The 72,089-nt window shown below is 36.5% G+C and overlaps 4 long non-coding RNA genes across 4 annotated transcripts; 2 read left to right on the top strand and 2 right to left on the bottom strand.

The window, feature by feature from the left end:
* Positions 1 to 44,856: 44,856 nt before the first annotated feature.
* LOC311297320 lies at positions 44,857 to 45,418 on the bottom strand. The gene is made up of 3 exons (XR_014628803.1): positions 45,319 to 45,418; positions 45,072 to 45,239; positions 44,857 to 44,987 (listed from the first exon to the last, which is right to left on the bottom strand). It is a non-coding gene; the product is annotated as an uncharacterized lncRNA (long non-coding RNA).
* A 751-nt stretch (positions 45,419 to 46,169) lies between these two features.
* Positions 46,170 to 47,904, top strand: LOC311297532. Its single transcript, XR_014628823.1, has 3 exons — positions 46,170 to 46,412; positions 47,142 to 47,243; positions 47,880 to 47,904. It is a non-coding gene; the product is annotated as an uncharacterized lncRNA (long non-coding RNA).
* Positions 47,905 to 48,243: 339 nt separating this feature from the next.
* Positions 48,244 to 49,494, top strand: LOC311297507. Its single transcript, XR_014628817.1, has 2 exons — positions 48,244 to 48,346; positions 49,078 to 49,494. It is a non-coding gene; the product is annotated as an uncharacterized lncRNA (long non-coding RNA).
* A 1,555-nt stretch (positions 49,495 to 51,049) lies between these two features.
* LOC311297310 lies at positions 51,050 to 53,405 on the bottom strand. The gene is made up of 3 exons (XR_014628799.1): positions 53,320 to 53,405; positions 52,489 to 52,590; positions 51,050 to 51,878 (listed from the first exon to the last, which is right to left on the bottom strand). It is a non-coding gene; the product is annotated as an uncharacterized lncRNA (long non-coding RNA).
* Between the last annotated feature and the right edge of the window lie 18,684 nt (positions 53,406 to 72,089).

Here is a 72,089-nt window from a genome sequence, read left to right as displayed (position 1 = left end):
ATGAGAACTTACACAGTATTGTCACATCTGTGCAATGTCACAGCAAACATCATTCTAAAACATGCAAAAAGAAAAACACAGTCTGTCGTTTTAACTTTCCTAAGCCACCATCAATGCAGACGTTCATATGTCGAAGAAAGGTAGATGTGTCTGAGGTAGACGTGCCCAATAATGGTGATTGTACAAATAGTTGTCAAGATAGAACTAAAAGTGGAACTGTAAATGATAACGTCAATGTAGAATATGCTCGTGGCATAATGACAGCAGTTAAGACAGCTGTTTTAGAAGAGAAGATAGATTCTGTACAAAGTTTGTTTGATAGTGTTGGAATAGATCAGAAATTGTTTGAGATGGCATATAAGTGCATAAATAATACTACACACATTGTCTTGAAACGACAATTAAATGAAGTGTGGGTTAATCAGTATAATAAGTTTGGCCTTCAGTGTTGGAATGCTAATATGGACATTCAATATGTAACAGATGCTTATGCCTGCATTGTTTATATCATTTCCTACATTTCAAAATCTGAAAGGGAAATGGGTTTGTTGTTAGCTAATGCCCAACGAGAATCAACAACTCAGGGTAATGTGGATGCAAAACAAGCTTTAAAAAAATTAGGGACCGTGTATTTACACAATCGAGAAGTTAGTGCACAGGAAGCTGTTTATAGATTAACCAATATGCACTTAAAAGAGTGTTCAAGGAAGGTTCAGTTTATTCCTACAGGTGACGATACTGTTCGTATGAGTTTGCCACTTAGCATTATACAAAACAAGTTGAACTCTCAAAATCTGAAAAGTGAAGAGATGTGGATGACAAGTTTTGTTGATCGTTACAAGAATAGACCAAATCAGCTTATTTTTAATGATATGTGCTTAGCCACATTTGCATCAGAGTACCGAATTGCATACAAAAGTGAACCTACTTCCAATAAAATTATGTTACAAAACAATTTGGGTTTCATTGTGAAAAGAACACGCACTCAACCTGCTATAGTCCGTTTTGCACGATTCTCAGTGACAAAAAGTCCAGAAAAATTTTATCAAAGTTTATTACAACTTTTTCTTCCATACCGTACTGATAGTCAACTTAAACCAGAAGGATATAATAATTATGAACATTTTTATAGGGAAGGTGAGGTTTCTTTTAGCGATGGATCAACACAATTAGTACAACATGTCGTAAATACAAACAGAGCATTTTTTGAAAAGGATGTCAATGTGATGGACACTGCACAAAATACTGTTAATAATGAGGGCATTTTAGAAAATGCATGGTGTGCACTTTGTCCTGAACAGCAACTACAACGTTTTGAGTGTGAACAGCTTAGACAGGAGACGGATCAGGAAGTAGAGGGACATGAGATCATTCCAGATTTACCATGTAACAATCAGCAAATTGCTCAGATAGAAAAAAGAGATAATTGTCTCAGTCGTGTAGATGGGTTGAGCTTAATTCGCTCTTTAAACAAAACCCAAATGGCTGTTTTCTATAAAATTAGACAGTGGTGTTTGAATAAAATCAGAGGAGAAAACCCAGAACCATTTCATGTTTTTATTACTGGTGGAGCAGGCACAGGAAAAAGTCATTTAATTAAAGCCATACAATATGAAGCAACAAGATTATTGTCTCAAACAGCTCTGCAACCAGATGACATTACTGTTCTTTTAACCGCACCTACGGGAATCGCCGCATTCCAATTAAAAACTTCCACAATTCATACAACCTTTTGTATTGGCATAAATGTGAAGTTGCCGTACACCCCTTTGAGCGAAAACAAGCTAAATTCTTTACGCGCAAAATTCCACGGCCTTCAAATATTAATTATAGATGAAATCTCAATGGTAGACCATAAACTGCTAACATATATTCATGGAAGATTGAGACAAATTAAGCAAACCGGAGATTTTTCTATTTTTGGTAATATTGCCGTCATAGCTGTTGGCGATTTCTTCCAATTAGCTCCTGTGAAGGGTAAACCACTCTTTGTGGATGAACCAGGAATTGATTTATGGATAAATTACTTTGGTGTTGTAGAGTTGACACAGGTTGTTAGACAACAGGACAGCACTTTTGCTGAATTATTAAATCGATTAAGAAAGCGAAGCAAGAAATCTCCACTAAAAAATGAAGATTTGGAAATATTAGCAAGTTGTGAGAATGATGAAAATAACGACTCTTTACATATTTTTTCTACTAATGATGAAGTTCATGAGCACAACCTAGAGCAATTAATTAAAATCTGCGAAGATATTGAAACTATAGAGGCTGAAGATTTTGCACGTAGCAAGCAAACTGGTAAATTAGAATTACTCGTTGGACATCATGTAAAAGTTTATAATACAAGCTTGGCAGCAAAGTTGCTTTTAGGCATAAATGCACGTGTCATGTTAATTAAAAATCTTGATGTCAATGATGGACTAGTTAATGGTGTTTGTGGTACAGTTACACACATTGAACGTTCAGATAAAAATAAATTACCTGAAAAGATTTACGTTTGTTTTGATGATAGTAACGTGGGGATAAAAAGCCGTAAGCAGTGTTTGTCTGAGCCAGCAAGAGTGTTTCAATCCACACCAATATATGTAGAAGAAGAAACAGTTTGTACGAAAGGTGGACTTCGTCGGCAGTATCCTTTAAAATTAGCTTGGGCGTGCACAGTACATAAAGTTCAGGGTTTAACTGTCGATAGTGCAGTAGTTAGTTTAAAAAGAGTTTTTGCTGCTGGGCAGGCGTATGTAGCATTAAGTCGGGTAAGAACTTTGACTGGTTTGACAATAAAAGACTTCAAAGAAAAAAGTATTTATTGTAATGACAAAGTCTTCGAGGCAATTAATAAAATGTCTTCTTTTATGACATGCAATGATTTAGATTATACAATGCCAAATAGCTCTTTTTCTGTATTTTTGTTAAATGTACAGAGTTTGCAATGCCATAAACAGGATTTGATGGTTTGTCTTCAACAATTGCAACCCATGTGTATTGGTTTAACTGAGACATGGTTGCCTGCTTTCTATCATTCACACAATGTACACTTAGACAATTATAACTTTGTTAATCTTTCTCGATCAGCAGCATACACAAATGATAGTCCTCTTTTCAGTGATTTGAAAGTGCAACAACATGGTGGCGTCGGCTTATATACAGCATGTGGTGTGGAAAACACTACTATAACATTCCCAAGTCTTAACTTGGAGTGCATCCTGACACACTTCACTGAAATTGACATTTTACTTGGAATAGTGTATAGACCACAAACATATCCTTTATCCATTTTCAAACAAAATTTAGGTACATTGATTAATTACATGACTTCAGTCTGCAATAAAATTGTACTTATAGGAGACTTTAATAATGATGCATTGAAATCAAAATCCCTGTGCTCTTTCATGTCAGATAGTGGTTTTGATCAACTTGTTAAAAAGCCAACAACTGAAAAGGGAACCTTAATAGACCATGTGTACGTGAAGAACATTATCGACTTTTCTGTGCACACAAACGTTGTGCCAGTTTACTTTAGCACACATGAGGGAGTTTTGTGTTCATTTCAAAACTTACATGTTTAAATGTGTTGGACAACTTGTTCCACAACTGTAGCTTATAGATGATATATTACTTTTACACAGATCCATCAGTGATAAAGCCTTGATTTGGTAGATTTCATTATGTACAGATCTAATTACATGGTAAAGGAGACAGAGACCCCGAGACAAAGCTTAGCTCTATCTTTTCGATCCTTGTTAAACCACATTCTTTAGCTGTTCTATTCTGTGCTTAATTGATTGCAGTAATTTATTTTATTCCTATGTGCAATACAGAGTGTGATACTATACGCTCGGTGAGTGTGCTGAAAAAAACTCCCAGTATTAGATTTACATAAACACACAGTTCTGATCTGTGTTTTATTAATGTGCGTAATAGAAGCATTTTGGTTATTCCTATGTGCAATACAAAGTGTGATCCTAAACGCTGGGTGAGTATGCTGAATGAAACCACCCAGTATTAGATTTACACAAACACACAGTTCTGATCTGTGTTTTATTAATGTGTGTAATAGAAGCATTTTGGTTATTCCTATGTGCAATACAAAGTGTGATCCTAAACGCTGGGTGAGTATGCTGAATGAAACCACCCAGTATTAGATTTACACAAACACACAGTTCTGATCTGTGTTTTATTAATGTGCGTAATAGAAGCATTTTGGTTATTCCTATGTGCAATACAAAGTGTGATCCTAAACGCTGGGTGAGTATGCTGAATGAAACCACCCAGTATTAGATTTACACAAACACACAGTTCTGATCTGTGTTTTATTAATGTGCGTAATAGAAGCATTTTGGTTATTCCTATGTGCAATACAAAGTGTGATCCTAAACACTGGGTGAGTATGCTGAATGAAACCACCCAGTATTAGATTTACACAAACACACAGTTCTGATCTGTGTTTTATTAATGCGTGTAATTAATTGCTGCGTTTTGGCTTTACATGTACATATTAATTAAATCCTTCAAAAAAATATCTAAACAAATATTGATTTTCTACAAACATATCAAATTATTTCTAAATAAGTTACTTTTTTTATTAACACATTTTAACAAAAAAGGTTTTGTTTTTCTTGTATTGCAACAGCCGGTGTATAACACAACAATACCTAGAGTTCTACTTTGTGTACATTTCATAAAATCGACCAACTTCGCTATATTAAAGCATAAAAACATGTCGGCACCCATAATATAGCCTATTATACTTACTGAAAAAATATTTTTACAAATCAAATACATTTACATACAATTGTATGATTATATTACATACAAATTAACTATATATGAATATTCTGTATACAAAAATGATTACAAACATTACATAACTGTTATTGCAATATTTGGATTTCTATAAGTGTCATCCAATTTATTTAATTTTAAATTGTCATTTAATGCCTCTAAAATTCACATAAAACACATGCCATACTTAATGTTTACCTTAATCTCAAGCTAATGTACCTACTAAAACATACTTGCACTATGCTGTTGCTAATACAAGTTTTTGCTTTTCCTTAGTTAAAACAATAACAAAAAGCAAAAATACACTGGTAATGGTACTCCAGGTTAACCACTTGGGTGGGGTTCGATTCCCTGCAGTGTACTTGCTTGTTATTATTAGCTACTACAAAATACATAAATGCGTTTACTTTATTACTTTATTAATTTACTTGACACACACAAAAAAAAAATGTATCTATCTATCTGTCAAAAATGACATTATATGGGTCAATGACGTGACAAGTCATTTTTTTTGCCCAAAGGCCTTAATAATAATAAAAAAACAAATATATAGCATCTGTAAGTAAGGTAGCACAACTTGATCTCTTTTACTGAATCCAAAAGATTTTAATTATAATTTACTACATATAAAGGTATTTTAAAGATTTTGAAGAGTCAAAAAGTCATTCGGTAAAACCGATATAGTAAATATTTAAATGGAATAATATTATTTTTAATAACTAAAAGAACTACAATAATACAAATATAAAGCAGATAAGGCTATTTTTTTTTACATTTCCCCTTTTCTCCTTTCCCTGTGCAATGTTTTACTTGAATATGTTGGAGTGTTTAGAGTAGTCCAATAAATGATTACATTTATGAGATCAATGATAATTTGTTGTAATATTTCTTCTGTGGTACACACTATATACTATCTCAACATCAATGTCAAATCAGTTTTTAACTTTCAAATCAATGGTTAAACCGAATGACTTTTTGGTGACATTTTTTCCATCTTGTAAAAAATGACAAAAAACAGTGTTAATTCATTGTACGAACCACAAAATCTTAAACTTAAAATAACAAAAAAAATAAGTAAACTAAAAAATGGTTTCAAATATAGTTATATCTCCATTCTATTATTTTACACTTTTAAAAACCTTATTCGTCAATGACCCATATATATATATATATATATATATATATATATATATATATATATATAGTGTTTCTAACTGTGTGTGTGTATATATATATGTGTGGTTGAGGAGATTCCCCCATCTATGTCAAGCGCTTTGAGGTCTCAGAAAAAGCGCTATATAAATGTAACAAATTATTATTATTATTATTAATTATTATATATATATATATATATATATATAGCTCCAAAAGTGCCCGAAAGGTAGACAAAATAATAATAATAAATATAGCATACAGCAATGAAGGGCCAAAGCCGGCAGCACCGCCACCCCGGTGCCTTTAGGTAACAAAAGGCACCGGGGTAGCGGTGCCACCAGCTTGGGCCCGTAATCGCTGCTCGCAGCTATATTTTATTATTAGGGCCCAAGCCCTGAAAGGGCGAAGGCCCTATTGTTTTCGTTAGGATTATTATTATTATTATTATTATTATTATTATTGTTCAAGGGTTCGGGGGCTTTTGGGGCCTTTAACGTGCTCAAAAACTCATGAAACTTTGCACACAGGTCAGAAGCTGCGGCCATTAGGGCCGGGCTGAAGATGGTACCTGGGCGTGGCAGGGGGGCTCGACAGCGCCCCCTTGAATGGGGTCCGAGTGCAGTCCGAAAACTTGGTCCATATACCAAACACACTTGCATGAATTAATATGAAACTCGGTACACATATAGATCTTATTGGGCTGAACAACTTTCGTGCTCTAAGTTTTACGCCAGCCCAACAGGAAGTCGGCTATTATGGGTTGTTTGGAAAACGCATGCTGTGGAATTTGATGTACTCCTCCTAGGAAATTCATCCATTCGCCTCAAAACTCGGTGTGCATGAAGTCAAGACAGTGAGGATGATAAATTGCGGACGGATTTTTGATATCTCAAACGGTTTGGCCAAGGCGAGGAAACGAATTTATGGCGAATAATGGGACACAGGAAGTGTATTATAACTTCTGCATACATTGACTGATCTTGATAAAACTTCAGCAGTGTGTTCGTGGTCAGAGGCCGATCACATTGATGTGACTATTGTGAGTCAAAGTTATAGCGCCACCAACTGGCAGCAGGAAGTGTGTCACTTTCAAAATGCTTTGAAATCACCCTCTTATTTTTACCCGATTTGCTTCAAACTTTATGTGTATAATGTAAACACACGGCAGATGTAGACCTGTGAAAGGATTTTTGATATCTTTAATACTGTTGCCATGGCAACGCTTCAAACTTTAATATTCTTTTTTGATGCTTTTGAGACTCTTAACATACTTGAAATTGGATGAAACTCGACAGACACATCACATTTATTAGCCCTTAGACATGTGCAAAGTTTCAGAAACGGGCGTGGTGAGGGGCTCAGTAGCGCCACCTTTAGTCATAAATGGGGCGGTTAGTTTTATCAACAGCAACAAAACTTGGTATGTGTATTGTTCTCATCAAGACGGACAACTTTCTAATTGACATTAACCATCTCCGACCAACAGGAAGAGAGATATTTTGTTTTGAATGTGGATTTTCTGAAGAATTTTCTCTCCCTCTCTCTGTGTCTGTGTGTGTGTGAGGGGAGGGGGGGGGATTTGACTATTGCTTTTATATTGTTAATCAACGTTTCAGGGGCTTTTGGGGTCCTTAACGTGCTCAAAAACTCTTGAAACTTTGCACACAAGTCAGAACCCCCTGCCATCAGGGACGGGCTGAAGCTGGTACCTGGGCGTGGCAGGGGGGCTCAACAGCGCCCCCTTGAATTGGGTCCCAAAACTTGGTCCATAGATCAAACACGCTTGCATTAATTAATATGAAACTCGGTACACATATAGATCTCATCGTGCCGAACAACTTTCCCCCGGTCAAGTTTTACGCCAGCCCAACAGGAAGTCGGCTATTATGGGTTGTTTGGAAAACGCTTGCTGTGGAATGCGAAGTACTCCTCCTAGAGAATTCATCCAATCCCCACCAAACTCGGTGTGCATGAAGTCAAGACATTGAGGATTCTAAAATGCGGACGGATTTTTGATATCTCGAACGGTTTGGCCGTGGCGAGGAAACGAACTTATGGCGAGAAAAGAGAAACACGAAGTGGTATAACTTCTGCATACATTAACTGATCTTGATGAAACTTCACCAGTGTGTTCGTGGTAAGAGGCCGATCAGATGGATGTAACTATTGTGAGTCAAAGTTATAGCGCCACCAACTGGCAGCAGGAAGTGTGTCACTTTCAAAATGCTTTTGACAAAAGTGGGGGGGTAGTTTTACCCACAGTTACAAAAATCAGTACGTACATTGGTCTCATCGAGCCGGACAACTTTCTAATATACAGTTATTAGCTTCGACCAATAGGAAGTCAGATATTTTGGTTTGAATGTGGATTTATTTGCAAATTCAGCCTCTGCTTTTTACCCACTCCTGCTAAGTGTTTTTTTTTTATTCACACAAAACTTTTTTAACACGATGAAAATACATTAAAGATGCTAAATTGTGAACGGATATTAAATATTTCAAACGGTTTTGACATGGCGAGGGATTAAAATAATGTCAAAAAAGGAACCAGAAAACATCTCATATCTTCTTAAAATTTAATTATACACCATTTATTTTTATATAAAATTATACAAATATCAGAACTAAACCGAAACAGAACTAGTTTTGGGTTTATTCAGTTTTTTTCAATTCAAGAATTATGTACAAGTTTAAAATCAGCCAGAATGCGCTATTTAGTAAAAAAAAAAAAGTCATACATAGGGCTATACTGCCCTCTTGTGTTCAAAATCAGGTAGGCCCATTGTATATTGTATTTGTATATAAATATAATAGCGATGTGACTGAGAATTTTTTCCCACTGGTTAATTGATGTGTGACACCGCGGCGGGGGCTTTTAAATCGCTAACTTAACTCTTCCGAGTCGCCGATCACGCCGGCGTGATCAAATAACATGACCAGTTTAAGACGTCGAAGCATAAAAACAAAGTCACGTTGAGCGCTGCTGTCCACTTCTGTCGAAAGTGCTGGCTTGAAACTCTATTTTACTTTTTGTTTTGTGTTGATAGACCAAGTAAAAACGGAGATATGATAATTTAAACTTTATATAACATTTTTTTGAAAATATTGACGCGTTCGTAAAGGAACGCAAGATGGGATGCGACAGGCGTTGCATTTATTCTCATAACTTCGTCGGTTTTTGTCATAAAACAAAACAGAGAAAAATTTGTGAATCTGCTGACTCTGCTCTTCAGGCTGCACATTTTAGGGAGTGGAGGAGGAGCCAACTGAGCAAAGAAGTGAAATTGAAAGGCGCCCGCAGGAGTCGGGAGATTGATGGAGTAGACAGAGAGACATATAGAAAGAGAGAGAGAGAGAGATATTGCTAGTTTTTGGAAAAGTTTGAATAGATTTTGAGAGTAGTTTAGGAGTAGTGTAAATAGTTTAGGTAGTTTAGGTAGTTTTTTGTGGAAGGAAAATGAAGCGAATGTCTTTGGTCTCATTGTTGACAGAAACTGTTTTGAGGAGTGGCACAGATAAATAAATAAAAACTCACCTGATATTCGTTGTAAATAGTTGTATATATAGTTTGATTTTGTGTTTATTTTACCTTTTGTATAGTATATTTGCACTTTTTAGGAACCCCTCTTACTCAAGGAAGGAAAGCCCTGTAATGTAGCTGTCTGTGTAATTGTACATGAAGTGTTTTGTAGAGTTTCTAAGCAAAAAAGAAAAGAAAAAACGCCTATTGCCACACCTGCTTTTTGCTGTATATAGTTTGATTTTATCTCAATTTGACCTTTTTTATGTTGTATTTGCACTAATTGGGAACCCTCATACTCTGGGAATGCAAGGCCTTAAATATAGCTCTCTGAATAATTGTGTGCATAAACTTTTAAAAAGTGGCAAAGCTAAAAAGAGAAAAAAAAGCCTATGGCTACACTCGCTTTTTTTTTTGTAAATCATATTTTTTTTGTATATAGCTTGATTATATCTGAATTTTACCTGTATATGTTGACATTTACAACTTGTGTTTACATTTTAAACCTTTTAAAATGCTTCATTGAGCATATTTGTGTTTTTTGTAGTAAAAAAACTATTATTTTTCTATTCGGATTTTGTGTTTTTTTGTGTGATTTTGGGTCCAGTATGTTGATACAGAACATAAAAGTGAAAAAATAATTGTCTGTTCATATAGGTGATGTTGTGCTGAAAAAAACAATACCAAACATTGGTATGGTAAACATCTGTTTATGTCGCAAAATAAAAAAAATAAAAAGTACTCAAAAACGGCCAAAATAGCCCAAGACTCCGAAGAGTTAAAGGGATACTCCACTTTAAATTGAAAATTCTGTCATCATATACTCACCCTCATGTTGTTTCAATCCTTTATTAATTTCTTTCTTCTGCTGAACAGAAAGGAAGATATTTAGAAGAATGTCAGTAACCAGACAGTTTCTGGTCTCATTGACTTCCATAGTATACATTTTTTTCCTACTATGGAAGTCAATGGGATCAGAAACTGTCTGGTTACTGACATTCTCCTAAATATCTTCCTTTCTGTTCAGCAGAAGAAAGAAATTCATAAAGGATTAAAACAACATGAGGGTGAGTATATGGTGACAGAATTTTCATTTTAAAGTGGAGTATCCCTTTAAAAGTGAAAGTGAAATACGGTCGTCCAGTAGGAATGAACTAAAAAACATTCACTCTGTTCTGCTCGTTCCTCGCTGTAGACGCGTTATTGCCCATGCAGCCGTGAGCATTTTAGTTTCATTTAAAAAATAGCGCCATTTCGGGGGTGGGATTGCTTGAATGTTTTTTTACAAAAGCACAATGTTGTGTTTTATTGCGAGTGTACATAAATATAAGTAAACACAGTGCAGTTTAAATGATGTCCTGTATGAACAAACCGACGGAGTAGCCTATGTTTTTATGTTTCCACTGTTCGATCGTGCCCACGCCACACACACACACACACACACACACACACACACACACACACACACACACACACACACACACACACACACACACACACACACACACACACACACACACACACACACACACACACACACACACACACACTGTGCATTCCAGCATTGCAATCTTGACATCGCAGCCGGTTCATTACAGCCGTAATAAAATATAATAATAAATATAAATAGTCAACCTATTTGCAGCAAATGATAGTAGATTTTAGATCAATATATTTGTTTTCCTTACAATTTTAATTAACACTAACTTTATTCTCATCTGAATTATAAATAATTTATTTCTGTATAAAATAATACTACCATTAAAAAATACATTTGATTGTCTTTTTTAATCAATAGAGAATGTGTGACTTAAAAATAAACAGATTAGTGCTCGGTTTGAGGACAAGAAATGAAAACCAATGCAATATGATGAATGTCCAAAAACGTTCGCTCTTCTCTGCCCGTTCCTCGCCTCGCCAAATATATATATATATATATATATATATATATATATATATATATATTTATATATATTTTTTTTTTGTTACATATCTATAATGTATATATTTTTTTTTGTTACATTTTTATATATATATATATATATATATATATATATATATATATATATATATATAAATATAGCTGCGAGCAGCGATGGAGGGCCCAAGCCGGTGACACCGCCACCCTGGTGGCTTTAGTGTAACTAAAGGCACCAGGGTGGCGGTGCCACCGGCTTGGGCCCGCAATCGCTGCTCGCAGCTATATTTAGGGCCCAAGCCCTGAAGGGGCGAAGGCCCTATTGTTTTCGTTAGGATTATTATTATTATTATTATTGTTCTTCAAGGGTTCGGGGGCTTTTGGGGCCTTTAACGTGCTCAAAAACTCATGAAACTTTGCACGCAGGTCAGAACCCGCGGCCATTAGGGCCGGGCTGAAGCTGGTACCGGGGCGTGGCAGGGGGGCTCAACAGCGCCCCCTAGAACACAATCTTAAATCTTGGACACATACAAGAACGTATTAGTATGAAACTCGGTACACATATAGATCTCATCGGGCCGAACAACTTTCGCACTCTAAGTTATTAGCTCTGCCCAACAGGAAGTCAGCTATTATGGGTTGTTTGAAAAACGCATGCTGTGGAATTTAATGTACTCCTCCTAGGGAATTGATCCGATCCACACCAAACTCGGTCAGCATGAAGTCAAGACATTGAGGATGCTAAATTGCGGACGGATTTTTGATATCTCGAACGGTTTGGCCGTGGCGATGAAACGAATTTATAGCGAGAAAAGATAAACAGGAAGTGTGTTATAACTTCTGCATACATTAACTGATCTTGATGAAACTTCCGCAGTGTGTTCGTTGTAAGAGGCCGATCACATGGATGTGACTATTGTGAGTCAAAGTTATAGCGCCACCAACTGGCAGCAGGAAGTGTGTCACTTTCAAAATGCTTTGAAATCACCCTCTTATTTTTACCCGATTTGCTTCAAACTTTATGTGTATAATGTAAACACACGGCAGATGTAGACCTGTGAAAGGATTTTTGATATCTTTAATACTGTTGCCATGGCAACGCTTCAAACTTTAATATTCTTTTTTGATGCTTTTGAGACTCTTAACATACTTGAAATTGGATGAAACTCGACAGACACATTACATTTATTAGCCCGTAGACATGTGCAAAGTTTCAGAAACGGGCGTGGTGAGGGGCTCAGTAGCGCCACCTTTAGTCATAAGTGGGGGGGTTAGTTTTATCAACAGCAACAAAACTTGGTATGTGTATTGTTCTCATCAAGACGGACAACTTTCTAATTGACATTAACTACCTCCGACCAACAGGAAGAGAGATATTTTGGTTTGAATGTGGATTTTCTGAAGAATTTTCTCTCCCTCTCTCTGTGTCTCTGTGTGTGTGAGGGGAGGGGGGGGATTTGATTATTGCTTTTATATTGTTAATCAAGGTTTCAGGGGCTTTTGGGGTCCTTAACGTGCTCAAAAACTCTTGAAACTTTGCACACAAGTCAGAACCCCCTGCCATCAGGGACGGGCTGAAGCTGGTACCCGGGCGTGGCAGGGGGGCTCAACAGCGCCCCCTTGAACGGGGTCCCAAAACTTGGTCCATAGATCAAACACGCTTGCATTAATTAATATGAAACTCGGTACACATATAGATCTCATCGGGCCGAACAACTTTCCCCTAGTCAAGTTTTACGCCAGCCCAACAGGAAGTCGGCTATTATGGGTTGTTTGGAAAACTCTTGCTGTGGAATGCGAAGTACTCCTCCTAGAGAATTCATCCAATCCCCACAAAACTCGGTGTGCATGAAGTCAAGACATTGAGGATTCTAAATTGCGGACGGATTTTTGATATCTCGAACGGTTTGGCCATGGCGAGGAAACGAATTTATGGCGAGAAAAGAGAAACACGAAGTGGTATAACTTCTGCATACATTAACTGATCTTGATGAAACTTCACCAGTGTGTTCGTGGTAAGAGGCTGATCAGATGGATGTAACTATTGTGAGTCAAAGTTATAGCGCCACCAACTGGCAGCAGGAAGTGTGTCACTTTCAAAATGCTTTTGACAAAAGTGGGGGGGTTAGTTTTACCCACAGTTACAAAAATCAGTACGTACATTGGTCTCATTGAGCCGGACAACTTTCTAATATACAGTTATTAGCTTCGACCAATAGGAAGTCAGATATTTTGGTTTGAATGTGGATTTATTTGCAAATTCAGCCTCTGCTTTTTACCCACTCCTGCTAAGTGTTTTTTTTTTATTCACACCAAACTTTTTTAACACGATGAAAATACATTAAAGATGCTAAATTGTGAACGGATATTAAATATTTCAAACGGTTTTGACATGGCGAGGGATTAAAATAATGTCAAAAAAGGAATCAGAAAACATCTCATATCTTCTTAAAATGTAATTATACACCTTTTATTTTTATATAAAATTATACAAATATCAGAACTAAACCGAAACAGAACTAGTTTTGGGTTTATTCAGTTTTTTTCAATTCAAGAAATATGTACAATTTTAAAATCAGCCAGAATGCGCTATTTAGTAAAAAAAAAAGTCATACATAGGGCTATACTGCCCTCTTGTGTTCAAAATCAGGTAGGCCCATTGCATATTGTATTTATATATTAATATAATAGCGATGTGACTGAGAATTTTTTTCCCACTGGTTAATCGATGTGTGACACCGCGGCGGGGGCTTTTAAATCGCTAACTTAAAGGGATACTCCACTTTAAATTGAAAATTCTGTCATCATATACTCACCCTCATGTTGTTTCAATCCTTTATTAATTTCTTTCTTCTGCTGAACAGAAATGAAGATATTTAGAAGAATGTCAGTAACCAGACAGTTTCTGGTCTCATTGACTTCCATAGTATACATTTTTTTCCTACTATGGAAGTCAATGGGATCAGAAACTGTCTGGTTACTGACATTCTCCTAAATATCTTCCTTTCTGTTCAGCAGAAGAAAGAAATTCATAAAGGATTAAAACAACATGAGGGTGAGTATATGATGAGCGAAAGTGAAATACGGACGTCCAGTAGGAATTAACTAAAAAACATTCACTCTGTTTTGCTCATTCCTCGCTGTAGACGTGTTATTGCCCATGCAGCCGTGAGCATTTTAGTTTCATTTAAAAAATAGCTCCATTTCGGGGGTGGGATTGCTTGAATGTTTTTTTACAAAAGCACAATGTTGTGTTTTATTGCGAGTGTACATAAATATAAGTAAACACAGTGCAGTTTAAATGATGTCCTGTATGAACAAACCGACGGAGTAGCCTATGTTTTTATGTTTCCACTGTTCGATCGCGCCCACGCCTCACACACACACACACACACACACACACACACACACACACACACTGTGCATTGCAGCATTGCAGCCGGTTCATTACAGCCGTAATAAAATATAATAATAAATATAAATAGTCAACCTATTTGCAGCAAATTATAGTATATTTTAGATCAATATATTTGTTTTCCTTACAATTTTAATTAACACTAACTTTATTCTCATCTGAATTATAAATAATTTATTTCTGTATAAAATAATACTACCATTAAAAAATACATTTGATTGTCTTTTTTAATCAATGGAGAATGTGTGACTTAAAAATAAACAGATTAGTGCTCGGTTTGAGGACAAGAAATGAAAACCAATGCAATATGATGAATGTCCAAAAACGTTCGCTCTTCTCTGCCCGTTCCTCGCCTCGCCATATATATATATATATATATATATATATATATATATATATATTTATTTATTTATTTATTTATTTATTTATTTTTTGTTACATATATATAATGTATATATTATATATTTTTTTGTTATATATATATATATATATATATATATATATATAAATATAGCTGCGAGCAGCGATGGAGGGCCCAAGCCGGTGACACCGCCACCCCGGATGGCGGTGCCACCGGCTTGGGCCCGCCATCGCTGCTCGCAGCTATATTTAGGGCCCAAGCCCTGAAAGGGCGAAGGCCCTATTGTTTCCGGTAGGATTATTTATTATTATTATTATTATTATTTTGTCAACCTTTCGGGCACTTTTGGGGCTCTTAACATGCTCGAAAACTCTTGAAATTTTGCACACACGTCAGAACCCGCGGCCATCAGGTCCGGACTGAAGCTGGTACCCGGGCGTGGCAGGGGGGCTCGACAGCGCCCCCTGGAACGGGATCCGAACACGTGTCCATAAATCAAACACGCTTGCATGTAATAATATGAAACTCGGTACACATATAGATCTCATCGGGCCGAACAACTTTCGTGCTCTAAGTTTTACGCCAGCCAAACAGGAAGTTGGCTATTTAGCGTTGTTTGGAAACGCATGCTGTGGAATTTAATGTACTCCTCCTAGGGAATTCATCGATTCGCCTCCAAACTCGGTGTGCATGAAGTCAAGACATTGAGGATGCTAAATTGCGGACGGATTTTTGATATCTCGAACGGTTTGGCCGTGGCGAGGAAACAAATTTATGGCGAAAAAATGAAACAGGAAGTGTGTTATAACTTCTGCATACATTAACTGATCTTGATGAAACTTCAGCAGTGTGTTCGTGGTAAGAGGCCGATCACATGGATGTGACTATTGTGAGTCAAAGTTATAGCGCCACCAACTGGCAGCAGGAATATGTCACTTTCAAAATGCTTTGAAATCAGTGTCTTATTTTTACCCGATTTGCTTCAAACTTTATGTGTACAATGTAGACACACGGCAGATGTAAACCTGTGAAAGGATTATTGATATCTTAGATACTGTTACCGTGGCAATGCATCAAACTTTAATATTCTTTTTTGATGCTTTTGAGACTCTTAACATACTTGAAATTGCATGAAACTCAACAGACACATCACATTTATTAGCCAGTAGACATGTGCAAAGTTTCAGAAACGGGCGTGGTGGAATGGCTCAGTAGCGCCACCTTTAGTCAAAAATGGGGGCTTAGTTTTTCCTAGAATCACAAAACTTGGTATGTGTATTGTTCTCATCAAGACGGACAACTTTCTAATTTACATGAACCATCTCCGACCAACAGGAAGAGAGATATTTTGGTTTGAATGTGGATTTTCTGAAGAATTTTCTCTCCCTCTCTCTGTGTCTGTGTGTGTGTGAGGGGAGGGGGGGATTTGACTCTTGCTTTTATATTGTTAATCAAGGTTTCAGGGGCTTTTGGGGTCCTTAACGTGCTCAAAAACTCTTGAAACTTTGCACACAGGTCAAAACCCACGGCCATCAGGGCCGGGCTGAAGCTGGTACCCGGGCGTGGCTGGGGGGCTCAACAGCGCCCCCTTGAACGGGGTTCTAAAACTTGATCCATATATCAAACACGCTCGCATGAATTAATATGAAACTCGGTACACATATAGATCTCATCGGGCCGAACAACTTTACCCCGGTCAAGTTTTACGCCAGCCCAACAGGAAGTCAGCTATTATGGGTTGTTTGGAAAACGCTTGCTGTGGAATGTGAAATACTCCTCCTAGAAAATTCACCGTGTCCCCTTCAAACTCGGTGTGCATGTAGTCAAGACTTTGAGGATGCTAAATTGCGGACGGATTTTTGATATCTCGAACGGTTTGGCTGTGGCGAGGAATCGAATTTATGGCGAGAAAAGAGAAACACGGAAGTGGAATAACTTCTGCATACATTAACTGATCTTGATGAAACTTCAGCAGTGTGTTCGTGGTAAGAGGCCGATCAGATGGATGTAGCTATTGTGAGTCAAAGTTATAGCGCCACCAACTGGCAGCAGGAAGTGTGTCACTTTCAACATGCTTTAGACAAAAGTGGGGGGGTTAGTTTTAACTACAGTAAAGAAAAAATAGTTTTTATATTGTTCTCATCAAGCCGGACAACTTTCTAATTTACATTCAATAGCTCTGGCCATCAGGAAGTCAGATATTTTGGTCTGAATGTGAATTTTTTTGCAAAATCAGCCTCTGAATTTTTAGCCACTCCTCTTAAACTATTTATTTTATTCGTACCAAACTTTTTCAACATGATGAAACTACATTATATATGCTAAGTTGTGAATGGATAATAAATATCTCAAACGGTTTTGCTATGGCGAGGGATTAATGTCCAAAAAGGAAACACTAAAAATCTTCTAAAAATGTAATTATATACCATTTATTTCTATATAAAAGTATACAAATATCACACCTAAACCCATTTTATTCTGTTTTTGCAATTCAAGAAGAATGAAAAAGTTAAAAACAGGCTATTTAGTGCTATTTGGTTCAACAAAAAAGCAAACATAGGGCTATACTGCCCTCTTGTGTCCAAAAGGACATCAAAATAGTATATAAAACTTTTTACCAGGTAGGCCAATATTGTATTTAAATATACATTTATTAGGTATGTGTCTGAGGATATTTTCCCACCGGTTAATCGACGTGTGACACGAGTGGGTGCTTTTAAATCGCTAATATAAAAGTGAAAGTAAAAAAACGGACGTCCGCACGGACATTGATAATGGTGCACGTTGGAAAGAATGATACTTTTAAACATAACACTAAACCGCCATTAGGTGTCGCCAGGCGACCATCTTAATGAGCGAGTCATTGATTCATTCGTTCAAATGATTCGTTCCAATGACTGAGTCATTCATGATTGAGACAGATGTTTATGGATTGACCATTGAATCTTTGAGTCAAGCGATTCGTTTCAAAATGCTGAATCATTCAGTAATGAGAAAACAAGTTGCTGTGATCTTTGTTTAACTATTTTTGCTGCTGAAACAGAACAAAAACAGTCAATATTGCATCTAAAATGTAAGTGACTTAATTGTAACTGTTTATTAACCTGTTGTATGAAATCAATGTCACAGTTTCAATCGTGATTGTATTCAGGAAATAGTTGCCTACTTGTCAAGTGAGGTTGCTTAACTCTATCATATGTTATAAAATATATAAAAACTCCATATTTGTAATTTTTATAGTCAGTATGTTGTTAACTGGGTTGCTTTTTTGTGTGCTGCGCTCATTTGTTTACAATTCTCCTGGAGAAGCAGCATGAGCCTCAGCAGTGCAACCTTGTTACCATTGATCAGTAATACATTTATTATTAACTGCTGATTGCAACTTAAAATGAATGTAATGAAATTAGAATAATCTCTCGTTTTAGTGATTCCCAAGTTATTTTTTTGTTATTGACGTTCTAATCAGGCTATACTTTGGTCGGGCAAGTAAAATTCTCTTTCAGGTAGGCCTATTGTATTTATATATAAATATATTAGGGATGTGACTGTGATAAAATTTTCCCACCGGTTAATCGACGTGTGACACCGCTGAGCGCTTTTAAATCGCTAACTATAGTATACTATATACTAGTAAAATACAGACGTCCGCACAGACATTGATAATGGTGCGGAGTAGAGCGAGCATTTTCAATTTATTCCTATGGATGTAGGAATTAACTAAAACATTTTATTTATGTTTTTGTGTCCACTGTTCAACCGCAACCGCGTCACACACACACACACACACATTCCAGAATTGCAATCTTGACATCGCAGCCTGTTCATTATAGCCCTAATACAATATAATAATAAAAATAGTCAACCTAACATAAACGAATTACACTGCTCTGTTTAAATAGTCAGTAGTACAATCTGTACCATTCACAGTAAGCAGAGCTCCACTGTGATGTTTCCAAGCACATTTTTGCGCGCGTGAAGAGGATGATTTTTTCCATCGATATTGGAACACGAGTGAAGTACAAAGCCTATAATAAAGAATAGTTTAGCATCCAAATACATCGCAAATATTGAAACATTTTGATTCTAATGAGAGGGTTACGTGAGACCAACACTGCTTACTTTCGTTTTTATTTTTACATTAAATTTAAAGGATTTGTTGTGGAATATTTTGGGTGTATCATAAAATCAGAATAAGGTAAGACAAGTAAAATTTTCTGTCTTATATTTATATATATATATATATACGTATATATATATATATATATATATATATATATATATATATGTGTGTGTGTGTGTGTGTATATATATATAGATATTTATATACATATATATATATATATATATGTGTGTGTGTGTGTGTGTATATATATATATATATATATATATATATATAAATATAGCTGCGAGCAGCGATGGAGGGCCAAAGCCGGTGGCACCGCCATCCCCGGTGCCTTTAGGTAACTAAAGGCACCGGGGTGGTGGTGCCACCGGCTTGGGCCCGCAATCGCTGCTCGCAGCTATATTTATTATTATTATTATTATTATTATTATTTTGTCAACCTTTCGGGCACTTTTGGGGCTCTTAACATGCTCGAAAACTCTTGAAATTTTGCACACACGTCAGAACCCGCGGCCATCAGGGCCGGACTGAAGCTGGTACCCGGGCGTGGCAGGGGGGCTCGACAGCGCCCCCTGGAACGGGATCCGAACACGTGTCCATAAATCAAACACGCTTGCATGTAATAATATGAAACTCGGTACACATATAGATCTCATCCGGCCGAACAACTTTCGTGCTCTAAGTTTTACGCCAGCCAAACAGGAAGTTGGCTATTTAGCGTTGTTTGGAAACGCATGCTGTGGAATTTAATGTACTCCTCCTAGGGAATTCATCGATTCGCCTCCAAACTCGGTGTGCATGAAGTCAAGACATTGAGGATGCTAAATTGCGGACGGATTTTTGATATCTCGAACGGTTTGGCCGTGGCGAGGAAACAAATTTATGGCGAAAAAATGAAACAGGAAGTGTGTTATAACTTCTGCATACATTAACTGATCTTGATGAAACTTCAGCAGTGTGTTCGTTGTAAGAGGCCGATCGCATGGATGTGACTATTGTGAGTCAAAGTTATAGCGCCACCAACAGGCAGCAGGAAGTACATCACTTTCAAAATGCTTTGAAATCAGTGTCTTATTTTTACCCGATTTGCTTCAAACTTTATGTGTACAATGTAGACACACGGCAGATGTAGACCTGTGAAAGGATTATTGATATCTTAGATACTGTTGCCGTGGCAACGCATCAAACTTTAATATTCTTTTTTGATGCTTTTGAGACTCTTAACATACTTGAAATTGCATGAAACTCAACAGACACATCACATTTATTAGCCAGTAGACATGTGCAAAGTTTCAGAAACGGGGGTGGTGGAATGGCTCAGTAGCGCCACCTTTAGTCAAAAATGGGGGTTTAGTTTTTCCTAGAATCACAAAACTTGGTATGTGTATTGTTCTCATCAAGACGGACAACTTTCTAATTTACATGAACCATCTCCGACCAACAGGAAGAGAGATATTTTGGTTTGAATGTGGATTTTCTGAAGAATTTTCTCTCCCTCTCTCTGTGTCTGTGTGTGTGTGAGGGGAGGGGGGGATTTGACTATTGCTTTTATATTGTTAATCAAGGTTTCAGGGGCTTTTGGGGTCCTTAACGTGCTCAAAAACTCTTGAAACTTTGCACACAAGTCAGAACCCACGGCCATCAGGGCCGGGCTGAAGCTGGTACCCGGGCGTGGCTGGGGGGCTCAACAGCGCCCCCTTGAACGGGGTTCTAAAACTTGATCCATATATCAAACACGCTCGCATGAATTAATATGAAACTCGGTACACATATAGATCTCATCGGGCCGAACAACTTTCCCCCGGTCAAGTTTTACGCCAGCCCAACAGGAAGTCGGCTATTATGGGTTGTTTGGAAAACGCTTGCTGTGGAATGTGAAATACTCCTCCTAGAAAATTCACCGTGTCCCCTTCAAACTCGGTGTGCATGTAGTCAAGACTTTGAGGATGCTAAATTGCGGACGGATTTTTGATATCTCGAACGGTTTGGCTGTGGCGAGGAATCGAATTTATGGCGAGAAAAGAGAAACACGGAAGTGGAATAACTTCTGCATACATTAACTGATCTTGATGAAACTTCAGCAGTGTGTTCGTGGTAAGAGGCCGATCAGATGGATGTAGCTATTGTGAGTCAAAGTTATAGCGCCACCAACTGGCAGCAGGAAGTGTGTCACTTTCAACATGCTTTTGACAAAAGTGGGGGGGTTACTTTTAACTACAGTACAGAAAAAATAGTTTGTATATTGTTCTCATCAAGCCGGACAACTTTCTAATTTACATTCAATAGCTCTGGCCATCAGGAAGTCAGATATTTTGGTCTGAATGTGAATTTTTTTGCAAAATCAGCCTCTGAATTTTTAGCCACTCCTCTTAAACTATTTATTTTATTCGTACCAAACTTTTTCAACATGATGAAACTACATTAAATATGCTAAGTTGTGAATGGATAAAAAATATCTCAAACGGTTTTGCTATGGCGAGGGATTAAAGTAAAAATCTTCTAAAAATGTAATTATATACCATTTATTTCTATATAAAAGTATACAAATATCACAACTAAACCCATTTTATTCTGTTTTTGCAATTCAAGAAGAATGAAAAAGTTAAAAACAGGCTATTTAGTGCTATTTGGTTCAACAAAAAAGCAAACATAGGGCTATACTGCCCTCTTGTGTCCAAAAGGACATCAAAATAGTATATAAAACTTTTTACCAGGTAGGCCAATATTGTATTTAAATATACATTTATTAGGTATGTGTCTGAGGATATTTTCCCACCGGTTAATCGACGTGTGACACGAGTGGGTGCTTTTAAATCGCTAATATAATAGTGAAAGAAAAATAATGATAATGTTGCACACACAAATCACACACATGTGGGAAAGAATGATGCTTTTAAACAACACTAAACTGCCATTAGGTGTCGCCAGGCATCCATCTTAATAAGCGAGTCATTGATTCATTCGTTCAAACGATTCGTTCGAATGAGTCGATCATGATTAAGACAGATGTTTATGGATTGATCATTCAATCTTTGAGTCAACCGATTCGTTAAAAATGCTGAATCGTTCAGTTATGAGAAAACACGTGATGCGTGATGGTTCTGCCGTGATCTTTGTTTAACTATTTTCGCTGCTGAAACAGAACAAAAACAGTCAACATTGCATCTAAAATGTAAGTGACTTAATTGTAACTGTTTATTAACCTGTTGTATGAAATCTAGGGGTGGGAGAAAAAATTGATTCTTAGATGCATCGCGATGCGGACGTGGACGATTCTGAATCGATTCACAAATGTCAAAAAATCGATTCTCTAAAAAAATATTTTTCTAATAACGTAATATTGACGGAAGGCAAAAGGCGGAACTCTAAGCGGACGTGCGTGCAGTCTGTGGTGCGCACATAACAGAGAAGTTTCTTCTGCTCACCAAGGCTGCATTTATTTGATTAAAAATACAAACAAAAACAGTAATATTGTAAAATAGTATTCCAATTTAAAACAGCTGCTTTCTATTTTAATATATTTTAAACTGTTATTTATTCCTGTGATCAAAGCTGAGTTTTCAGCATCATTACTCCAGTCGTCACTGTCACATGATCCTTCAGAAATTATTCTAATATGATGATTGATACTCAAGAAACATTCATTATTATTTTAAATGTCGAAAACAGTTGTGTACAGTCTTTGATGGATAGAAAGTTCAAAAGAACAGCATTTATCTGAAATCTAAAGCTTTTGTAACGTAAAACACTACCGCTCAAAAGTTTGTGGTTAGTAGGGGAGAGCGGGGTATGTTGTCACACTTTTCACACTGTCTAACATTTACTGAGCACCATACATCAAAATGGTATAAATCTCATACCAAATGAAAGAAGGAAGTCTTGGGCACATATGTTGTATTCATAACATCTTTATATCTTATCTCATTACGGAGTTGTAGACTGTTGAATAGCGAGTGTGCACTTGTGACAATTTGCCCCATCGGCGGGTAAGTTGTCACACTAGGGCGGGTAAGTTGTCACACTAGATTATCTAAAAATAAGAACACAACTACTTAATTGTGAATATTGATTTTAATTTTTAAACTCAAAACAGAACTGCAAATATAAACATCCGTGCCTGGAGAATCTGGAAAAACAATTATTTCAATCCAAATAATGCACATTTCAATTAAGTGGCAAAACCACTTTACTTTGAACTTTAAACTCAAACGTTCTATGGCTTGCACATAGATCCTGATAACTGAATGGAATGCTGCAGATAACTTAACCTCTGAACAAAACAGATGCCCTGTATCTGACTAATCGGACTCATCTCCAGAGTCACAATTCTGACACACATAAATTGCCTGGCCTGAGGTGCAAGCATCATGGGCCCAATTGTTGCATTTTACACATTTTACGCATATGCTACTCTGAACAATGCCTGAACTTCGTATTTTGAGCACTTCTTGTGGTTTTTTTTTTGCCTCTTCACAATGACTCGCTTAATTTAGTCCTAATTTGTAAGTCGCTTTGGACAAAAGCGTCTGCTAAATGACTAAATGTAAATGTAGCTGCCTTGTTTTTCATTGGTCCAGATTTCTGCTTCCCTTTCTTTTGAAACCGCTTTTTGCTAGATTGAGACTTATTCTTTTCTATTTCTAGTTGCTGCTTCACTGGCGTGTCAGTAAGTATTGCTGATTTACGTCATTTTCTTCCTTTGCTGGCTGGTTTTCGGGGGCCATCTTTTGGATATGGCCGGATGTCCACTGGAGTTGGTAGCCCACTGTCAGCAATAGCATTGCTGGGTAAGGGTGAGCTGGTGATAGCAGAAGCATAACTGGGCGTGCTAGGCAGGGCAGGGTTGGTGCTGGGGCACATGTGACGACTTGCCCCAAAGTCATTGAGACAACTTGCCCCATATTGACATGTGAGCTAATGTTGGCTAAATCTCAAGTTTAACTCAACATATCACTTTAGCTAAAGTACCAAAAGACACGTTACTGTCTCCTCTATTTTGTGCAAAATAATAATTTTAAACATTCATACCTAACAAAGTTGTATTGCATAAAATGTAAAGTGAGATTTTTTTACTTTTTAAGCAGAAAAATAAGAAAATTGTGCTAACCTCAGATTACAGTGATCTTGACCACATGTGAACAGGAAGTTGACTATAGAAGAAGAAGTCACATAAAGTGGCTATTAGATTTTTGAGATAGAGCCTCTAGTGTTGGAGTTATGGACAGTGTGACAACTTACCCGTGTGACAACTTACCCTGCTCTCCCCTAATAATTAAAATTTTATTTTTGGGGGAAATAAATAAAATAAATCAGTACTTTTATTTATGAAGGATGAGTTAAACTGATCAACAGTTACAGTAAAGACATTTATAATGTTAAATATATATATATTTGATATATATGCTGTTCTTTTGAACTTTACATTCATCAAAGCATTTTGAAAAAAAAAAATCTGTACACAACTGTTTTCAACATTGAAAATAATGATGAATATTTATTGAGCATCAATCATCATATTAGTATGATTTCTGAAGGATCATGTGACACTGAAGACTGGAGTAATGATGCTGAAAACTCAACTTTGATCACAGAAATTAATTACTATGTAAAATATTTTAAAATTGAAAACAGCTGTTTTAAATTGGAATAATATTTCACAATATTACTGTTTTTGTTTGTATTTTTAATCAATAAATGCAGCCTTGGTGAGCAGAAGAGACTTCTCCTAAAAACATTAAAAATCTTACTGACCCCAAACTTTTGAACAATAATATATATATATATATATATATGTATGTGTATGTATGTATGTATGTATGTATATATATATATATATATATATATATATATATATATATATATATATATATATATATATATATATAAATATAGCTGCGAGCAGCGATGGAGGGCCAAAGCCGGTGGCACCGCCATCCCCGGTGCCTTTAGGTAACTAAAGGCACCGGGGTGGCGGTGCCACCGGCTTGGGCCCGCAATCGCTGCTCGCAGCTATATTTATTATTATTTTTCTTACGACTATTTAGGCATTTTTGGGGCCCTTAACATGCTCAAAAACTCTTGAAACTTTGCACACGAGTCAGAACCCGCGGCCATCAGGGCCGGGCTGAAGCTGGTACCCGGGCGTGGCAGGGGGGCTCGACAGCGCCCCCTGGAACAGGGTCCGAAAACTTGGTCCATAAATCAAACACGCTTGCATGTAATAATATGAAACTCGGTACACATATAGATCTCATCGGGCCGAACAACTTTCATGCTCTAAGTTTTACGCCAGCCCAACAGGAAGTCGACTATTTAGGGTTGTTTGGAAATGCATGCTTAGGAATTTGAAACACTTCTCTTAGGGAATTCACCCGGTCAGCACCAAACTCTGTGTGCATGAAGTCAAGACATTGAGGATGAAAAATTGCCAGGGGATTTTTGATATCTCGAACGGTTTGGCTGTGGCGAGGAAACGAATTTATGGCGAATAATGGGACACAGGAAGTGTATTATAACTTCTGCATACATTGACGGATCTTGATAAAACTTCAGCAGTGTGTTCGTGGTCAGAGGCTGATCACATTGATGTGACTATTGTGAGTCAAAATTATAGCGCCACCTACTGGCAGCAAGAAGTGTGTCACTTTCAAAATGCTTTGAAATCACCCTCTTATTTTTACCCGATTTGCTTCAAACTTTATCTGTATAATGTAAACACACGGCAGATGTAGACCTGTGAAAGGATTATTGATATCTTAGATACTGTTGCCGTGGCAACGCATCAAACTTTAATTTTCTTTTTGGATGCTTTTGAGACTCTTAAGATGCTTGAAATTGGATGAAACTCGACAGACACATCACATTTATTAGCCCGTAGACATGTGCAAAGTTTCAGAAACGGGCGTGGTGAGGGGCTCAGTAGCGCCACCTTTAGTCATAAATGGGGCGGTTAATTTTATCAACAGCAACAAAACTTGGTATGTGTATTGTTCTCATCAAGACGGACAACTTTCTAATTGACATTAACCATCTCCGACCAACAGGAAGAGAGATATTTTGGTTTGAATGTGGATTTTCTGAAGAATTTTCTCTCCCTCTCTCTGTGTCTGTGTGTGTGTGAGGGGAGGGGGGGGATTTGACTATTGCTTTTATATTGTTAATCAAGGTTTCAGGGGCTTTTGGGGTCCTTAACATGCTCAAAAACTCTTGAAACTTTGCACACAGGTCAGAACCCACGGCCATCAGGGCCGGGCTGAAGCTGGTACCCGGGCGTGGCTGGGGGGCTCAACAGCGCCCCCTTGAACGGGGTTCTAAAACTTGATCCATATATCAAACACGCTTGCATGAATTAATATGAAACTCGGTACACATATAGATCTCATCGGGCCGAACAACTTTACCCCGGTCAAGTTTTACGCCAGCCCAACAGGAAGTCGGCTATTATGGGTTGTTTGGAAAACGCTTGCTGTGGAATGTGAAATACTCCTCCTAGAAAATTCACCGTGTCCCCTTCAAACTCGGTGTGCATGTAGTCAAGACTTTGAGGATGCTAAATTGCGGACGGATTTTTGATATCTCGAACGGTTTGGCCGTGGCGAGGAATCGAATTTATGGCGAGAAAAGAGAAACACGAAGTGGAATAACTGCTGCATACATTAACTGATCTTGATGAAACTTCACCAGTGTGTTCGTGGTAAGAGGCCGATCAGATGGATGTGGCTATTGTGATTCAAAGTTATAGCGCCACCAACTGGCAGCAGGAAGTGTGTCACTTTCAACATGCTTTTGACAAAAGTGGGGGGGTTAGTTTTAACTACAGTAAAAAAAACTCAGTTCATATATTGATCTCATCGACCCGGACAACTTTCTAATTTAAAGTCATTAGCTCTGACCATCAGGAAGTCAGATATTTTGGTCTGAATGTGGATTTTTTTGCAAAATCAGCCTCTGAATTTTTAGCCACCTTTATCGAAGTGGTTTATTTTATTCCCACCAAACTTTTTCAACATGATAAAAATATATTAATGATGCTAAATTGTGAACGGATAATAAATATCTCAAACGGTTTTGCTATGGCGAGGGATTAAAGTATTGTCTAAAAAGTAAACAGTAAAAGGCTCATATATTCTAAAAATGTAATTATACACCATTTATTACTATATAAAAGTATACAAATATCAGAACTTAACTCATTTTATTCTTTTTTTTCAATTTAAGAATGAAGTTTAAGTTTAAAAACTGCCAGAATGGTTGTTTAGTCTAAACAATAAATAAATAAAGTCAAACATAGTGCTATACTGCCCTCTTGTGTTCAAAATCAGGTAGACCTATTATATCTATATAAAAATATACTAGGTATGTGACAGTGAGAATATTTTACCACCGGTTAACTGACGTGTGACACCGCTGGGGGCTTTTTAATCGCTAACTTAAAAACGAAAGTAAAATATGTTCGTCCGCACGGACATTGAAAATGGTGCGGAGCAGAGCGAGCTTTTTCAATAAATTCCTATGGAAGGAGCAATGACCTAAAAAACGTTGACTCTGTTCTGCTCGTTCCTCGCTGAGGACGCGCACCATTATGAATGCCTGTGCAGCCGTGGCCCGTGAGCATTTTAGTTTCATTTTCGGGGCGGATTGCTTGAATGTATTTTAAAAATGCACAATGTTGTGTTTTATTGCTACTGTACAAAAATATAAGTTAACACTTTGCAGTTTGAATGATGTTCCAAACAAAATGACAGAGAATGTTTTTATGTGTCCACTGTACATTCGCGCCCTCGTTTTAGTGATTCCCAAGTTATTTTTTCATTTAAGTTTTTTCATTGTTCTAATCAGGTCAGGCAAGTAAAATTATCTGTGTCTTATCCCTTACATTTTTATATAATATATATACACTACTGTTCAAAAATTTGGGGTCAGTAAGATTTTTAAGCGAAGTTTCTTCTGCTCACCAAGGCTGCATTTATTTGATTACAAACAAAAACAGTAATATTGTAAAATAGTATTCCAATTTAAAACAGCTGCTTTCTATTTTAATATATTTTAAACTGTTATTTATTCCTGTGATCAAAGCTGAGTTTTCAGCATCATTACTCCAGTCGTCACTGTCACATGATCCTTCAGAAATTATTCTAATATGATGATTGATGCTCTAGAAACATTCATTATTATTTTAAATGTCGAAAACAGTTGTGTACAGTCTTTGATGAATAGAAAGTTCAAAAGAACAGCATTTATCTGAAATCTAAAGCTTTTGTAACATTAAACACTACCGTTCAGAAGTTTGGGGTCAGTAATAATTTAAATTTAAATTTTGGGGGAAAGAAATAAAATAAATCAATACTTTTATTCATCGAGAATGAGTTAAACTGATCAAAAGTTACAGTACATACATTTATAATGTTAAAAAAATTTATATTTGAAATAAATGCTGTTCTTTTGAACTTTACATTCATCAACGCATTTTGAAAAAATCTGTACACAACTGTTTTCAACATTGAAAATAATAATTAATATTTATTGACCATCAATCATCATATTAGAATGATTTCTGAAGGATCATGTGACACTGAAGACAGGAGTAATGATGCTGAAAACTCAGCTTTGATCACATAAATTAATTACAGTGTAAAATATTTTAAAATAGAAAACAGCTGTTTTAAATTGGAATAATATTTCACAATATTACTGTTTTTGTTTGTATTTTTATTCAAATAAATGCAGCCTTGGTGAGCAGAAGAGACTTCTCCTAAAAACATAAAAAATCTTCCTGACCCCAAACTTTTAAACGGTGTATATATATATATATATATATATATATATATATATATATATATATATATATATATATATATATAGCTGCGAGCAGCGATGGAGGGCCAAAGCCGGCGGTACCGCCACCCCGGTGCCTACACTAAGGCACCAGGGTGGCGGTGCCACCGGCTTGGGCCCGCAATCGCTGCTCGCAGCTATATTTATTATTATTATTATTATTTTGTCAACCTTTCGGGCACTTTTGGGGCTCTTAACATGCTCGAAAACTCTTGAAATTTTGCACACACGTCAGAACCCGCGGCCATCAGGGCCGGACTGAAGCTGGTACCCGGGCGTGGCAGGGGGGCTCGACAGCGCCCCCTGGAACGGGATCCGAACACGTGTCCATAAATCAAACACGCTTGCATGTAATAATATGAAACTCGGTACACATATAGATCTCATCCGGCCGAACAACTTTCGTGCTCTAAGTTTTACGCCAGCCAAACAGGAAGTTGGCTATTTAGCGTTGTTTGGAAACGCATGCTGTGGAATTTAATGTACTCCTCCTAGGGAATTCATCGATTCGCCTCCAAACTCGGTGTGCATGAAGTCAAGACATTGAGGATGCTAAATTGCGGACGGATTTTTGATATCTCGAACGGTTTGGCCGTGGCGAGGAAACAAATTTATGGCGAAAAAATGAAACAGGAAGTGTGTTATAACTTCTGCATACATTAACTGATCTTGATGAAACTTCAGCAGTGTGTTCGTTGTAGGAGGCCGATCGCACAGATGTGACTATTGTGAGTCAAAGTTATAGCGCCACCAACAGGCAGCAGGAAGTACATCACTTTCAAAATGCTTTGAAATCAGTGTCTTATTTTTACTCGATTTGCTTCAAACTTTATGTGTACAATGTAGACACACGGCAGATGTAAACCTGTGAAAGGATTATTGATATCTTAGATACTGTTGCCGTGGCAACGCATCAAACTTTAATATTCTTTTTTGATGCTTTTGAGACTCTTAACATACTTGAAATTGCATGAAACTCAACAGACACATCACATTTATTAGCCAGTAGACATGTGCAAAGTTTCAGAAACGGGGGTGGTGGAATGGCTCAGTAGCGCCACCTTTAGTCAAAAATGGGGGTTTAATTTTTCCTAGAATCACAAAACTTGGTATGTGTATTGTTCTCATCAAGACGGACAACTTTCTAATTTACATGAACCATCTCCGACCAACAGGAAGAGAGATATTTTGGTTTGAATGTGGATTTTCTGAAGAATTTTCTCTCCCTCTCTCTGTGTCTGTGTGTGTGTGAGGGGAGGGGGGGATTTGACTATTGCTTTTATATTGTTAATCAAGGTTTCAGGGGCTTTTGGGGTCCTTAACGTGCTCAAAAACTCTTGAAACTTTGCACACAGGTCAGAACCCACGGCCATCAGGGCCGGGCTGAAGCTGGTACCCGGGCGTGGCTGGGGGGCTCAACAGCGCCCCCTTGAACGGGGTTCTAAAACTTGATCCATATATCAAACACGCTCGCATGAATTAATATGAAACTCGGTACACATATAGATCTCATCGGGCCGAACAACTTTACCCCGGTCAAGTTTTACGCCAGCCCAACAGGAAGTCGGCTATTATGGGTTGTTTGGAAAACGCTTGTTGTGGAATGTGAAATACTCCTCCTAGAAAATTCACCGTGTCCCCTTCAAACTCGGTGTGCATGTAGTCAAGACTTTGAGGATGCTAAATTGCGGACGGATTTTTGATATCTCGAACGGTTTGGCTATGGCGAGGAATCGAATTTATGGCGAGAAAAGAGAAACACGGAAGTGGAATAACTTCTGCATACATTAACTGATCTTGATGAAACTTCAGCAGTGTGTTCGTGGTAAGAGGCCGATCAGATGGATGTAGCTATTGTGAGTCAAAGTTATAGCGCCACCAACTGGCAGCAGGAAGTGTGTCACTTTCAACATGCTTTTGACAAAAGTGGGGGGGTTACTTTTAACTACAGTAAAGAAAAAATAGTTTCTATATTGTTCTCATCAAGCCGGACAACTTTCTAATTTACATTCAATAGCTCTGGCCATCAGGAAGTCAGATATTTTGGTCTGAATGTGGATTTTTTTGCAAAATCAGCCTCTGAATTTTTAGCCACTCCTCTTAAACTATTTATTTTATTCGTACCAAACTTTTTCAACATGATGAAACTACATTAAATATGCTAAATTGTGAATGGATAATAAATATCTCAAACGGTTTTGCTATGGCGAGGGATTAAAGTAAAAATCTTCTAAAAATGTAATTATATACCATTTATTTCTATATAAAAGTATACAAATATCACAACTAAACCCATTTTATTCTGTTTTTGCAATTCAAGAAGAATGAAAAAGTTAAAAACAGGCTATTTAGTGCTATTTGGTTCAACAAAAAAGCAAACATAGGGCTATACTGCCCTCTTGTGTCCAAAAGGACATCAAAATAGTATATAAAACTTTTTACCAGGTAGGCCAATATTGTATTTAAATATACATTTATTAGGTATGTGTCTGAGGATATTTTCCCACCGGTTAATCGACGTGTGACACGAGTGGGTGCTTTTAAATCGCTAATATAATAGTGAAAGAAAAATAATGATAATGTTGCACACACAAATCACACACATGTGGGAAAGAATGATGCTTTTAAACAACACTAAACCGCCATTAGGTGTCGCCAGGCATCCATCTTAATAAGCGAGTCATTGATTAATTCGTTCAAACGATTCGTTCGAATGAGTCGATCATGATTAAGACAGATGTTTATGGATTGATCATTCAATCTTTGAGTCAACCGATTCGTTAAAAATGCTGAATCGTTCAGTTATGAGAAAACACGTGATACGTGATGGTTCTGCCGGGATCTTTGTTTAACTATTTTCGCTGCTGAAACAGAACAAAAACAGTCAACATTGCATCTATAATGTAAGTGACTTAATTGTAACTGTTTATTAACCTGTTGTATGAAATCTAGGGGTGGGAGAAAAAATTGATTCTTAGATGCATCGCGATGCGGACGTGGACGATTCTGAATCGATTCACAAATGTCAAAAAATCGATTCTCTAAAAAAATATTTTTCTAATAACGTAATATTGACGGAAGGCAAAAGGCGGAACTCTAAGCGGACGTGCGTGCAGTCTGTGGCGCGCACATAACAGAGAAGTTTCTTCTGCTCACCAAGGCTGCATTTATTTGATAAAAATACAAACAAAAACAGTAATATTGTAAAATAGTATTCCAATTTAAAACAGCTGCTTTCTATTTTAATATATTTTAAACTGTTATTTATTCCTGTGATCAAAGCTGAGTTTTCAGCATCATTACTCCAGTCGTCACTGTCACATGATCCTTCAGAAATTATTCTAATATGATGATTGATACTCAGGAAACATTCATTATTATTTTAAATGTCGAAAACAGTTGTGTACAGTCTTTGATGAATAGAAAGTTCAAAAGAACAGCATTTATCTGAAATCTAAAGCTTTTGTAACGTTAAACACTACCGCTCAAAAGTTTGTGGTTAGTAATAATTAAAATTTTATTTTTGGGGGAAAGAAATAAAATAAATCAGTACTTTTATTTATGAAGGATGAGTTAAACTGATCAACAGTTACAGTAAAGACATTTATAATGTTAAAAATATATATATTTGAAATATATGCTGTTCTTTTGAACTTTACATTCATCAAAGCATTTAAAAAAAAAAAAATCTGTACACAACTGTTTTCAACATTGAAAATAATAATGAATATTTATTGAGCATCAATCATCATATTAGTATGATTTCTGAAGGATCATGTGACACTGAAGACTGGAGTAATGATGCTGAAAACTCAACTTTGATCACAGAAATGAATTACTATGTAAAATATTTTAAAATTGAAAACAGCTGTTTTAAATTGGAATAATATTTCACAATATTACTGTTTTTGTTTGTATTTTTAATCAATAAATGCAGCCTTGGTGAGCAGAAGAGACTTCTCCTAAAAACATTAAAAATCTTACTGACCCCAAACTTTTGAACAATAATATATATATATATATATATATATATATATATATATATATATATATATATACATACATACATACATATATATATATATATATATATATATATAAATATAGCTGCGAGCAGCGATGGAGGGCCAAAGCCGGCGGTACCGCCACCCCGGTGCCTTTAGGTAACTAAAGGCACCGGGGTTGCGGTGCCACCGGCTTGGGCCCGTAATCGCTGCTCGCAGCTATATTTTGTTATTATTATTATTTTTTTTTTCTACTTCTCGGGCACTTTGGGGGTCCTTAACATGCTCGAAAACTCTTGAAACTTTGCACACGGGTCAGAACGCACGGCCATCAGGGCCGGGCTGAAGCTGGTACCCGGGCGTGGCAGGGGGGCTCGACAGCGCCCCCTGGAACGGGATCCGAACACTTGTCCATAAATCAGACACGCTTGCATGTAATAATATGAAACTCGGTACACATATGGATCTCATCGGGCCGAACAACTTTCGTGCTCTAAGTTTTACGCCAGCCCAACAGGAAGTCGGCTATTATGGGTTGTTTGGAAACGCATGCTGTGGAATTTAATGTACTCCTCCTAGGGAATTCATCCAATCGGCTCCAAACTCGGTCAGCATGAAGTCAAGACATTGAGGATGAAAAATTGCCAGGGGATTTTTGATATCTCGAACGGTTTGGCCGTGGCGAGGAAACGAATTTATGGCGAATAATGGAAACAGGAAGTGTGTTATAACTTCTGCATACATTAACTGATCTTGATTAAACTTCAGCAGTGTGTTCATTGTAAGAGGCCGATCACATGGATGTGACTTTTTTGAGTCAAAGTTATAGCGCCACCAACTGGCAGCAGGAAGTGTGTCACTTTCAAAATGCTTTGAAATCACCCTCTTATTTTTACCCGATTTGCTTCAAACTTTATGTGTATAATGTAAACACAAGGCAGATGTAGAACTGTGAAAGGATTTTTGATATCTTTAATACTGTTGCCATGGCAACGCATCAAACATCAATATTCTTTTTTGATGCTTTTGAGACTCTTAGCATGCTTGAAATTGCATGAAACTCGACAGACACATTACATTTATTACCTAGTAGACATGTGCAAAGTTTCAGAAACGGGCGTGGTGAGGGGCTCAGTAGCGCCACCTTTAGTCATAAGTGGGGGGGTTAGTTTTATCAACAGCAACACAACTTGGTATGTGTATTGTTCTCATCAAGACGGACAACTTTCTAATTTACACTAACTATCTCTGACCAACAGGAAGAGAGATATTTTGGTTTGAATGTGGATTTTCTGAAGAATTTTCTCTCCCTCTCTCTGTGTCTCTGTGTGTGTGAGGGGAGGGGGGGATTTGACTATTGCTTTTATATTGTTAATCAAGGTTTCAGGGGCTTTTGGGGTCCTTAACGTGCTCAAAAACTCTTGAAACTTTGCACACAAGTCAGAACCCCCTGCCATCAGGGACGGGCTGAAGCTGGTACCCGGGCGTGGCAGGGGGGCTCAACAGCGCCCCCTTGAACGGGGTCCCAAAACTTGGTCCATAGATCAAACACGCTTGCATGAATTAATATGAAACTCGGTACACATATAGATCTCATCGGGCCGAACAACTTTCCCCTGGTCAAGTTTTACGCCAGCCCAACAGGAAGTCGGCTATTATGGGTTGTTTGGAGAACGCTTGCTGTGGAATGTGAAATACTCCTCCTAGAAAATTCATCCAATCCCCACCATACTCGGTGTGCATGAAGTCAAGACATTGAGGATGTTAAATTGCAGACGGATTTTTGATATCTCGAACGGTTTGGCCGTGGCGAGGAAACGAATTTATGGCGAGAAAAGAGAAACACGAAGTGGTATAACTTCTGCATACATTAACTGATCTTGATGAAACTTCAACAGTGTGTTCGTGGAAAGAGGCCGATCAGATGGATGTAACTATTGTGAGTCAAAGTTATAGCGCCACCAACTGGCAGCAGGAAGTGTGTCACTTTCAAAATGCTTTTGACAAAAGTGGGGGGGTTAGTTGTATACAAGTAACAAAAATCAGTACGTACATTGGTCTCATCGACCCGGACAACTTTCTAATTTAAAGTCATTAGCTCTGACCATCAGGAAGTCAGATATTTTGATCTGAATGTGGATTTTTTTGCAAAATCAGCCTCTGAATTTTTAGCCACCTTTATCTAAGTGGTTTATTTTATTCCAACTAAACTTTTTCAACATGATAAAAATATATTAATGATGCTAAATTGTGAACGGATAATAAATATCTCAAACGGTTTTGCTATGGTGAGGGATTAAAGTATTGTCAAAAAAGGAAACACTCAAAGGCTCATATATTCTAAAAATGTAATTATACACCATTTATTACTATATAAAAGTATACAAATATCAGAACTTAATTCATTTTATTCTTTTTTTTCAATTTAAGAATGAAGTTTAAGTTTAAAAACTGCCAGAATGGTTGTTTAGTCTAAACAATAAATAAATAAAGTCAAACATAGTGCTATACTGCCCTCTTGTGTTCAAAATCAGGTAGGCCTATTATATCTATATAAAAATATACTAGGTATGTGACGGTGAGAATATTTTACCACCGGTTAACTGACGTGTGACACTGCTGGGGGCTTTTTAATCGCTAACTTAAAAACGAAAGTAAAATATGTTCGTCCGCACGGACATTGATAATGGTGCGGAGCAGAGCGAGCGTTTTCAATAAATTTCTATGGAAGGAGGAATGACCTAAAAAACGTTGACTCTGTTCTGCTCGTTCCTCGCTGAGGACGCGCACCATTATGAATGCCTGTGCAGCCGTGAGCATTTTAGTTTCGTATTCGGGGCGGATTGCTTGAATGTATTTAAAAAAAGCACAATGTTGTGTTTTATTGCTACTGTACAAAAATATAAGTTAACACTTTGCAGTTTGAATGATGTTCTGAACAAAATGACAGAGTATGTTTTTATGTGTCCACTGTTCAATCGCGCCCTCGTTTTAGTGATTCCCAAGTTATTTTTTCATTTAAGTTTTTTTCATTGTTCTAATCAGGTCAGGCAAGTAAAATGATCTGTGTCTTATCCCTTACATTTTTATATAATATATATACACTACTTTTCAAAAATTTGGCGTCAGTAAGATTTTTAAGCGAAGTTTCTTCTGCTCACCAAGGCTGCATTTATTTGATTAAAAATACAAACAGAAACAGTAATATTGTAAAATAGTATTCCAATTTAAAACAGCTGCTTTCTATTTTAATATATTTTAAACTGTTATTTATTCCTGTGATCAAAGCTGAGTTTTCAGCATCATTACTCCAGTCGTCACTGTCACATGATCCTTCAGAAATTATTCTAATATGATGATTGATGCTCAAGAAACATTCATTATTATTTTAAATGTCGAAAACAGTTGTGTACAGTCTTTGATGAATAGAAAGTTCAAAAGAACAGCATTTATCTGAAATCTAAAGCTTTTGTAACATTAAACACTACCGTTCAGAAGTTTGGGGTCAGTAATAATTTTAATTTTATTTTTGGGGGAAAGAAATAAAATAAATCAATACTTTTATTCATCGAGAATGAGTTAAACTGATCAAAAGTTACAGTACAGACATTTATAATGTTAAAAAAATTATATTTGAAATAAATGCTGTTCTTTTGAACTTTACATTCATCAACGCATTTTGAAGAAAAATCTGTACACAACTGTTTTCAACATTGAAAATAATAATTAATATTTATTGACCATCAATCATCATATTAGAATGGTTTCTGAAGGATCATGTGACACTGAAGACGGGAGTAATGATGCTGAAAACTCAGCTTTGATCACATAAATTAATTACAGTGTAAAATATTTTAAAATAGAAAACAGCTGTTTTAAATTGGAATAATATTTCACAATATTACTGTTTTTGTTTGTATTTTTAATCAAATAAATGCAGCCTTGGTGAGCAGAAGAGACTTCTCCTAAAAACATTAAAAATCTTCCTGACCCCAAACTTTTGAACGGTATATATATATATATATATATATATATATATATGTTTGTATAATATATATATATATATATATATATATATGTTTGTATAATATATATATATATATATATATATATATATGTTTGTATAATATATATATATATATATATATATATATATATATATATATATATATATATATATATATATATAAATATAGCTGCGAGCAGCGATGGAGGGCCAAAGCCGGCGGTACCGCCACCCCGGTGCCTTTAGGTAACTAAAGGCACCGGGGTTGCGGTGCCACCGGCTTGGGCCCGTAATCGCTGCTCGCAGCTATATTTATTATTATTCTTCTCCGCATTTAATTGCATTTTTGAGGGCCTAAACATGCTCGAAAACTCACAAAACTTTGCACACGCGTCAGAACTGGCGAAAATTTACATCTGATATAGGTTTCAGAATTGGACGGGGCAAAATGGCTCGATAGCGCCACCTATAAAAGTTCAACGGAGTGCGCCTCCCGCAACGTTCCACGTACGTGCACGAAATTCGGTACATACATGTAATGACCTAATACCTACAAAAAAGTCTCTTGGAGCATAGCCCTAAACACAACAGGAAGTCAGCCATTTTGAACTTCCTCTCAGATTTTTGTGCAGTTTTTGCCATTTTCAGGCCTCGTACTTTAACGAACTCCTCCTACAGTTTTAATCTGATCATCTTCAAATTTGGTGAGTGTAATCTTAAGGCCTTTGCGACGTTAAATTGCGAAGATCTTGAGTTTTCGTCGAAGGGCGGGTCCTCGGCGGCCTGACAAATTTCGATGTTTCGCCATGAAACAGGAAGTTGCTGTAACTCAGGCATGGAATGTCCAATCTGCCCCAAACTTCACACGTTTGATAAGAGTTCTGTCCTGAACACATGACCATGCTCATATTCAGTTATAGTCATAGCGCCACCTGCTGGCAACAGGAAGTGACATGTTTAACACTGTTATGGACTCCTAATAACATATAAAAAAGTGCCAGCAAGTGCTAAACATGCTAACAACATACTAGAAGCATGCTAAAACATGCTAGCAAACTCTTAGCTAAGTGCTAAAGCATGCTATTATTGCAATTAAATAGGAATTTGCTGTAACTCAGGCATGGAATGTCCAATCTGCCCCAAACTTCACACTTTTGATAAGCGTTCTGTCCTGAACACATCTACATGAGAATATTCAGTTATAGAAATAGCGCCACCTACTGGTAACAGGAAGTGTCATGTTTAACACGTTGATGCCATTCTAGCAACATGTTAAAAATGCCATTGACTTCTAAACATGCTAGAAACATGTTAAAACATGCTAGCAATACTTAGCTAAGTGTTAAAGCATGCTAATTCAATGAAACAGGATGTTGTTGTTACGCAAGAAGGCAATGTCCATTCTGCACCAAACTTCACACTTTTAATAAACGTTCTGTCCTGAACACATGACCATGCTCATATTCAGTTACAGTCATAGTGCCACCTGCTGGCAACAGGAAGTGACATGTTAAACACTGTTGTGGACATATAAAAACATATAAAAAAAGTGCCATCAAGTGTTAAACATGCTAACAACATACTAGAACCATGCTAAAACATGCTAGCAAACACTTAGCTAAGTGCTAAAGCATGCTATTGCTGCAATTAAATAGGAATTTGCTGTAACACAGGCATGGAATGTCCAATCTGCCCCAAACTTCACACATTTGATAAGAGTCATGGCCTGAACACATCTACATGAGAATATTCAGTTATAGTAATAGCGCCACCTGCTGTCAACAGGAAGTGACATGTTTAACACTGTTGTGGTCTCCTAATAACATATAAAAAAGAGCCAGCAAGTGCTAAACAGGTTAGCAACATACTAGAAACATGCTAGCAAACACTCAGTTAAGTGCTAAAGCATGCTATTACTGCAATTAAATATGAATTTGCTGTAACTCAGGCATGGAATGTCCAATCTGCCCCAAACTTCACACGTTTGATAAGAATCATGGCCTGAACACACGTCTATGCTCAAATTCAGTTATAGTAATAGCGCCACCTACTGGCAACAGGAAGTGACATGTTTAACACGTTGATGCCGTTCTAGCAACATGTTAAAAATGCCATTGAGTTCTAAACATGCTAGAAACATATTAAAACATGCTAGCAATACTTAGCTAAGTGTTAAAGCATGCTAATTCAATGAAACAGGACTTTGTTGTTACTCAAGAAGGCAATGTACAATCTACCCCAAACTTCACACGTTTGATAAGAGTTATCTCTTGAACACATGTCCATGCTCATATTTAGTTATAGTCATAGCGCCACCTGCTGGCAACAGGAAGTGACGTTTAACACTGTTCTTGACTCCTAATAACATATAAAAAAATGCCAGTAGGTGCTAAACATCCTACCAACATACTAGAGACATGTTAAAACATACTAGCAAACACTTAGCTAAGTGCTAAAGAATGATATTACTGCAATTAAATATGAATTTGCTGTAACTCAGGCATGGAATGTCCAATCTGCGTCAAACTTCACACTTTTGATAAGCGTTCTGTCCTGAACACATGACCATGCTTATATTCAGTTACAGTCATAGCGCCACCTGCTGGCAACAGGAAGTGACATGTTAACACTGTTATGGACTCCTAATAACATATAAAAAAGTGCCAGCAAGTGTTAAACATGCTAACAACATACTAGAAACATGCTAAAACATGCTAGCAAACTCTTAGCTAAGTGCTAAAGCATGCTATTATTGCAATTAAATAGGAATTTGCTGTAACTCAGGCATGGAATGTCCAATCTGCCCCAAACTTCACACTTTTGATAAGAGTCATGGCCTGAACACATCTGCATGAGAATGTTCAGTTCTAGTAATAGCGCCACCTACTGGCAACAGGAAGTGACATGTTTAACACGTTGATGCCGTTCTAGCAACATGTTAAAAATGCCATTGAGTTCTAAACATGCTAGAAACATGTTAAAACATGCTAACAATGCTTAGCTAAGTGCTAAAGAAGGCTAATTCAATGAAACATGACTTTGTTGTTACTCAAGAAGGCAATGTCCAATTTGCACCAAACTTCACACGTTTGATAAGAGTTCTGTCCTGAACACACATCCATGCTCATATTCAGTTATAGTCATAACGCCACCTACTGGCAACAGAAACTGACATGGTTAACACAGTAATGCAGTACTAACCACATAATTATTGTGTACTGAGCATGCTAGAAACAGACTAAACATGCTAGCAACACTTAGCTGAGTCATGAAGCATGCTATTATCACCATTATACAAAACATTTTGTAACTGACTTTGACATACTCTTACTATATATACCTCCTTAAATGTACATTTCCCAACCATGCTCTGTCTTCCTAAAACCACCGAGTGTTGATGGCACGGGTGCGAGGGCCCTTTCATCGCTGCTTGCAGCTTTAATTTAGTATTAATACTGTTATTTAAGACAAGCAATGACATCTCTAACGGCTCTCTTCTTTTGGAACCGAGATAGAGGTAAGATCTATCAATATTTGTGTGAAATGTCACTTACCTGTTGGATGAACCACTTTATAAAAGCAATATCACACATTTAATCACATGTAAATGTATAGTGAATACAGAAGCCGTGTATAAAACTTTATAGGACAAAATATGTAAAAAAAAAACACCTTTGTAAATACCTTCAACATCAATGATCCAGTCTCTCCAGAAGCACAAGGTCCTGGTCTCTAGTTCTCTCTTATAGGTGTCTTGATCTGACAGGTTTACTTCAAAAAGTGATGTCAGGTCTGAAGATCTCAGTGGTTTTTTGTCTTCAACAAATATGGTGTGAAACAGATCTGTGTGTGTCTGCATTTCTTGAAGAAGTCCAAGGGTGTAAACTTGGTGACTTTTCTGGCATTAGGTATGTGAACACACAAAAAAATTGAGTTCATGATCCGAGCATGCTAAGTGGTCGTAAAAAAATTAGTTATGATTTTGGTCTTCGGTCAAAATTACCCCCATAGGAAATGAATGGGAAATTGACAAAAACACAAAAATTCTCTACAAATCAGCCACGATGCAGAAAAAAAATGCTCAGCAATGAAGGGGTGAAGCTCTAAAACATCAAGAGTGAAAAACATAACATAACTAATAATTATAATTAATATATGTATATATAATTAATATAATAATTATTAAAATTATTAAAATAATAATTAATAAAATGTTATAAACCTTGGCAAAAAGTATTATTTGAGAATTTCTAAAAAAATACATTCAATCCACATCTTAAAAGTAAGTAATTTGGTCCAAAAACAACTAGAATTCACAAACATCTCCATTTAGAGCTATACAGGCATCTAGTGGTAAACCCATGCAATATCATGTTTTATTTAATTTTATGATTAATAAATTGATGAATTTTTTTTTATTTAAATTTTTTTTCTGAAAGCCTAGTCTCTATTTTACCCGAAAATACTGCATAGAATTTTTTTATTTTTTTTGGCAAAAAAAAAAAAAAAAATCATCATTTTCAATGTCAAAAAATGGACTATAAATATTGCATAAATATTAATAAGTTCAATCAAATTGTCTCAAAATTCTAAATTAAAAAGAATAAATATTATAGAACAAAAATAAATTGCATTGGTTTTTACTGGGATGGAGGAAGTTTCATTTTTAGGTGTCCGGTCATTTATGACCGGGAAGGCCCCCAGTGTGACTGCTAAACGAAGACCATCAGAGGGTTAAAGGGATAGTTCACCCAAAAATGATTTCTGAATTCTGTCATCATTTACTCTCCCTCAAGTTGTTCCAAACCTGTATGATTTCCTTTCTTCTGCTAAACACAAAAGATATTTTAAAGAAGGTTGGTAATTAAACAGTTGCTGGTCCCCATTGACATCCATAGTATTTTTTTTTCCCTACTATGGAAGTCAATGGGGACCATCAGTCGTTTGGTTACCGACTTTCTTAAAAATATATTTTGTGTTCAGTAGAAGAAAAAGTCATACAGGTCTGGAACAACTTGAGGGAGAGTAAATGACAGAATTTTCATTTTTGGGTGAACTATTCCTTTAATGGGGCATAACTTCCAAATTTTGTTCGCTGCGGTTTAAGAAAAATGCTTACTTTGCAAAGCATTTCTTTAAAGGTCTGTAGCGACAATGGGTAGAAAGCAACCACCAACTAATCTTCTTTTTGAATATTAATTCAAATTCTCTACTTCTCGATGACTGAGGGGGGAAGATTTGTTCAGAACGTCTCATGATCATCACCGGTCTGACTAATTGAAGGAGCCCCCGGCACTAACACATAACTGGTCAATGGCTAGCTTTGTGGCCTAATACGGACTGGTTAAGATAAAGACAGTGTCCGCACATTCCAGAGTCAAATCACCAAGACCAGAGCCATAAGTCACCCATCCCGGTGCCAGAGAGTCTGCAAAAGACCCTTTAGAAGAAGAATCGACACCAGCAGATGTTACTGAAACCCCCGACAACATTCCTGAACACCTCCTCATTAAGACCTCTGAACAAACAGAGTTCTGTCTCTTCACCAGAGAACTGATTCTTATCAATAACTATACATAAAATCATTCAAGAACAATTTTCAATGGACTCATGATCAAACAATCATGCAACTACCTAATCCTGGGTTGTTTCCACCACTTATATGTATATTTTAATAAGATAATATGTTTTGATCCCATTTAATTCAGGTAATAGTTATTATATTAACTATTAGAAGGAGTGAATGAATGAAAGTGTGTACTGTTTCATATCAATGCTATCTTACGAACACAACTAGCAAGATGGCTTGAATGATATCGGTGTAATATGTTTTGATCTTCTTTTAATTAGAAATCATGTCTAAACTGTGGCCCCTGTTCTCTCTGTTAGTAAGGAGAGCACAGATAAGCATGATTTACGATCAGAACTGAAAAGAACGTCACCTCCTAAATTCAGCCAGTGTCTAATTGGCCAGAACTCATCCTGGAGGTTGGACAAAATTTTAGTTTAAAACCTTAGACCCAAAAACAAAGCTCTCTCTCTCGCTCTCTCTCTCTCTCGCTGCTCTCGAAGCTCTCTCTCTCTCTCTATAGGAACCATGTAAACGCGCAAACGAAATAACCCAAATCAAGATCTGAAGAACATGGGTTAAATAGCTTCATTCAAGCCATCATCATCTACTCTCAATTTCCTTTCTTTTCTTAGTTTCATTTCTTTTCCGTTGTGAGTGTCGGTTCTAAGTTAAGTTTTGCGACAAGATTTCGAGCCACGTTTCTTCTGCAAAGCCAGCTTCAAACAAAGACTTTCATTCCGCCAGCACACCACGTGACTGACCCCGTGATCCAGACATCAGGCACGAGGAGACCGAACGGACCGGGAAAACCCCTTTCACGCAACAAAAAGGGAATCCCCAAAAGCAAATACGCAAGTACCTCCATGCAGGCTAAAATCTTAACTGGTGTATTTATATAACTTTAATAACCTGCCTAAAACGATAGAAGGGTTAAATTAATGATTGATGGTTTGTTCAGGTCATGTCTAGTGTATATGGAATCGTGAGATTTCATCCTTTCACTCTTAAACCCACTCTTTCCTCACTCTATCCCTTTCTGCAACGCGTATGAATGTGTATGTGTGTGTGTGCGTGTGTTTGTGTTAGATATTAGCTTTATGTGTTAGTAGTCTATATAATCAAAGTATTGTTTGTATTTAAAAGAGATTACTCGTGTGTGCTTATCAGATTTATTGTCTTGAACTTCGATTTAAGTTACCTATGCTGTTACCCTTAATTTACTTCGTAATTTATTGTTAGCTGGGGATTAATTCTTTCTTGACCAGGAAGATATTATATTTCCTAGAGTTAATACTTGTTTATGCTTTCTGTTCATTGGATGAACTGATAAAATGATCATACTATTGATTCTGCTACAGTAAATTCTGAAGATAATTAAAAATAATTAAAATATTAATTATTGGTCATATTCCGTTATGAATAATAATTAATAATATTTATACGTGGGCGTATAAACGCTACAGGTCTCATCATCTACTTCATCCAAGGTTGCAGGACACGTGGGTTTACCACAAACCTGGAGAAAGAGCTTTTCTGAAAAGAAATGTGGCCCCATTCCTCCATGAATTATACAAACTGATATCATTTGAGATATCTGCCTGTAGAGACCTTTGTGCAAAGCTGTAAAGAAAATTACCAAAATATTATAATTAACTACAATGACTTAATGTTATGAAATCATTTAAATAAGACCTTTAGTTCAAATGCTTACCTTCACTGTCGAGCTGCAACCTCTTACTTTTTTCAGGGCCCACAAATATGCTAGACTGTTGGACAGCCTTAAGGAGTAATCTGAGGTACTCTCTAGTTGGACCACCACCGTCCACAGCCCCCTCCGCCACTTTTGTATCATCAACAAAAATCACATCCAGTCTTGCTCCGAGGTTAAATCGTCGCCGACTAAAAGCCTGAACAGTGCTTCTCAGTATGTTCTCAGTAATCCCTTACAACATTGATCTGATTACTAGTGGGACTATCATCATCTATCTTGGCTGAAAGGAGACTTAGTATTGTTTGGAGGTTGGTCCTGGAAAACAATATTATTAAGAATGCAAATGATAAATGACATTGTATATCAAATGGGATACAGGTATAGAGATGACTAAGGGTTAACTGGTACTATAACATTTTAATTCATACTTCTGGACAGTCTCTTCCTGCTCTGATCGAGGGGAGAACGATGCCAGACGTTCATTAGAGGTGCTAGGTTGATCCAATGGGCTGACAGTCCCAGAATTATAATCATCTTTATCATGGTTGTCATTGCCATCAGGTGTAAGAATGGTCTGCATAAACTGATGAATTACATAAAACAGTAAATGACAAGCTAAGAAAGATTAAAAAAAAAAAAAAAAAAACATTTTTTTTTGTAAATCTACCTCTGCATCTTCGGAGGAAATCCACTGGACAAAAAGTGTGGTTGACCCTCTGATATTTCTTTCAAAAATGGTTCCACATAGGTCATTTCTAAGTGGTGGTGATAAGGCTTCCTGAATATGGAACCATTCTGTAGCGTCCTCCACCTCTCCAACGAAGTCAAACAGTGCCTAGACATTTTGATTATTTCACCTTTAAACACAGAAGACTTTGCACACCAAAAAAAACTATAAAATAAACCTTACCAACCTCAATTGATTCACTTAAAATAAATTTCCTGGTCCTCATTAAGCCACTTGGATATTTTACTTTTAGTGGCACACCATGACCAAGTTCAGGTAAATTTGCCATTCGCGCTCGTCTCTCATCTATAGCCTAAAATAATGTAGGCAAGTTTCAAAATCAAATGGTAATAGTGAACAAAAAGTAAATATATAAAGTCTTAAGGCAGCAACATCCTGATTTCCTTAACTTAGACTTACCTTTCTGCGTCTATTCTCAGATTCTTCGCTATTCATCTTTTGAAGTTCCTGAAACAAATTACAAATTCAGATTATAATGCCAACCCTGTATCACATGAAATACGTTCTGAGGAAACTATTTTGCAAATCGCAATTACGTTACATGCCAACATATAAGCAGTGCTATTACGTTGGTCCTTAACCTAATATAAGCAGTGCTATTACGTTGGTCCTTAACATAATACATCCAAAGCAGGTTTCTTTTCACACGTAGCAGCTAATGCTGTTCATTTTGTTTTAATTATTTACTCCCTTTTTTCTCATTGGGCTACAAAATATTATCTATGCCAGGGCGAGTCAAATGGCGGCACCCAGATCATTTTTATCTGGCCATCCAACTGGTTTTTGATGTTTAAAACCCCTCGCGATCTGATATCAAAGTCCCCGCAAAGGTTTAGCGCGTTCAGCGGTGAGTTTAACAACGCACGTGATCATTCAGCGGTGAGTTTAACAACGCACGTGATCATTCAGCGGTGAGTTTTAACAACGCACGGCAGTTCGTGATATGGTCACGTAATTTAATCTATTGATTCGTGCCACGGACACGTTTATTTCGTTATTTTCGTGATAACAGCACGATTCTTTCTGCCTGTCGGCTGCAGCAGAGAAGCTGTTTAATCAACATTTATTCACGAGATCTTATGTATTTTTATGTATTTTTTTTAATGTTATTATTTCGGTCTTATTGCCAGGGAAGCTGGATTGCTTTGTTGTTTATTGATATTTTTAAAATTATATTTTATCAGTAGGAAATCGGGCTGAAGAAGTCTCGTTCCGAACACATCGCGATATTTGGCATCAGTTCACGTGTGTCAGATGTTGGTAAGTAAATACCTAAATACGCTATCCTAATAATGTGTGATATCATGTCTTTTCTGTTTGTCGATATTAATCTGCCATTATATCTGCCATCTCCATGGAGACTTTGCGTTTCATTGCTTTCTAATTCAAAACAGGGTGATTAACACTGCCTGTCACGTGACGTGCTATAGGCCTAGATATTCATATCAGATTAAAAATAGTACAATTAGTTCCAAAGTTGTATTTGTAGTAGAAGCACAGTAAAAACAACACTTACCATGCTTTTACCACAGTAACATTAGTTTTACTGTGATAAGTGTAGTAAAAAGACAGTAATCACAAAACTTACCATGCTTTTACCACACTATTTGTAGTTTTAATGTGGTACTTATTGTAAATGCACAGTAACCACAACACTTACCATGCTTTTACCACAGTAACCATAGTTTTACTGTGATAGGTGTGGTAAAAGGACAGTAACCACAAAACTTACCATGCTTTAAACCTCAGTAACCTTAGTTTTACTGTGATTGGTTTAGTAAGGACAGTAATCACAAAACTTACCATGCTTTTACCTCAGTATTGATAGTTTTAAAGTGATATTTGTTGTAAATGCATATTAACCACAACACTTGCCATGCTTGTAAGGCTTTATAATGTAACATCCAATATTTGTAAGGTAAATCAGTACTTTTCCCTTTAAATAATCCTATGTTATACATAATGATATTTTCTTTTCTCTTTTTTCAGCTGAAAAGACCAAAAGGGCCTTTCGGACTCAGTCATTCCATTATTGTTGGAGGAGAAGTAAACGGAGGAGACGGACAGCTGCAAAGGCAAATATTCACAATGGTATGTATGTGTTGGTTTTAACCCTAAATCAAACATTTTATCAAGCATTTGTTGTTTCAAATTTAACTTTTCTCACAAAACCCATAGCCCAATCAGTACAAACATAGTCTGAAAGTCTTAATAATTCACAAGATTTAACAAGTTGTCAAATTCGTACGATACTCGTACATATGTGTATACTCGTACACAATCCTGCAGCTTTTACTCCTAGTGCTGTCATTGGCTACTGCCTCAATTCCTGTACATATTTATCGCGACATTTGTAAATCAGTTGCGCCACTTCTTGGAAAGTTGTCGGATGTCACACACACTGTCAGAAAGTTTATATTAATTGCAAATTGGACCCTGTCTGTTTATGTTCCAGTGATGCATGATGTCTCTCCACACCTCATAACCTACCTCTGTTTGCAAGAGTGGAAAAGCTTATCTGACTTGTCACATGACATCAGATACTCGATTATTTTGTCATAATCAGACCAGTTACACTGCTGATAACTGTCCCGTTTGCATGTAAATCATTTTCACGATTATTGCTTGCTATTAAAGACATACTTTTATTCATAGAAATGCCCACATATCAGTGAACTTATTACATAAAAATGCTTTTAACATTTAATTATGCAACACTCTTTACAGAAAACATATCCTACAGTTATAAACTGACTATTTGCAAGTAATGTATTACAATTACCTTCCTTTCTGTTTTGCAGGATTACTTAGTCCTTTTTTTTAAAGCTCTACCAATATCAAACTCAACAGCTCTTTTAGGAGCCAACCATTACAAGAGCTACTAGTGAGTCGCAGCCAATCTTGCCGTGATCAGCCCTTCCCAGGTGAAGTTTCTAGAATATTGCAATCAGTTTTTACTCATCAAATGTTCTCTCCTGAATCATATGGTAAATTAACTTATTTATAACTGTCTTAATTTGTGTTTCAAGAACAATAGTAATTGCACATAGAGTAAGTCGAGACTATCTTGTTTTACAGCAGAGAAGGAAGACCAGTCCTTATATCAACGCAAGCTAATTGAATAAGTCCTTTGTTTCGGGTGAGGAAGGAACATCTGATGCCCAAAGAAGACAGAAAAGTGCGCGAGTCCATTGGTATGTCTTGTATTGAAACAATGCTGTAATGTGTAGTACATAATTTGATGTTGACAATTTTACATTGTACAGGTTATCACTTGGTTTTTGACCAAGTGAAGCTCTTGAAACAATTGACAGAAGATTATGTTGTCTGGAAAGAAATCAAGCATCACTGGCAAAGGCTCAAAAGAGAACCATGCCTTTCTTAAAAATCTTTTAAAATATGTTGCTGTTGATATGGGTAAAACTGTTTTTGTTCAGTACTTAGCTTATTTTGTGCTGCAATATTTTTATATATATATATATATATATATATATATATGTGTGTGTGTGTGTATATATATATATATATATATATATATATATGTGTGTGTGTGTGTGTATATATATATATATATATATATATATATAATACTTCAATGTGTATATTATATAACGTACTGACTGCTGCTTTGTAAATTTATGTAAGGAACAGGCAACTCTGGCCCTTTGCATTCTACTTTTTGAGGTTAGTTAAGAGTTAACCTCCAACCCTAATCGAGCACATCTGAAAATTTTAACCCAAGTCTTCAGGTTTACTTCTAGACAATAGGCAGGAGGGTTTGAGGTCGGAGCTAAATGTGCAGGACAGTGGACGCTGAGGGCCAGAGTAAACCATCACTGCTTTAAATAACGCAGAACATAAGCTGACCCGACTGTCCATTAAACAACTTTATTTTAATGGTTTCTGTCTTTTGTTTTACTTTCAGACCAGGACTGGAGAACGCCTGACAATGGGATGTTGAGACTTCTTCCTCTGGTTGAGAAAAAGCTACTCCACATCAGTGATCGCATCTTCTGTTCTTCTGTTCTTCAACTGAACAAACTGTTTAGACGAGGAAGAAGAACACTAACACGATCGAGACGTACAGGGAAGAGCAAGAAACCAGTTTAGCTGTGATAATGAATCATTATTTTCCAACACAATATCAAATCTGTTTTCTGTATCATATGTGACTGAATATGATTATCTGGCACTCGTTTTGTGGCTTCAGCAGCTGTGAATGGATTCATATGATGTTAACGTGTTTTTGAAGACACATTTTTATTTATCTTGAATCTCATTTGTCTTTATGCTACTTTATCAACTTTATGCTTTGTTCTCCAATAAAGTGTTGTTTAATAAAGTATGGTGACTATTGTGTATTGAAAGTGGTGTTTGGTACAGTAAATAGAAATTTTCTTTTGAGAAATTTTAATTTCTTATTTCTTTAAAAATAACTACATATAATTAATAACTTATAAATAACTAAATATAATTAATTACCATGATTCTTTTACTTGGGACATAAAAATGTAGATCTGGTTAATGATATTTGGGACAACAATGCAACAAAAGTTGCACATACTTGCATGTATGCCAGTTTCCAGTGAAATAAAAGGAAGCTATGTGAATAACAAGAGGCTGCAGTGGGCTATCTTGCTATAAATACTTAAAGCTTAATTGAAGATGATCCATGTTGATCATTCTAGTATACTCTATATAGTATACTCTATATATCACTGATGTCAGGAATATAAGCAGCAATCAGAGGGGGTGAAAAGGAAATGATGGCACTGTTTTTTTGTTGTTTTACTGAATGGTGCATTATCCTTGTGTAATAGTAATAGTATGTGTAGATCTGTGTAGATTATACTGTCCTTCCACCCCCAGGGCCCAGCAACGGCCCCCAGAAGAGCAATCAAATGCACATTTCAAATGGCTGTAACTCAAAGTCTGGTTAGTGTATCAAAGAGAAAATCGGCTGGACAACTGCTTATGCTATGTTTAATAAATAATGTTGGCCACAGTTTTCAGACATATATGGAAAGCTGGCATAAAGGTTATTTTTAAAGTGCTCACAGTAAAATATCAAATTTCAGCCTGTCCCTCATATATGTCATAAAGGTTTGCACAATGAACAAATTTAGATATCCAGTTGTCCATTAAATATATTATTTATTTAACATTTATTGTTTTATTACTAAACGTTTTAAACTACATTACCCACATAACTCTGTCATTCTATCAGTGGAGCAGGAAGCATTGTGCTGTAGTTCATTGAAATGTGCAGACATGCTTAGGGTTAGGGTTAGGATCTCGGTAAAGGAGTAATTTCTCACAACATAGAGACACTTTATAGTTAGCTTAATGTATAACTAACGTAATAATAACACCAAAACATACTTTGTAACATGAAGCGCCGTTTTATATGGGTTAAACGATTGTCCAATCACAGCGAGTTCTGCGATAAAGTCACAGCCAATAACAACCCAGCTGAACAGATGCGTCACACTTACATGCCCATTTATGGTAAACGATGACAGATCTCTTCTGGTTCCGGCTGCGGGGATAGATACCTTAAATATTTTATATTTAGGCTGTTAAACATGCATTCCTTTTAATTAAATTATAAAACTCATATTTAAAAACAAAAGACTCCTTTGTGTGGTTACCATCCAAAAACGAGGTCACATGATCAATGACACAAATTTGCTTAGACTGATGCATAAATAAATTTGAAAGAGAAACTTTTTTCAAAGCAATGTCCTACAGCAGGGGTAGTTTTGCAGTATTTTAATTAAAGATAATTACATGTACTAAAGTGCTTCTAACATTTACAGTGTATGTATAGTATATTAAAGTTATATCAATTATATTCAAATAAATGTAACAAAAGCACAATGAATGGACACCATTTTGAAAGCTTATTCCAATATTTAATGTCAAACTGTTTAAAGACAAATGTAGTGCCAAAACAACTGCACAACAGTATAAAAATCAGTTAATTAAAAATATCCAGATACAGGAGCAATCTATTATAGTGACACATACATTAACGTTAAAAAAATTGCTATGATGAAGTTGAATATATTTACAAACCAAGAGATGAGATTCAAGTTTGTTATGTGAACATACATTTGTTTCTTCGCTTTAAAGAACAAATAGTCAAAAACATAAGCACAACATTTTACATTCTCAACTTTCATTCTATATCCTTGTGATTATTGGTCACTTTTATTGTAACTATGCAATGAATATGTCCTTTAGCAAAACACCTGATGAACACTGACACTTTTTTGATAAAGGCATTAGGCAGAAATCAAGTACAATTTATGAAGCTGAAAAGAGAAAACAAAATGCTTTAACAATATGGAAAAAGATAAATCACTATTTTCAATATTGGTTCTGCATATATCAAAGAGATCCTGAGGAGGAATGGGACTTCACATGAAGACTTTCAGAAACTGTGACAGAGCAAAGGGTGCACCTTGCTGGACACATCCTACGCATGCCCAAACAACAACACCCAAACACAGTGATGAAGTGGACACCGCCAGGAGGATGCAGGAGACAGGGAAGACCAAGGAAGACATGGAGACAGATGTTTCACGAAGACCTGAAGAATGTCAGTGTCCCATGGGAAGATGTGAAGAACCTGGCCACGGATCGAATACGTTGGAGGACAGTTGTTGCCCAGCACAGGACTTGATGATGCCGTTGTGAGTTTATAACTGTAGGATATGTTTTCTGTAAAGAGTGTTGCATAATTAAATGTTAAAAGCATTTTTATGTAATAAGTTCACTGATATGTGGGCATTTCTATGAATAAAAGTATGTCTTTAATAGCAAGCAATAATCATAAAAATGATTTACATGCAAACGGGACAGTTATATATAAATAATCTAGTATCTGATGTCATGTGACAAGTCAGATAAGCTTTTCCACTCTTGCAAACAGAGGTAGGTTATGAGGTGTGGAGAGACATCATGTATCACTGGAACATGAACAGACGGAGACCAATTTGCAATTAATATAAACTTTCTGACAGTGTGTGTGACATCCGACAACTTTCCAAGAAGTGGCGCAACTGATTTACAAATATCGCGATAAATATGTACAGGAATTGAGGCAGTAGCCAATGACAGCACTAGGAGTAAAAGCTGCAGGATTGTGTACGAGTATACAAATATGTACGAGTATCGTACGAATTTGACAACTTGTTAAATCTTGTGAATTATTAAGACTTTCAGACTATGTTTGTACTGATTGGGCTATGGGTTTTGTGAGAAAAGTTTTAAGAAACAACAAATGCTTGATAAAATGTTTGATTTAGGGTTAAAACCAACACATACATACCATTGCGAATATTTGCCTTTGCAGCTTTCCGTCTCCTCCGTTTACTTCTCCTCAAACAATAATGGAATGACTGAGTCCGAAAGGCCCTTTTGGTCTTTTCAGCTGAAAAAAGAGAAAAGAAAATATCATTATGTATAATATATAGGATTATTTAAAGGGAAAAGTACTGATTTACCTTACAAATATTGGATGTTACATTATAAAGCCTTACAAGCATGGCAAGTGTTGTGGTTAATATGCATTTACAACAAATATCACTTTAAAACTATCAATACTGAGGTAAAAGCATGGTAAGTTTTGTGATTACTGTCCTTACTAAACCAATCACAGTAAAACTAAGGTTACTGAGGTTTAAAGCATGGTAAGTTTTGTGGTTACTGTCCTTTTACCACACCTATCACAGTAAAACTATGGTTACTGTGGTAAAAGCATGGTAAGTGTTGTGGTTACTGTGCATTTACAATAAGTACCACATTAAAACTACAAATAGTGTGGTAAAAGCATGGTAAGTTTTGTGATTACTGTCTTTTTACTACACTTATCACAGTAAAACTAATGTTACTGTGGTAAAAGCATGGTAAGTGTTGTTTTTACTGTGCTTCTACTACAAATACAACTTTGGAACTAATTGTACTATTTTTAATCTGATATGAATATCTAGGCCTATAGCACGTCACGTGACAGGCAGTGTTAATCACTGTTTTGAATTAGAAAGCAATGAAACGCAAAGTCTCCGTGGAGATGGCAGATATAATGGCAGATTAATATCGACAAACAGAAAAGACATGATATCACACATTATTAGGATAGCGTATTTAGGTATTTACTTACCAACATCTGACACACGTGAACTGATGCCAAATATCGCGATGTGTTCGGAACGAGACTTCTTCAGCGCGATTTCCTACTGATAAAATATAAGGCTTGTTTGAGATGAGCAAAATCTGCGCAGAACCGATCACCGGTGATCAGCGCGAGATGCATGCCGGTTAGAAATGTGTCCGAGTGCGGTCCGCCTTGCTCTGATGTCATGCTGACGTATGTCAAAAATCTCTCGCGAGCGCAAGGCACACCTGTCGGATTCTGCAGTCGAGCGCAGTTGCTCTCCACCGACTGCGCTGATCAGAAGCATGATGGGAAACGACTTGCTGACGACACAGCTTAATGTTCATTGGTTTAAACAACCGTGATGTATTGTTCTCTTTTAAAATGTTTGATTTTAAAACTCTGATATCATGTTTTATGTGTATACGTTATGTGTGAATATTCCCAAACTATCTAAAAGTGCGATCTCTATGGGTTATGCAATTTAATTTTTATAATAAATAAATAAATAAAAACACGTATGTCTGTATTAAAGAAAAAAATATTGATAAACATGTATTTGGAATGGAATTAAATAACAAGTACTTTGGGTGTCTTGTTCATTTTATTTATTTTCATATAAAAGCAACATAAATTGAATTACATCCAGTTTATTAGCAACACTGTGCACGAGCGTGAATCCCGCGATATCCATCTTTGATCTCGCAGGTGTCAGATCCACTACGAGAAGAGAGATCTGTCCGGCTTGCCTGCGCTTTTTTCACTCCTCCCCTCACTGCAGCCGCCTACTCTCGACCAGGGACGGACTGGGGCTAAAAAACAGCCCTGGACTTTCTCCCAAATAGGCCCATCATCCGGCCATTCGCCTCTAGCCGTGTGGGACAGACACTAGCCAGGATGTCCTGATACTATGCCACAATACTGTAGCCTATCAGACAAGGTATTCACAGCAAGTAACATCTCAAAACCAATAATCATTATTGGGGTTGTGTTTATTAATGAAGCCTCAGCCTTCAAATAAAAGCAAAAAATGTACAATGCCATAAAAAACAAATAACGAAATGTCACTAAACCCCAAATTACACAAACTTGTAATTATAAAACATATAGTTAGGCTACTATATACCAGGGGTCCCCAACCTTTTTGTGTGCGAATGGCTACCTCAAGGGATAAAATAATCTAAAAGGAATTTTTATTTGTTATACTCCAATATTTATTATACATAACATGGTGAAGCTTTTTTACTTTTCACCATCATATGGGAAATAATAAAATATCTTGATATTCTGGTTCAGACTTAAAAGCGTTTAAAAAAAAATTCTGAAAATGTATTGATTTTTTTGTTAATTTTCTATAAACCTGTTGTACGTGTTATCCAAAACAGTAGCCCAAACATTTAGTAAATATAAATGAAAAAAAATAAATAAATAAAAATAAACTGCCATAACTTCTAAACAAAAACATTACTGCATTACATTTAATACATTTATACATGACTGTATTAATATAATAGCATTTTTAATATGAATACAGGCACATTTCTGCCAAAAAAGTTTGTTTTACTAAAGTTAATTCATAGGTTTTGGTGTGAAATGTCTTCTAGCTGGTTTGTTCTCGGAACAATGTTTCGCCTGTTTTTTTTTTTTTTTTTGCGTCAATATGTTGAGAATATCAGCGCCGTTTAATCTGGCTTTTTACAAGCTTAAATCACATAGTCATTTGTGGTTTATAATAGAGATAGAGAATTCTGCGCTTACCGGTAATTGAAATGCTTCTCAGTGGATCGCGCAGCTCTGTGTAATAATGTTCGCGTGATCGAGATCAGCCCGCACAGCTGCTTTGTCCGCGATCGCTGTTTTTTGGGCCGAGCTGATAATGCGCTGCTCAGATCAAATAAGTTTTGTTCCGCTTTTTGAGCGTTTGCCATTTGATGTTTCTCATACGCAACGCAAATGACAGCGTACAATCAAAGAGAGTTGGGTAATTTTGTAGAGGCAAAAGTTCAAATTGAAACGTTTAGTTGAAAAGGTCGCAAAATTATGCCATTTATTCGAAGTCTGGAACCCCGACGGCAAGTTAGGGCTATTTATAGAATGTGTTTAGCGGGCAACTCACAGGCACCACGTTGGAGACCACAGCTATTCAAATATAATGTAGCCTAAGCAAATTTAAAAGTGCAGCCTTATAAAACTAACTTTCTGTCAGTGGCTATAGGCCGACTCTTCTACCTCAGTTGTTGTTTTTTACACGTAATAAGTGATCATATTAGTGCCCCTGCTGTTGGCTGTTAATAGGCCTACTGCTTTATAAGACTTTTTTTTTTTTTTTTGTGCCGACGGCCCTCGGTTGGACGGCCGTTCTGGACTTTTCCAGAACGCACAGATTGTCAATCCGTCCCTGCTCTCGACTACATTTCAGGCGAGGCAAGGCGCATCTCAAACAAGCCTATAATTTTAGAAAATCAATAAACAGCAAAGCAAACCAGCTTCGCTGGCAATAAGACCGAAATAATAACATTAAAAAAATACATAAAAATACATAAGATCTCGTGAATAAATGTTGATTAAACAGCTTCTCTGCTGCAGCCGACAGCCAGGCAGAAATAATCGTGCTGTTATTATCACGAAAGACGCTTCCCATTGAAAATACATTAGTTTAAAAAACGTGCTGGTATTACGAAAATAACGAAATAAACGTGTCCGTGGCACAAATCAATAGATTAAATTACGTGACCATATCACGAACTGCCGTGAGATCACGTGCGTTGTTAAACTCACCGCTGAATGATCACGTGCGTTGTTAAACTCACCGCTGAACGCGCTAAACCTTTGCGGGGACTTTGATATCAGATCGCGAGGGGTTTTAAACATCAAAAACCAGTTGGAGGGCCAGATAAAAATTATCTGTGTGCTGCCATTTGACTCGCCCTGGCATAGATAATATTTTGTAGCCCAATGAGAAAAAAGGGAGTAAATAATTAAAACAAAATGAACAGCATTAGCTGCTACGTGTGAAAAGAAACCTGCTTTGGATGTATTATGTTAAGGACAAACGTAATAGCACTGCAATAGATTGGCTATATTAGGTTAAGGGCCAACGTAATAGCACTGCTTATATGTTGGCATGTAACGTAATTGCGATTTGCAAAATAGTTTCCTCAGAACGTATTTCATGTGATATAATGCAGACAGAAAGATTACACAATGTCATCAGAAGATGTCTGTTATAAAGTTTACCCTACATACTTTGGCTTGATCTGCTATCAAAGACTGATTATATTCCTCATCCTGCTCCTAACGCATCCTCCGCCATACACTTAAAGATTCCTGGCAATATTTTGAGATAGGAAATTAAGAAATATTAAAGACACTCCTAAGAGCATCTACCATAAAACCTGTATCAAATAAATGTGGATGATCCACAAGACCACTCTCTTCTACAGTTTGATGAACATTATATACAACATGTAGCAAAAATATATATTTTTAGAAAAATAAGAAGCGTTTTGAAATGCTAATATTGTGAACCTACAAACTGAAATTATGGCAGAAGAAAATGTTTGATGGTAGCACAAGCTCTTAGCAATGCAAACTTGAAATTTACCATGTCTGTTTTTTCATCTGTTAAATCGATGAACAGTTGGTCAGTATTTTCCTCAGTGGGTGACTGGTTGATAAGTGAATCACTGTCTGAAGTATGTGCATTTAGGTGTTCGTTCTCTAATGTTGGTGGCAGGTGATTGGAACATGCAGTCCTAGGCCTAGAAAAACATGAAATTAAAATTTGTTTTCCTAATAAGAAACTGAATATTAAATCAAGAGTATGACCAGTCAATGTTCTCCATACCTGCAGCTCTCAATGTGAACCTTAAGTTCATTGAAATTGAACTGTTTTTCACAGGCAAGACATCTCTCCATTGGCCCAAGCATGGGAGATTCACAGACAACCTTAAATTAAAAAAGCAATCTCAGAATTTTAGATAACTGTAAATGAAAATAAACTTAGTACATTACGATAAAAACATGTGTTGCCTAAAATGTAATAAGCATAGAATTTAGCAAATAAGTAATTTACTCTAGTTAAAAAAAAACAACTAAAAAACTAATAAAAAAAAATAAAAACTTACGGAACTGGACAGTTCTATGTCTTTTTGCATAGGACGTATGTAGATGACAGCATGTCCCATATTTTCTTTTATAGTCTTAATTGTGTACCCTGTGTTTGGGCAAGGCAACACCACCAGATTCCTAGATCGGGTCATGCCTGATGTTTTTAAAATCTCAAATCCCCCACAGTCACCAAGTTTTGGATATGTCGTTAGAATGTAGTTTTTGAAATCTTCTGCATTATTTTCTCACCTGTAAAAAAGATAAAGCAACATTTTTAGAAGCAAAACGTTTGTTTAAAAACTTTTGTCTATAAACAAAAACTTACACAATACCCACCAAAAAATGTAACTTTTTTCTCTCCAAGTCCTGTAGCTTCCAGTTCCTCCCTTTCAAACTTTGTTGGTGCAACACTTTGTGTCATGCTACTTAAGCAGCAGAAAACTCTTGTGAAGCTACTGCGAGGTCTTGTAGAACGACTACGACGACTCAAAGGTCTCCTGCTGGCTTCTGCTCCATAGCTTGCGAAAAGTCTATTTACTTCAACTGTAAATTTGAAAACAACTTAACTTAACCCCATAACAATGACATTTTAAAAATGCTTTGTTTAAACTGCAGCTATTTTGAAAAAATAATGTTGAACATATGATAAGTTTTTGTACTGTATAGACCTTAATAGACCTACATAGATATCCCACAGGAATTTGTGCGACTACAGCTGTGTCTGAAACTACTCCCTATCTCCTATATCAGTGTTTCAGTATAGGTGGCTCTATCAGGTACTGTGCAAGCAAATATCACCTGCAGAGACTATTGTGCTTCAGTTTGAAGATGACTGAGGTCATGTTGGGCAAAAAACTAAAAAGCTACTTCAAATGTACAGTGTGCAAAACTGATTTTCATTGATGCACATTGCTTTAATGCGTTTGACATCTTTTGACCTTATCTGTGAAACCACTTCTGTATTAACCAATCTGAACATACAGAACATATTTTTCATGTAGTTTTTTTGCCTTTGAAAAACAATACAGGATCAACTGTTAAAGAAAGAGGTGGTTGCTGATGCTCTTTTAACAGTGATCTGCGATGTTGGGTGACACTTCTTGTTGACGTTTAAAGTATTGTCAAAAAAAAACTGAGGCTAGCTAGACCTCCCTCCTCCTCATCCATGCACTAACACCCCAAACCCCACCCTTAAATCCTTCTTGTCGGTTATTGGCTGGAACAGTTTGATATGTTTCGTGGTGCGGATTAGCCCAGTTTGTTTTTCTTGCCGCTTGTGGAGCCTGGGCTGTCAACTGTTTTTTTTTTTGTGTGTTCAGGCCTTCAGGGGACAGACAGCTAGCAAATACCGAGGAGAAGTTTGCTGTATGTGACAAATGTTTTGGCCTAAAAACACGTGACATTGCTTCGAGCACCTTTAATTTACAATACATATACAGGATAGTCCAGGACTTCTGTGGTTTGTTTTATTTAATCAAATGACATTAAATAGCCTACTGCCAAAATATTTTATACATAAATGTAGGTCTTAAATCCCCTTCATTTATTTATTACATTTAGAAGGGTGTCACGTGATAATATTCGTGACGTCATTCTACTCTAAATTGTCACATACTATATTTAACAATAAACTGAATCCCCGATAAAGGCGTTTTTGATTTTCTGTTTTTAACAGAACAATATGTAAGGGATAATGTATAGTGAGCCGGTTGTTATAGTGAATAACAACCCCCGACAGGCTGAACGGGATCCCGACACGAAGCTGAAGGTGTTGTTATTCACTATAACAACCGGCTAACTATACATTATCCCGCTTATTACATGGCTACCTACAAAATGAATAAATAATTTGACAAATTATTTATTTAAATAGGAGTTTATTGATTTAAAAAGGATTGTATTGCTTCCGCCAAAGAAAATAGTCCGTTCCGCGTCCATAGCAACGCGCTGTTTTTCATGGCAACGGTCTGTTATACTTCGCAGCGGTCTGTTATCAAGAAATAACAGACCGCATTCTACATTGGAATTCAGCCAAGCCATGTAATAAAAATAGTGAATAAACGCGACCCATTATACCAGCAATCACTTTCACTGACCTGCTAAAATCCTGATTTATAACTGTGACATGATCTGACAAAAATCACCTTACACCAAGGTTAAAAAGCAGACTGAAGCGAGCTTTGAGAAGGCCCAGGCTGAGTTTGCTACTGGCGTTTGGTTAAAAAGCGGCTATATAATTTTGTAAATATTAATGCTGAGCGCAGCATCGAAACAAACGACGAAGGAATCAGCTGCGGGCAATGTAACGTTACAGCTTCTCTCGGCCAAAACACCGACGAGACGATCAACACAGAGACGATCCTGTGCTGGGAGAGCAAGATCGATATTGGCGATATTTTTCAACTGGATATAAGCCATGATATAAGCTAAGGCTTACGCAAAAAAAAAGTGACAAAGGTGCTTCGTTAGCAACATTGATTGGAGACTAGGCCAGGATGGGGCGGGTGTCTGACTAAAACAATACCTAGCTGCTAGCTGCTAACGTTAAGTTACACCATACGCGGCACGACAAATGCCTCGTTTTAAATGGATAATATAATTTGACATGTGATAAATAACATGTAATAATATTGGCATAAGTCATATGTGATCAAACACATTCGCATACAGACAGACTACAAAATTTAAGAAAAGAGATAAGCAACGTTTCTTACCGTCCACTGCATTACGTCCTCCTGGAGTTGGTCGGTCTGGGACATGAGAATTCGAACCACTATCCACATCATTGGCTAGTTTTCTTAAAATATTTGCAATGTCTGCCATTTTTATGTTTTATGCACAACAATTATCACCACAGCGCCAATCAGTCATCACCATCAATCAGCGCCACAGAAGCCCACAGAAGTAAATTAAAGCGGGATAAAGCCTTGATCTCGAACTGTCCAATGACAGTTTGGCGCTTCAAATTGAGGCGAAAGTTGATTGGTTGATCCCACGTGTGTACTGTCCAATGGCATTTTTTAACTCGATTGACAAATGGATAAAGAAAAGCATTTGGCAAAACGACAAAGAAAAGCATCTGGCAAATAGAGAGAGAAAAGGTTTGCCAATTGCTTTAAAAAAAATCAATTTAACATGTGCATTTAAATGATTTATTAATGTACTTTTTATTGTTTTATTAATCCACGTTTAAAAACATGAATTAAAAAAACAATTTTAAATGTGTCTATTTATTCATACATTTAAAATGTTTTTATTTATTTATTGTTTTATGGTTTTATTAAAATACATTTTAAAGCATGAATAAAATAAACAACTTTAAAAATGTCTATTAATTTGTCCATTTAAAAGTGATTTAATTATATACATTTTTATGTTTGAATTATTAAATTGATATATTGATTCTTCATTTTATTTTTAAGTGGCACTCCTGGTCCTCCATACGCCTCAGGTGCTCCTCGTGTAAATCGTAAAGTACACCACAACATTCCGATCGCTTTAGCCTACATTGTGTTCGTAACACCGTTGGTTAAATTGTTCTATCCTCTTAATCCAATTGTTATGTCAGCCCCTAACTGAGCATAATATAATACATTACATATTTTACCGTTACAACTATAGAATTATGCTAGAAACTAGCGTAGGTCCTTTCAGCCGGAAGTTGAAGTCCCGCTCAGCCGGAAGTAAGATGACAAAATGAGCGTAATGGCGCCGCCCTTGTTGTCATGGAAAATAAGGTGAATAGGCTATATGATCAAGCACAAGCAGGACCATTTAAAAAAAAAAAATGTTGTGCTCTTTTTGTGTTTCAAACAGCTTTAGGAAAAACACTGAGTAAATAATGACAGAATTTAGATTTTTGAGAAAACAATCCCTTTTAAAAAACAACCTTTCTGAGTTGTCTTCTCATATATCTAAAATATTATTAACATATTAAAATGGCCCTATTTGGTTTAGCATTTTTACAGAAAATAAGTTTAACAATCTTTCAGATATTAAATTTTTTTAACCGTCAAAACAGGGATAGCTTGAGCCCTATAGACGACAATACGCTGATTTCACGCAGCCGTTATTTTGAAATCGAAAGCGAGGCTCCGGTGGGAAGAAAACCGGAAGTGTCGCCTTTAATCATAGGAGATCGTGAATGCGATGGCGTATTGTTGTGTTTAATGATGTTGTGTCAATTCTAAAACTGTACATACATTTCTTTCATACTTTAGACTATATACAGTGAAATTTATTTATAAATAAAATAAATTTTTTATATATAATTCAGAGAGTAAAAAACGAAGCAGGAATGAACTATATACATATCCTATATTAGAAATTATCTTCCAATAGTGTAAATCGCGGCAGCAGCTTCAGGTTGGTAGTCCAAGGCATTGTTGTTTATCTGTACTTCCGGGGTTCTTCCCACCGGAGCCTCACTTTCAAGTTCAAAATGGCGGCTGCGTGATATCAGCGTATTACAGCAGAACAGCAATAAAGAACAGGGCTGCGTTCTCCGAAACTACCTTAACGCTACGTCGTTCTTAAGTTGTACCTTAAGAAGTACCTTATCGTTAATACGTGGTTTCCGAAACCTTCTTCAGGACACAAAGTTTGGTGCATAGAAATGTATTTATTTTCCCAAGCAAAATATGTTTATGAGAAAAGTATTTATGAAACCATTAAAAATATTGTCACCCAAGCATAGCTTTCAGTTGTTTTATTTGATATAAGCTCCTATTCATTATTCGAGTTACTCATAATCATTAGTTTGGAATCGCTAATCATTTCTCTAATCAAATGAAAGGTGAACATTAACTGTTTAATGTTTACTGCAATTGCTGTAAAACGGAAAATATCCTCAGCTAAATAAAACTGTCTATGTGTGAGGAAAGCAACTGCCAAGCATAACTTACAGGAGAACACATGGTATGTTTTGCTCACACTGATAATATGGCAAAGCAGGAGCAATCGCCTTCAGTCTGTCTATCACCGCATTCCTTTCATCAACTCTCCAGATTCTTTTGAATGCAAGGGCTTTAATTCCCGCATAGTTTTGTAACTGTGTAAGACTGGCTTGAATGTTGTCTGGATGATCTGATAGGCATCTTGTCAAACAGGGTGAATTTACAGTGAAATAAACCACACATTGATCTGCAACATTAAAGATGTTCCCCAGATAATCCTTCAGGCGATACTCTGAATGTCTTGCATTGCTATCCTTCGCAGCAATGAGGTTAGCACTCACATAAACCGGATTGTTCTGATTCTGAAGTGTTTGTCTCAGTGGAGCTAGTACGTTCTGATCTGGATAGTGAGAAGCTTCAAGACATATGTTCCTCTCGACTCTGAACACAACAGCATATTGTCCCATGTGACGCAACCTGGAAATGAAAATTACAAATATTAATAGAAGTATGGTATTTATTATTATGCAATTTATGTATTATTATAAATATATGTAAAGTTCAATGTTAAAAATATTACATGATGATGTAATTATAAAAGACAAATACTTCTGATTAATAACTTATAACAACCTCTGTTACTAAATCCACTACTTTTTAGTTTTTTCTTTAAATATTTCTTGTCATTTCTGTATATATTTTTGGTTGTGTATATGTAATTTGTCATTGTTTTTATTCTTTTTTTAAATTGTAAATTCTACTAAAATGTTCAATCAAAGAAACTTACTCATCTTCAAATCTCTGCACAATACGCTGGAGAAATACTGGGTCCACATTCTGACCGACAGCACAAGTGCTAAAGTGAAGCAGGCAGAGCAGGAGGATCCTCAGCGGCACAGCGAAAACCTGGAGCAAACACACAAATATGAATACTTATACAAAAAATATGCACAGTACACACAAAGTGCATAGAAACTTAAAACTGCATTCTGTTTGATGTAGGAATGGAATTTTCCTTGACATCTTATGCCCACTTTTTCTGAATATTATTGGTAAAAATGATGAGTTTTCAAAAAAAAAAACTTGAGCAAATGTGCAGCTTTAGCTCCACTAACAATTATTAATAAAGAAATATGAGTGTAACTTACCATGTTATCTGTTGCTCAGATCAGAAGGTTCAGAGATGTTGTGTGAGTCTGCAGTGAAGCAGGAGTGATGAGGAAGAGGAAGAAGATGCTTTTTATTCTGACACTCGACCAGCCCTCTTCTTCAACACCATGAAAAGACCAATTAAAACGGTTCATCATCGAGGAGATAAAAAAAAAACAGAGTTTTATTCAGAGGCTCAAACAGTCCAGTAAGTGTTCATCTTGAAATATCACTAACAATATAAAAGTTATTCTTATGTTTAGTTAATAAAAATCAATAAAGATTTCAATACAAAAAGACAAGAGAACGATGAGCTGAAGGTGGACGTGTTTACAATTATACTAAAGTCTAAAATATCAATTAATCAGACGACATAAGGCATGTAGTAGATTGTGTGCAACATTTTTTTCATTTTTTGATCATGATGATCATTTAGAGCAAGGGTTATGAAGGTATACAGTGCTATGCATACGTTTAGACACCCATGCTAAAGTTGACTAAAAAGAGGAATAAAAAATCATCTTTTGGAAATTGAACTTAATGCCTTAATTAAAAAAAATTAGGAAAAATCCAACCTTTAAGGACACCAATTTTCTTTGTGAATGAATAATGTATCGTAAATAAATAAATGTTCTTCCTTAAAATACAGGGTGCATAAGTCTGGACACCCCTATGTTAAATTCCCATAGAGGCAGGCAGATTTTTATTTTTAAAGGCCAGTTACTTCATGGATCCAGGATACTATGCATCCTGATAAAGTTCCCTTGGCCTTTGGAATTAAAATAGCCCCACATCATCACATAGCCTTCACCATACCTTAGAGATTGGCATGGTTTTATTTCAGTTAGCCTAATAGCTAGTTTGATTTGCATTGAGAGATGATCTTATGGAAAGTACTCCATGTCAGTCTCTAGGTATGGTGAAGGCTATGTGATGATGTGGGGCTATTTTAATTCCTGGTGTCCTTAAAGGTTGGATTTTTCCTAATTTTTTAAATTAAGGCATTAAGTTCAATTTCCAAAAGATGATTTTTTATTCCTCTTTTTAGTCAACTTTAGCATGGGTGTCTAAACTTATGCATAGCACTGTATTTGGTGCAAATCAACTGAGCGCCTGTGACAGTGGAATTTTTGTAGACAATAGCCACACATGTGTATCAGTGAATTTGAAGAGAAATTTTGCAAAGAGTTGCAAACTTGGAGACTTTTTTCTCTCCCACAAACACAACACAACAGTTACACCTTCTCAAATTCTTCATTGCAGGTGCACAAATCCTATTCTACAAATTACAAATTAAGAAACTTGTACGCTCACATTTTTTGCTACAGTTGCTGCAGTGAATATGCACCGTATTAAATATACCGCCGCTACAGATGCACAACTCCACACATTTCTCAATAGACCAATGGTGCAAAAGGGAGAGCGCGCGAAACTTGTCACTTGAAAGTGAAAAACAGTGTTTGAGATTCGTCGCAGCAGATTCAAGCAGCTGTAGTTATGTACTTGTGTTTGTGCTAGAAAAATATACAAGACATTTGTGATAAAATATTCTACAAGTGTGCAACTCTCATTGGATGTATTCACATACTGATTTGCGGATGTTCAACATTTCTCTGTGACTTCACATTTTTTGATGCGGGTGTGTGAATGTGTTTTGCACCATATCACTGCAGCAACTAGCAAAAAATGTGAGCGTACAAGTTTCTTAATTTGTGATTTGTAGAATAGGATTTGTGCACCTGCAATGAAGAATTTGAGAATGTGTAACTGTTGTGTTGTGTTTGTGGGAGAAAAAAAACTCTTTGCAACATTTCTCTCTGTGACTTCAAATTCACTGATACACATGTGTGGCTATTGTCTACAACTACAAATTCCACTGTCACAGGCGCTCAGTTGATTTGCACCAAATATACCTATATAATATGGAAGCATATGGGTAGAAATTTTCAATTTAAAATGTAATATGCAAAATGACAATGCAATATGTAAAATGGCAATGCATTTCTGTATTTAAATTTACATTTTCCAATACATTTGTGCAACGTTTGGTGCAAAATGAAAATGATAATTCAATTATATAATTTACATTTGCCATTTCATACACTAGTTATAATATGTAAATTTAATACATAATTTTAACGCTTTATATGTTGCAAAATGAAAATGTATTACATTAATGATTAGATATGTTTAATATGTTCAAGCAAAAACTGTAGCAAAATGATCATTTAAATGTTATTTTTCTTTATTGCATTTACACTCACAGTTAAGACACTTTGTCATTTGTCATTTTCATTAAATGTCCCGCAATGAATGTAGCAAAATTCAATGTGCAAATTGAAAATGCATTCCAAGCCGATCACATCACCGCCCTCTCCCGCCCTGTCAATCACTCATGAAGGCGGGGCTCTGCAACAGGTAAACATAGGCTAAAATAATGTATTCAATTTAAATATTAAAACTAGTATATGAAATGGCATATGTTAATTATATAATTGATTTTTCTTTTTCATTTTGCACCAACGTTGCACAAATGTCATGGAAAATGTAAATTTAAATACAGAAATGCATTGTCATTTTGCATATTATCTTTCAAATTCAAAATTGCTACCCATGCTTCCATAGAGGATCTCGGGAGTGGGTATTTTCAGTCTCTAGGCAGATAAATTAGACTGATCTTATAAAGCTAGAGGACATTTCCTCACAAATAGCCTACGTAATGGGTTAGTTCACCCAAAAATGAAAATTATGTCATCATTTACTCACCCTAAAGTTGTTCCAAACCTGTAGGCTAGACATTCTTTCCTCAGTGAGCAAAGGGGAAAAATGCAAATACAAAACCTCAAAATAGCTATAGCCTAACTGAATATTTGAGCTCTTATTTTATGATTTTTAGGAACTTGAGCATTGAGTTACAATTATATGTCAGTTATTTCATGTATAAGATTGTACTCATGTACTGTAGTTTCAAAATATAACACGACTTCATAGTAAAAAGTGGTAACCTGCAATTGTTACCCTTAAATGCTGTTTTTTAACTTGATTTTAACCCATACAAATTAAATCAGTATTTCTTAAAAAAATATATTACATTAAATTAATGTATTTAGTTGGATTCAGCAATATTAAATACTACTTTTGACTTGAATGAAAATGGTTAATTTAAATGTTATTGTGTAAATCCTACTCCATACATATCTTCCAACAAAGAGAGCGACATTCATAGGAGATCTGGATCTGCATGTGATGACATTACTCACCGTGATGTCTGTCAAGAATTAAGAAGGTCAAAGATGCTTGAGTTCTGTCGATGTCGTGTTGGATCTGTTCTGAGAATGATGACCAGGAGAAGCCAATGCATCATATTTATTCTGCTCTATAATCAAACCTTATGCAAAAAAAGAAAGATAAACCACTGGTAATCTTCAACAGGGAGGTTCTATTAATGTCTGTTTGACATGTGATATTTGTAAATGACGCTCAATTATAATAACGTAATGAGATTTTGTTGCAAATATAAGGACAATATCATTTACTTTTGTATAGTTATGGTACTGTGTTTTGATGTTCAATGTATATTTCAAGTTTTGAAGCAAAACCAGTTAAGAACCACCGGTTTTAGTCAATATTTATTTTAATATTAATTTCTACAACAAGCTGCCCAAAGCAAAATAAAATATTATTACTATTGTTGTGTCTGGTAATTTACTATTGAGTTAAAGTAAAACATGATGTGAAGACATTATCAAATGTTAAAACAATATGATGTAGATGCAAAATGAGTGTAACGTCTGACAGGAATGTCCACTGATAAGGCCATTTTGCCTTTGACAAGAAGATAATGATGTATTTTTCCATTGGAGCAAAACCTTTGGTCAAACTTGCATGACTGTTTAAATGTCACTCAACATTAGCCTAAAGTCAAAATCCAAACTGATCTCACTCACAGTATGGAGAGCCTAGTGCTTTGCTTCATCAAATATAAATATCCCAAGCCGAGGAATAAGGGTTTTAGCCAAACGATTGGTCATTTTCTAAAGAAATAAACATTTAGATAATTTTCAGCCACAAATGCTCATCTTGCACTAGCTGAAAAGTTTTCAATCACATTGAAAGGTCACGCGTGACATAAGCGGAAGTACAGACAAAGCAAACGTGCAAAGACTAAGTCAAACAAGCACAATTTACAAAAATTAATAAAGAAAAGGTCAAACAATTGAACAATTTTGAAGTTGGAGGAGAATATGAGATGGAGTTATTCCCTCTATCCTGCATTTTCCGCCTATACGTCAGGTTACCACCTTATGTGTGGACATGCAAGACGAGCATTTGTTAAAAAGTATATAAATTGTTATTTTAATTTTAGAAAATGACAGATGGTTTGGCTAGATAAGACTCGTATTCCTCGGCTGGGATAGTGTAAAGCCATTTGAAGCTGCATTAAAACTGCTATTTGAACCTTCGAACCATTGCAGTCCACTATATGGAGAAAAATGAATGTATGACATGGTGGTCAGTAAATTATCAAATTTTAATTTTGAAGTGAACTACTCCTTTAAGTGTGCAGTGAGTTTGATGGGGGTATAATTGAGAATGAATGGGGGAAAGTCATATGAGAGCTATGATAGCCATTGCGCTATGATTGGATATGATCGGTTACTGTATGTTTGGTTCGTGCGATAAATCCCGCCTTTTGTTTTCGTGCAAGTTTGCGAATCGGTCTGAATGAATAAAATGATGGTTTTAATGTGAAGATTAATAAAAAGTAAGTAAACACCTAAGCCATTTAGATATTACCGCTTAATGTCATGTCAAAATCAAACTTGAAATGGCCTGAAAACATGATGACTGTAGGGATTTTTTAGTGAGAAATCAGCTTGGTTAAATTAAAGGTATAGGCAACATGATCTCACGACCAATTCGTACAAATTCGTTCGAGTGATAAAAAGATGGCTAATTCGTATGAATTCGTACGACCTCACTCGTACAAATTTGTATGATTTGTCTAAACCCACGTGATGGGCAGGTTTAGGGGCGGGCTCAGGGGTAGGTCATTCGTATGAATTCATACAAATTGGGAAATTAGTAAAATATGCACGATTTATCAAAAATCGTACTAATTCGTATACGAGTGAGGTCGTTAAGGTCGTTAAGTCAGTAATATACAGAAATCAAAAGGTTCAAATGATGTGCCTATACTGCTCCATTTATTCATGAGCCTCTAGTTTGATCTGTCCTAGTGACAGATTTGCAGTAACACCAGACACCACTTAATCTATACTGGAAATGATGATTTTAGGAGAATCAGAATCATTTCAATATAACATTTTATGTCAAGTAAAAGTGTGTCATGCCAATTACACAATTAAACAATAAGAAACCTATATACAGTCAGGTCCATAAATATTGGGACATCGACACAATTCTAATCTTTTTGGCTCTATACACCACCACAATGGATTTGAAATGAAACGAACAATATGTGCTTTAACTGCAGACTTTCAGCTTTAATTTGAGGGTATTTACATCCAAATCAGGTGAACGGTGTAGGAATTACAACAGTTTGTATATGTGCCTCCCACTTTTTAAGGGACCAAAAGTAATGGGACAGATTAACAATCATAAATCAAACTTTCACTTTTTTATACTTGGTTGCAAATCCTTTGCAGTCAATTACAGCCTGAAGTCTGGAACGCATAGACATCACTAGACGCTGGGTTTCATCCCTGGTGATGCTCTGCCAGGCCTCTACTGCAACTGTCTTCAGTTCCTGCTTGTTCTTGGGGCATTTTCCCTTCAGTTTTGTCTTCAGCAAGTGAAATGCATGCTCAATCGGATTCAGGTCAGGTGATTGACTTGGCCATTGCATAACATTCCACTTCTTTCCCTTAAAAAACTCTTTGGTTGCTTTCGCAGTATGCTTCGGGTCATTGTCCATCTGCAATATGAAGCGCCGTCCAATGAGTTCTGAAGCATTTGGCTGAATATGAGCAGATAATATTGCCCGAAACACTTCAGAATTCATCCTGCTGTTTTTGTCAGCAGTCTCATCATCAATAAATACAAGAGAACCAGTTCCATTGGCATCCATACATGCCCACGTCATGACACTACCACCACCATGCTTCACTGATGAGGTGGTATGCTTTGGATCATGAGCAGTTCCTTTCCTTCTCCATACTCTTCTCTTCCCATCACTCTGGTACAAGTGGATCTTTGTCTCATCTGTCCATAGGATGTTGTTCTAGAACTGTGAAGGCTTTTTAGATGTTGTTTGGCAAACTCTAATCTGGCGTTCCTGTTTTTGAGGCTCACCAATGGTTTTCATCTTGTGGTGAACCCTCTGTATTCACTCTGGTGAAGTCTTCTCTTGATTGTTGACTTTGACACACACACACCTACCTCCTGGATGTGTTCTTGATCTGGCCAAATGTTGTGAAGAAAAGCATGTTGTGACCAAATGCTTCAGAACTCATTGGACGGCACTTCATATTGCAGATGGACAATGACCCGAAGCATACTGCGAAAGCAACCAAAGAGTTTTTTAAGGGAAAGAAGTGGAATGTTATGCAATGGCCAAGTCAATCACCTGACCTGAATCCGACTGAGCATGCATTTCACTTGCTGAAGACAAAACTGAAGGGAAAATGCCCCAAGAACAAGCAGGAACTGAAGACAGTTGCAGTAGAGGCCTGGCAGAGCATCACCAGGGATGAAACCCAGCGTCTAGTGATGTCTATGCGTTCCAGACTTCAAGCTGTAATTGACTGCAAAGGATTTGCAACCAAGTATTAAAAAGTGAAAGTTTGATTTATGATTGTTAATCTGTCCCATTACTTTTGGTCCCTTAAAAAGTGGGAGGCACATATACAAACTGTTGTAATTCCTACACCGTTCACCTGATTTGGATGTAAATACCCTCAAATTAAAGCTGAAAGTCTGCAGTTAAAGCACATCTTGTTCGTTTCATTTCAAATCCATTGTGGTGGTGTATAGAGCCAAAAAGATTAGAATTGTGTCGGTGTCCCAATATTTTTGGACCTGACTGTAGATGATAAATTCATAACTCAAAGAAGAATCTAAGGGTAAGAGATGCATATCTGACAGCAGAGCTAAGTTTAAGCAGACTGTAGCTCATGTTCCTCTCTTCCAGAGTGACATTCAGTGTTATGCTTGTAAAGGGGAAAGTAACACTTCCATAGACGAGCACTGTCTGCCTCCAAGAGAGATCTACAGTTATACAGTAACAAAATGGTTCATTTCTTCCCTATATGTGACTTTGAATTAGCATCAAATACAGACCATTTGTTTTGAAATTCAGCATGCTTAAATGATTTCTGAGTGTGAGAATGTTTTGACCCTGTGATGGATTGACCATCTGTCCTGTGTGCTTCCCTGATTATAGCCCAAGACTCTGAATATGGCGGCGATTTGTTCCAGAAACATTTTTTTGTTGTGCTGCAAGTCTCTTCACCTCCTGAAAGCAATCACTCAGTTAAGTTGTCTAAATGTAATTATATGTATGTCGTCTGTGGAAGGTGTAGGATCATAAAATGTTTGTCCATTCATTAAATTCTGTCAAAATGCTATGATACGATGTCCTACCAGCACCTGCTCGCACAGATATCACACGTCATCAGCGTGTTCGTTCTATTCAGAGTTAGGCAGACTTCAATCGCGAGCAACCAAACCAAAACAGCAGCCACCTTTACAGTTCCTCCTGAACCAAAACAACGAGATTATGCTGCATTTACACCATAACTGCTGTAATTTGAAGAGATGGAAACCTGTGATGTTATACTCAGAGCGGTTCCTGACTAGGATTTATGCGTTTCAATGTCAACACTATCAACGCTGAACTGAATCTGCAGCAGTCAGGTGGTACAGGTCAGTGCTCTTTAAGTTGTTTATGTTCATTTTAATTGTAATGTTATGTGCTTTGAGACATGAGGTTTATCTCTCGTGATACTTTGGTTTGCCCTCTGCTGTGTGCGTTCATGAGTTGTGAAGGAGATGTGGCTTTTGGAGACGCTCTGAATGGAGTGTGGGATCTTATGCTTTCAAAGCTAGCTTACTATTGCTAGCCTCTGATTGATATATGGATGAGGGCTCAAAAATGTAGGGATAGGGACATTTATTTTGTTTCCCAACCACTCATTTCAAAGAGCTCTGTTTCAAAAAAGAGGAACAGAGGAGAATAACAGTGTTGAAAGAGAGTGGTTGACTGTAGTAAATTAGCCTATATAATTATGAGAGCCAATCAGACAGACAGTTGTGCAAATGTGATCTACAGATAGGAAAATGCATTTGAATCAGGATGCCACATGCAAAAAGTTACACATGACTTCTTTCAAATTAAAATAAATATTCTGCTGTATGCTTAAAATACAGTTTCAATTCATTTAGCTTTCAAATGAGCTTTCAAATGTTTTAAAGGGAGAGTTCACCCTAAAATGTCAAGAGTTTTCACCCTTGAAAATTAAGTACTCACCCTGTGTTGTTCTTTCCCCTTTCTTCTTTCTTTTATGGACCACAAAAGGAGAAGAAAAAAAATCCATATAATGGCAGTGAATAGCGGTAATAGTAAATAGTAAAATATAGTAAAATAGTAAAAAAAAAAAA

Source organism: Rutilus rutilus (assembly GCF_951802725.1).
Source record: "Rutilus rutilus genome assembly, chromosome: 9".
Lineage (NCBI taxonomy): Eukaryota > Metazoa > Chordata > Actinopteri > Cypriniformes > Leuciscidae > Rutilus > Rutilus rutilus.
This window is presented reverse-complemented; position numbering and strand designations above follow the sequence as displayed.